General features: G+C 31.9%; 5 protein-coding genes across 11 annotated transcripts; 1 reads left to right on the forward strand and 4 right to left on the reverse strand.

Annotated features, from left to right (window-relative positions):
* Positions 1-2,553: 2,553 nt before the first annotated feature.
* On the reverse strand, positions 2,554-16,420 carry LOC121125401 (E3 ubiquitin-protein ligase RNF34). 7 transcript variants are annotated; one of them, XM_071891525.1, is made up of 7 exons: positions 16,343-16,420; positions 16,069-16,282; positions 15,391-15,448; positions 14,984-15,090; positions 14,246-14,920; positions 13,959-14,178; positions 2,554-3,151 (listed from the first exon to the last, which is right to left on the reverse strand). In XM_071891525.1, the coding sequence occupies exons 3-7, from the start codon at positions 15,434-15,436 to the stop codon at positions 2,976-2,978; spliced, it is 1,224 nt and encodes a 407-aa protein (XP_071747626.1). In that variant the 5' UTR covers positions 15,437-15,448; positions 16,069-16,282; positions 16,343-16,420; the 3' UTR covers positions 2,554-2,975. The 7 variants fall into 7 exon arrangements, with proteins under 7 accessions (XP_071747626.1, XP_071747625.1, XP_040576534.1 ...); XM_071891524.1 differs by having other exon boundaries at positions 14,984-15,111; positions 16,343-16,385; XM_040720600.2 differs by lacking the exon at positions 16,343-16,420 and having other exon boundaries at positions 14,984-15,078; positions 16,069-16,301.
* A 669-nt stretch (positions 16,421-17,089) lies between these two features.
* LOC121125405 (uncharacterized) lies at positions 17,090-18,102 on the forward strand. Its single transcript, XM_071891356.1, has 2 exons — positions 17,090-17,504; positions 17,789-18,102. Exons 1-2 carry the CDS (start codon positions 17,221-17,223, stop codon positions 17,979-17,981), a joined length of 477 nt encoding a protein of 158 aa, XP_071747457.1. The 5' UTR covers positions 17,090-17,220; the 3' UTR covers positions 17,982-18,102.
* Positions 18,103-18,510: 408 nt separating this feature from the next.
* Positions 18,511-25,624, reverse strand: LOC121125402 (alkaline phosphatase, tissue-nonspecific isozyme). The gene is made up of 9 exons (XM_040720601.2): positions 25,482-25,624; positions 25,167-25,371; positions 24,948-25,111; positions 20,425-20,645; positions 19,997-20,359; positions 19,749-19,923; positions 19,468-19,700; positions 19,051-19,399; positions 18,511-18,976 (listed from the first exon to the last, which is right to left on the reverse strand). Exons 3-9 carry the CDS (start codon positions 25,060-25,062, stop codon positions 18,789-18,791), a joined length of 1,644 nt encoding a protein of 547 aa, XP_040576535.1. The 5' UTR covers positions 25,063-25,111; positions 25,167-25,371; positions 25,482-25,624; the 3' UTR covers positions 18,511-18,788.
* A 14,897-nt stretch (positions 25,625-40,521) lies between these two features.
* LOC121125403 (alkaline phosphatase) lies at positions 40,522-44,438 on the reverse strand. The gene is made up of 9 exons (XM_040720602.2): positions 44,376-44,438; positions 42,806-42,890; positions 42,543-42,667; positions 42,268-42,488; positions 41,841-42,203; positions 41,593-41,767; positions 41,312-41,544; positions 40,908-41,256; positions 40,522-40,827 (listed from the first exon to the last, which is right to left on the reverse strand). The coding sequence occupies exons 3-9, from the start codon at positions 42,652-42,654 to the stop codon at positions 40,643-40,645; spliced, it is 1,638 nt and encodes a 545-aa protein (XP_040576536.1). The 5' UTR covers positions 42,655-42,667; positions 42,806-42,890; positions 44,376-44,438; the 3' UTR covers positions 40,522-40,642.
* An 8,906-nt stretch (positions 44,439-53,344) lies between these two features.
* LOC121125450 (uncharacterized) lies at positions 53,345-54,622 on the reverse strand. Its single transcript, XM_040720651.2, has 3 exons — positions 54,466-54,622; positions 53,692-54,372; positions 53,345-53,627 (listed from the first exon to the last, which is right to left on the reverse strand). Exons 2-3 carry the CDS (start codon positions 54,369-54,371, stop codon positions 53,477-53,479), a joined length of 831 nt encoding a protein of 276 aa, XP_040576585.1. The 5' UTR covers position 54,372; positions 54,466-54,622; the 3' UTR covers positions 53,345-53,476.
* Between the last annotated feature and the right edge of the window lie 17,467 nt (positions 54,623-72,089).

A 72,089-nucleotide genomic window follows, 5' to 3' on the forward strand; every position in this document is an offset into this window, starting at 1 on the left:
TTCTTAGAAATAATAAAATGGCCAATATATATATACGGGTCATTTCACGTCAAGTGTACACATCCTCACGACATGACCATCAAAGGTTTTGATAATTTTTGGTGAACTGGATTTTCTATATAAAATAAGAGAGTGTGTGAAATGTTAGGATTCTGTGATTTACACGGGCCGTTCTAGGCCCACTCAAAGTTGGGACTATTGCGTTGGACTGATGTAGTGGCTATAATTCCGCTCATAGTGGCCCTATTTAAACAAAAATTATGTCAAAAGATGCACCAACTTTAACTTATATTATTTAATACCCTTATTTTAATCAAAAATAAAAGTTTGGCGCTCTGGTGCAGCCTTCAAAATGGCGCCCCTGCCAAGCAGCAAAACCAATTTTGTTTCAATTTTGGTAAAACATGTCTAGGAATTACTAGGAATACGTTCAATAAGAGTATTATTGTTCTATATTTAAAGTCATATATCTTATATAATATACACATTTTCTGTTGATTAACAGAATAAATGAGGATATACCTATATACGACAAGAGATGAACAAGAAATTGTATTTTTGTCCTTTTGGAAACGGAGCATAAATGTTGCAAAACTTATTACTTCGTTTCTTTATCAAAAATAATTTAATTATTGTAGAATACGGATACAACAGTTGTGAAGAGGATGGTAGTTTATTGAATACTCACTTATTGTATGGTCAACAATTATGAAATAGCCATGACACATCAAGTCAGTGGAGGGTATCGATAGCAGACAATAAAATAGGTACATAGGGTATTTTTGTGTTAGCGAGGTAACACCGTCTGAACTCTTGGAAAATCCATTCACAATTTAATAAATGAATAAAAAAAGATGTTTATTATATGATAATACACATATTTTTATTTTTTTTAAATGACGTATAAGAAAAAAGTTTTACTACATACGTAATCCTTTGAGCGCTAAGTCCCCAAAATATATTCATCTACATTCATTTCTTTTAACCGGAGCCAACTATTGCTATGGTTAAACCTTTGCTATCTCATTTTTCGCTTTGGACGATACCCTCTAGGGTGCAAAGCACCCGAACTTTCGAAAATTTAATAATTATTTGTTCCTGATTAATTTTGCATTCTTAGTATTCCGTGGTTCTACAATTATAATAAAGTTTTCAGTATCAATACAAAAAAACAACTTTTGCAATTCATATTTGCAAAGAGCAATGATGATGATAGATGTCCCCTATTGCGAATATGCCCATCTAGGTACTGTTGAACAAAAATGAAAAATATATCTATGTTTACCTGTTTTCATACATAAAAGTTTTGCAATCCTTAGTGGACAATTGTACATATGGATACCTTCAATTAAATTCATACATAAATCTATATTTATAGTAGGATGAACAGCAGTCAAGCTCTTGAAGATGTAAAAGTAATAGGATAGAAACAATACATGGGTTTTGATTGGTAGTTTGGCATAGTGAGGCTGTATTATATTAAAATACAAGCTGGTAATGATTATCAAGGGGATGCAAGTTTAACTTTTTAATGTGTTTTCTTATGGGATACATTTCTATGATGTAAGTGCCCGTCTAGGAAAATTAAATTTGTATGTCAAGTAGTGTTTGATTGGTCTAAAAAAAACAACTAATGAGACTGGAGTCCTATCAATCAAGTCCTGATTAATTTTATCAGTCAATTATTGGTCTTTTAATGCAACTGCAATAGCTGAAATGTCGTAGTTATTATACACATCTGAAGAGGAAAATTTCCAAATCATCTTGGAGATTGTGCAATTAGCATTTTAATCCAGAATTCGAGATTCCAGACTCAATTCAGTACTCTCTGCATTAATGATCGGATTGTATCATGAAGCTTTATATTAAAATCATTATTTTGTTTTAGAAATATGCTATTCTATGAAGTCACATACAGTACGTAGATTAAAATAGTTGGTTATCTTAACAGACCTTTTATTCACTTAGAGTGGTGTGCTTTGGAGAAACTTCTACAAATTGAATTTGGAGTCTAAAGGCGATAATGCATCTGTAAAGGCGCAAGATTTGCGCATTTACAGATTTTGGACTTTTCCCAACCTGTTTCTTGGTTCACTGTAAAATGATAATGATAGTATGATTGTGTGGTAATATCATCGTGTACATTTTGATGGTGAAGCAAAATCATCGAAGGAAAATTTTTGCAAGACAATATTATCGTCTTCAATTTGACATCAATTTATATTATATTCAGACAATTAAACACTTGAATGATGTATGTGAACTCCTGGGCTCCAAGCCTAGTTATTTTCCTTCGTCGCGGCTTCCCTGAGCATCAAGGACCCCTTCTAATAAACCATAATCCACCCCAGCAGGCAAACTGTTTCGCTTCAAGGGAGGATAAATTCCAGCGCCACGGCTTACCTGAGAATCAGAACCCCCTTAATACCCATCTTCAGGTTGGGTAGGTGAACTGCTTGGCTCCAAGAGAGGATAAATTGCCACTGCTTTTTTTATCGTATAAAAGGCTGCCTGATACAATAAAGAAAACGACCTGTAAAATGACACAAAAAGTAAAGATAAACTATGTATTTCGGAATGAACTCTGGGGATTGAAATCAAAATACTTATAGTTATTACAATAGTATATTTAAAAATAAAGTAGTTATAGTAGCTAACCAGGTGAATAATTGAGACATTACTTAAATAATGTATTACTGATATAATATTTAAGAGTAAAAATTATATTTTTCCAACAATTTTGCTCACTTGTTAGATGAAAGGGTATAAATATATTTATCAAATAATAATATGGTCTATAACCTAAATATTAGATCTATTAGTATACACGAAAAAATACGTGAAAGATAGAGACTGAATAAGTATTAACATCATTACTCTTGTCTTTAAAAATGCGTAAGTACGAAGAGGCAAACCAAAATAATATAATTGTATAATTCTGACAACGTCGAGCTAGGTATTAGATAATATTTCAGCTATGCTTTGAATATTTTGACAACTCTAACAACGTATCGTCTACAAATGGGACACTCGGACATCACTTTGCCGCAGGATATGCATGTACACATATGTCCACATTCCAGCATTACACAATCCACCTTGGAGTCCATACAGATCTTACAGAGCTCTTCATCATCCATTGTATCTTTATCTAGGAACAGAAAGAAAAAACCACAATTAGCTAACAAGATTTAAATATACATGGTATACATTTTTAACTCCTCCGTTTTTTTAGGTGGGAAACTGAGGAGTGAATTTTCTATTCCTAAGCTGTTGACATTATTATTATTATTGTTACTAATGCTCATTTAATTGGTCAGATGGAGTTGTACTGATTAAGTATAAGTAAACATTATAGTATTACATTTACTCCAACTAACCTAGGAATCCTGTTTGAAGTCCATAAACTTTATGTATATGGACTTCCCTAGAAACGACCGAGTATTGAACCTACGCACATTGAGCTCAAGAGAATAATTTCTCCCGAAGCGCGTTGTCCATTGAGCTACGTCGTTCCATAATTAAGTTCATGAGCTCCCTTCTGTACTACAAATAATTGACAAAACTAAATAGAACATTTGGGTGTGCTCATAAATGATGGAGAGTAACCCTGAAGAGATGAGCAATAATTGTAAGGGGATCCTTGTTGGGGATCGACATACTAGTAATTCTTGACTATGAAAGTGGAGGGAACCAGCCTTAAGCCACGGCAGTCACATTAAGCCCACGTTTGATTGATTAAAGAATTTGAAAATTATCTTCCAAAGTATGATCATTTTAAAAAGAAAACTTAAGTTTCTAAAAAAACGTCATTAAAAGAAATACCATTTATTTGTTAAATACGGCCATAGAAAGGCTTTGCCTGTCCTAAACAATGTCATTCTAAAATTTAAATAAAACGTGCCTTTCAAAAAGTGTTACTATTAATATTAGGTTGGTTTTTAGTGGAACAACGAGCAAAGTAGAACGATGCCTCATTACCCTAAGAAACCTTCCCAATTGTCGGTATTGTTTGTATTTGAGTCTATTGGTCAATTTTTGGGTAGAGTATTGGGACAAGAGGCAAAGCAAAACTATGAAATCATACTTCACAAAATCTATGAACAACGATACAGACAATAAGGAAGGGTCCATAGGTGAATATAAGACTTTGGCTGCAGTTCTACCAAAAATTGAACTAGTATTACAAATTGTTTTAAGAAAAGGATGCTGTAAAATACCTTTTTGTTCTTCTTTAGGTTATTAGGACGCGTGAAGAAAGCAGAAAGGGCAAATATTCAAAATAGGAAAGAATAAAAGACGCAATCCGTTTCGCATAGGACCCTGCAAAAGCTTCTGATGAAAATCGTCTGTATTTTAAGCATGTTAAAAAAATCAACATGATAACCTTAACAATTTGAAGAATGTTATGGAGGAGAGAAGGAATAATGCTGTCATGACGTTTAATTAGAACAGCTATAATCAGCTGTGACGAGAGCAGAGGGGGAGAAGGAAATTAACAAGGACATAGCCAAGAATTATTCCGAACTCGATTCTTAGTCGTACAAGGACTAACAATTATAACTCCACAACAAATCTTCAGGATTACGCTCCGTCTTTTATGAGAACACACGAATGTTTAATCATTTTTGAATATAATTGAATCTATTTATGAAAGGATATTTACTGCTCGGAAGTTGAATAATACAACGGATTTTCATCCCTAGCAATAGCTTAAGGTCGGCTCTTTGTACGCCCAGTCCCAGTGATCTGTTGAATTTTTAAGGTGGCCTATTTTTTGGAATTAGTAATCTGAAGAATGAATTTTCTTTTCATTAGCAGTTGTCAAAATTATTTAATGTCTGGGTTGTGAACAGCCTTTCCTAAATAGATTCAATTGTATTCAAAACTGATTAAGCATTCGTGTGTACTCATAAAAGACAGAGAGTAACCCTGAAGGTTTATTGCAGAGTTGTAGTTGTAAGTCCTTGTTAGAGTCCGAGTAAAATTGGAGATCGACATCAGAGTATTTCTAGCAAATGTCCTATTTTATACCCTTTTCTCCTTCCTCTCTTATGACAGCTGATTATAGCTGATCTAATGAAATGTTATGAGCATTTTCTTTCTCTCCTCTAAAATAGTCTTCCAATTATGAGGGGGTACCCATGTTGATTTTTGTGGGGGGGTTTTATATGCCCATTGTACATAGGATTTTCATCATTTTGCATAAAACATGTCCTGTTGCTAAGTAAAAATACCAAGAAACCAAAAATGAACGTGGTAATTAGTGTTGCGTCGTTCCATCTTTATTCGGTCCATTCCAGTCTTAGAAACGGTCCTCATAATTTTTCATTAAAATATCGATGGTGTATTAAGCCATATCAGATATAAGTGCGTTTATTCTGAACATTGCACATATCTTGCAAACAATAAACACAAATCCCACTCCGTATGTTAGCAAATACATATAGACTGGAATTACTTCGATGTCGATCCTCAATTCTATTCTGAGGCCAACAAGTACTTACACGATAACTCCGTAAGACCAACCCCTTATTGTTACTCTTCGTCCTTCATGAGTACACGCACTAGTAATTACTTTATACTTAGATGTTCTGTCTTCAAGATTTAAATAATAATGATAAGACCCTTGGAAAATATAAAAAATCCTGTTCAGATTCACAACTAGAAAAAGCGTCTTCAGCTTTCTATTTATAAAAAAACGTTTAAAAAAACAAAACAGATGCTATTGATAACAAAAATGAAATAATGAATCTAAAAGACAATAAGTTCTTGTTATCAAAATCTTAAATTGCGATTGAGTACCCCTCAAATTAAGGATTTTTTTTTTTGCTTTTTATTAGAAAATTTAATATTTGAAGTTAAATATTTGAAATTAAATTAAAAATTTTTTTTTGAAGAAAAACAACTATTGCAAAAAATTAAATTTTTGAAGAAAAATTATTGCAAAAAATTAAATTTTTGAAGAAATATTATTTTTCCTATAAATTTAATTTTATGGGAATACTCTCTGAGACTAGTTATGAATTTTTGAAATTATTTTTCGAAAAAAATTAATTCTTGAGGATTTATTCTTCAAAAAAATCCCCAAAACCAAGTCTCCTCTCCCCTAAATATATATATATATATATTTAATCCTCCAAACGCACCCACTAATACAGGTATTTATACTATCTCTGGTTGGTTTTCCACTCTCGATTTATCCACTATCTTTAACTCGAATTTGCTCTGTGAGCAATTTTCAACATTTTTAAATCGGATAACACAATGGGATAAAATTCAGGTTTTGGAGGATTAATAAAAAATGTGGTATAGCTACCATAAAAATGAGTAAAATGAGAGATATTACTATCCAGCTAAGGGGATCACACATTTTTAACAAGGTCTGCGGAGTCGTTAAATCAAATCCCCGACTCCCATTCCAGTACTTTGAATGTCACCAACTCCAACACACACTTTTTTAATAATATATTTTATAGACTCGATTAGTCACCATTGAATCTTTCGAGTCTAGAAACTATTTATATCGATCTAATTTAATTTAAATTCTGAACATAATTTATGTACTCGTCACCAAGGAACAGCAATACAAACAACCCCTCACTGCAACGTTAAGCTTTACTCTCATTGACTATTCACAAGTCTAATTAATAAAATAGTACGGCTAGTGGATAACCTCTACCCAACATAATAATTTAGACATTAGACATGTTCAGGAATTATGAATGAGTTAGCTTTCAAGTTTCATAAATTAATAGTAATTAATACCTATAGTTTATAACCATTTAGAAAAAAACAACAACTTTCCAACCACTCTAAGCTGCAAGCCTTAGATTATAAATAAGTTAATTAACATGAATTATAATAATTTTTTTAGCGTGAGTAGGAATCGGTACAAATTTCCCGACTCCGACTGCACAGCCCTGTTTATAACGTCCAGTTATAGGTTGGGTTACCGATTTAAATTTTTTATATGATGGATTATTTTATTGGATATTTATAAGTCCATTACATTGAGGACTGATCCCTGTTTAACTGATCAACAAAACCTTTTCAATATAAAGTAACTCAATGTTCTTCAAGATAACCAATACATTTTATTTACAAATACATACTACTTACATCAATATCACACACTTTTCTAAGTGGGATCCTCCCCTGGTGCATAAAATCTATGTCAACCAAAGAATAAAGGAGTCACAGCTTATTTTTTACGTTATAAGGAATTGTAATCTTACTCCTCCCAACAACCAGATTCCATTTCGAAAAAGTATCAAAATGAATAAGGAAGCACAGTATAAAAAATTGATTGACGTGTATTATGTAGATTGTCCCCATTTAAAGAAACAAGAATGTTATAAAAAAGCTCAAGAGGAGTGAAACCGAGTGAAAGAAGGAGTACCAGAACATCATTCAATCATTGGAGGCTAAGGCTCCAAGAAGAAAATCCATTTATTTAAATTGGTGGGTTATTCATTGTAAAAATACTACAACCAATTTAAGTATAGATGGAACATGAACAGGGAGGCTAACAATTTAGGATGTCCAATCCTAAGGGGGGTATCAAGATATGGACAAACACAGACAGGGGGTCAAAAACTGTACTTTTTTGAGAACGTCATAAATGTGTCATGTTGGATCAGTCCTAAGTCCTTATCAGTCTTTTTTTTTTCAGTCCGATCTTTTTTTTACCATTCAATGGTTCTAATGACTGATACATCCATCGGTCTTTCAGTCCTAGCTCTATTTTTATTTTCTTCACTCATAGCTAGGATTGAAGAATATAAAAACAAAGAAAATAATTAATGATGGCTAGATCGTTTGATAATACGTTCTAGTCACACATATTCTACAGGTATCTTGTCTCCTTGAAAGAGGCTATGAATTAAGATGTAACTTCAGCGACTCAAATGACGTAGTTCAGGGATTCTCAACCTTTTTTTTTTAGAGAGAGATGCACATCTTGTAAAATATTTATTTTATCCAATTATCCCCTTACCAGAACAATTTTTTTAGCTTCAGTGATGTACTACATGTAAAATATTCTTTCAAAATCTCAAGTACCCCCTGGAGTGCCTCCAAGTACCGCAAGGGGTACGCATATCCCATTTGAGAACCACTGGCTTAGTTAGTGCTAAATACATAATTTTAGCTGTTGTAGTTTCTACAAAAGACCGATACGGACCGGTCTTAGGACTGGGAAATTTTATTAGGTCCGGACTGATAGGACGGACTGGAGACTTTTTAGTTTTTATAGACCAATCCAAGAACAATGCCCCTTAATATCTTTTTTATTATTTCCCCCCCCCCCTTATTTTCTTTATAGAGGAAAGATTGCGAGATGATTGTATATTTTAATAGGATACAATAAAAAGTGATAGTAAACCAAAAATAAGCAAATACATACATTGGTCGGCATGAGAAACATTGATACGAGCACTAAATAAATAATATATTTTTTTTTGAAATATGGATATTTTGAAAACTTTCCAAGAAATGAGATCAATAGTGATTTTTAACAAAAACAGATGACAAAAAAATACTGGGAATTCAACATTAATAAAATATTAATTAATATTTCATTAAATTATATTAGATTTATCTTTCGTAAACTAAGAAATATTCCCCATGCACCATCCAATTTTTATATTTTTCTTTGTTCATTAGAACAATCTCTCTCGTCAAAGATTTTCAGGTTATTACTTTGCCGAACATGATGCCTCTTTTTGTAAGAAATTTTTTCATGAAAACATTATTTTTTTTCCAAACGATGATGTTTCCTGGGCTGTATCCCGCGAAAGCAAATCCGATGACGCAGTTCCTTCGGACTTTTCTATCATAAATATTTGTTTTAAATTAAAAGTTGCTCAACTAACTTAAAGCTAATCCTCAACCTCTCACTTTCATAGAAATAACTGAGTTAAATGCTTTCCTTTAGAGATGAGCCGATTAATAGAAATCGGGAATTGGATGCCTTTTCTGGAATCCGCATCGGGAAAATAATGTTTGATTTGTGATTCCGTTTCTTATGTATTACAGAGTCTAACAGCAAAAATGGTACAAAAACAGTATATGCTCAGTTTAATAGAGTTTTCTATAGACTTTGGAAAAGAGCAAATTCTTTATCAGGGCAACATTTCACATTTTTTAAATTTCTCCCCCTACTTTTTCTTTTTCTCTCTCTTTGTTTCTATCTCTTCTAACTGGGGCATACTGATATATATGGACTTTTATTATGAGATCAATTCAAAAATGAGTTGTATCATTGAATTATTGTCGTGGCTTTATCACAAACTGACAACAATATAGAGCGTTTTTGGAGAGGCTCTTTTTAAAAAATTAAAGTTTATACTTTCAACTATCCAATGAAATACTTTTAAACTTTATAAATTTATTTGTCTTGAAGCTATGAGGCTCTGAATAAAAAGCACCTATTTGCACATTAATACAAAGAGTACACGAGTTACAATTATAATGCAGAATTTTAAAAATGGTTTTAGAACTTTTTAACATTCGGCTTTAAAATATACATAATTTATCCCTATCTTCAACACCGAGGGCTTAAAACAGCTGTGAACCTTAAAAATAACAAAAAATTTATGACCATTTTCTGAAGCCCACAAAGCTTTGAGAGAAAAAAATAAGGCCTCATTTGGAATTAGGGATCAAACTGTACTAAGTTGAGGTTATGCTCTTCTTGTGCACAAAAAAAGTGTGATTTTATTGGATAGTGTTTTTTATTTATTACTGGTGTTTAACTATTTATTACTTTTCTAAGTTATTAAACAAAATTATGTAATACATCCTTCAAAATATAAAAAACGATCATGTGATTTTGATACTTGAGTAAATTCATTTTATAAATATTGCAATACAATAATTTATAATAATAAAAGCTCGAAAACTGAGAAGAAAGTAATTGAACCCAAACTAAACATGAAAAAATTATGTTCTAAATACATGCAGTCGATGTAAATATTGTTATTTTAGGGGAACGAGTTTTGTAGAGGGAGCTGGAAAGCTCACCTTTTCAAAATTTGACAAAACCTCGAAACCCGTCAAAACTTTGTATTTTCTGTTTTTTTAAAAGCCCATTATAACTTCCAAATCTTCAAATACTGACTTCCTTGCTCTATTAAATTTAGAATGTATGTTTCCCACAGTCAACACTATGTAGAAACTTGTTGAATTTTGTGAGATGTGTACTCTTAATCCCAGTTCGTTTCAAAAGTAATCTTTGTTTGATTTTTTTAGATCTGCGGGAGTAATCGATATTGCTTGGAATTACGCGATTAATTAAGCACAAACTCAAAAATCCTCCTCAGATCAATAGAGATATACGACAAGCTTGTCTGCATTAATATAGATGAATGATAATTAACAAATAAATGTATCTAAATGCATGAGGGGGGGGGGCGCTTTTAAACATAAATGTGAATGGTCAAATTTGATTTTCAATCTACTTATTCATTTGGTTTATCTCTTGAGATTTAAGCTTAAACATAATCCCCATTCATCTAGCACTTGCAGCTTTCCCTCTTTAAGGATGAATATGTAAAAAATAAATATTAGCCGTCTAAAAACCTTTATATTTCTACATATTATCATACGTAGGCTGCTATATATATTTCTGGCCTAGGCTACAATAATTGTTGCCAGGTGTAATTTGACATTTCCTTGGTTAGGTTTGACATTTTTGTAGCATAATCGTACTCATAATGTTTTGACATACGACCATCATTTGTGTTGTTTACAGTGACTTGAAAAAATTAATTAGGCAAATAAATGGAATTAAGTGTGATCATTTTTCACAACTTTCGACGTCGATTATCACAACAAGAGTGCATTGATGAACTTAAATCTTTGTAGGGCGATGAAGCACCATACTATAGCACGGTGAAAAACTGATTTAATGAATTCAATCCTGGCAGACGCTCGCTCAAAGACAAATTCCTTGAAGGTCGTCCAAAAACGGCCGTTGTGCCAGAGAACATTGATGCCGTGCGTGAAGTGATAATTCAAGATCGTCATGTGACATACCGTGCGATAGAGGTATCCTTGGGCATTTCTTCCACTAGCATACATTCGATATTGCATGACACCTGGCCGTAAAAAGGTTTGTTCTAGTTGAATCCCGCACAATTTGGCAATCGCTCAAAAGAAGGCTATTGTCGATTGGTGCAAAGAAATGTTGAAAAAAATATGCTTGCAGTACTTCAAAAGACGTTAATAAGATCTTGACAGGTGACAAATTATGGATCTATGCGTATGAATCCGAAACAAAACAACAATCGGCCGTGTGTGTCTTCGAAGACGAGCCAAATCCAACCAAAGTTGTTTGTGGAAGAAGCACTTTTAAGCAAATGGTCGCCTATTTCTTCGACAAAACTGGCCATGTGGCGACTGTTCCACTTGAGCATCGTAGAACGGTCAATTCTGAGTGGTATATCACAATTTGTTGCCTGAAGTCTTTGGAGAATTTCGAAAAACGAACAAGAGAAGACAAATCATTGTTCACCATGACAATACGAGCTCTCACACATTGGCTCAAACCAGCGCCTTTTTGACAAGCCAAAGCGTCGAATTGATGGGTCACCCGCCGTACAACCCTGACTTGGCACCCTATGACTTCTTTTTTTTCCCGCACATCAAGAATTGTGGTCAACGATTTTCGTCGCCAGAAGATGCTGTTGAAGCGTTTAAAAACCTTTTTTAGAGGTGCCTCAATCGGAGGTTTGAGCGCATGCTGGAGAATACTTTGACAAGCAATGAAAAACCCATTTTTGATGATGAATATTCTTTTTTTCATTATTAGGCCAGAAACATATATAGTAGCCTACGTATGCATTCATATTAATAAGCATCAGGTTCACTAAAAATATATTGGATATAAGTTATAACCACAATATACTAAAATATTGATGAGTAGACTATATAAACTGTTGAATAACGCTTATGACTATGATTCAAATAAGTTAAACTAATTCTTAAGTTAATCTTGGAAAAGAAATTACGAAAACAAATTTGAAATTACAAGTTCTTTAAAATAGGATTTTTATTTTGTGTGACGAGTTTTTTAGCGAGCAAAAGTGTTAGGGTGAGTAACGAGTATTCAAGCAATTAACAAGGAGATTTATTTTATCAATTGTAATTCTTAGAAATTTATAGCAAAATTATATTTTAAAATATTAGAGAATTGGAATCAAATCGGGATGTATTACTAGAATCGCATCGTAATCGAATTCGGGAATTTTTTGTGGAATTGTCCTATCAGTACTTTCTTTATAGTTCAGAATGTAGTTAAAGATGGTCCGGATTTACTTGAACGACCTTGTGTAACATTTCTGATGGTATGGTACAGAGCTCTATTACGAAGTTTAAGGACTTGGTATTTGAAAGATAAGTCTAATCGTCCCTTACTTTTTTGTAGGTCTTTATCGATTTATCTCTCCTTGAGATTCGACAGGATGTCAAAATGAGACCATCAAATAAAATGACTTAAACCTTACAGTCTATCAAAAATCTATGCCTCTATTGCCTTCTCTTATTATGTTATTACATCGTTATACAATCTTATTTCCATTTTGAAGACAATCAAAATAATTGTTATTATAGAATGAACAAGATAATTTTATCTGATTATTTTCTTTTTTGGGTCCCTAATCGATAAAAAAAATCAAATCAAGCCATTTTTAGGAATTATTAATATACATCACTTTGATTTTATTCAAATAACAGTTTTTTATAATTTGCATCCAGTACTATTCAATGCAGATGTGAAGTCTTTTTTATTTTTAAAGCCATTTGATGAAGTTTTATTTAAATTTAATGGGAATTTGTCCATTTTATGTAGTAAATATACCAACTTCGAACCTCCAGGATGGCGTCTCTCTCAATTATGATATAGAAAAAATGATCTATAAAACGCAGAAAAATATTTTCTCTTGTGTAATAATCTATGTGCCTTTAAACTTAAAAAGGTTTTCTTAAAACTGTATTTATACTTTAAAAGGTTATTCATAAAGTATGTAAATTTAAATAGAAAGTCTTAAACTTCTATAAGAAATGGTCAAAAAGTAACCCAACACCTTCTGAAAAAAAATTATCGTCACAACGTTGTTTGCTCGCTTCATTTCATCATTTTTAAAATTAAACATAATATTAACAAACTATTATTGCATTAAGATTCTATCAAAAAATATGAATTTGATTTTAATTGATGATGGCAATTAAATCATCATTTTTTTTACTTGAAAATGTTCCAAATTTATAACATTTAGAAGATGTATAAATAATATTTAAATAATAACAAATAAGATTTTAAATTCTTTGACGTCATTATATCGCACACACTAATGCAGGATGCCCTTCATATTAACATTATATAATATGTCGTGTGCAAGTGTGGATTTTGTTCAAGAAGTAACTTGCAAGTGTAAATTGTACGAATTTAAAACAAAAATGAGATGAAGAATTGAGAGTTCTTGTGATGAGAGAATAATGCAATCATTCATGGATGGTTGATATAATTCTTGACCTTTTTTTATGAAAATGACTAATTGAAAAGTACATATTCTGTGGCACATTATAAAGTTCAAAAACCTACAGTTATATTACTTATAACTAACTAATAAATGCGTCATTTTAATAGATTAAAATGAAAGGACAGCATTAATTAGTAGTTGCTAATTAAAACGACTGATGCTGTAATTCCATAAGGAGGTATGTGCCATTTGCTAATACAAATTAAAACTCGGACACAATATATAAATAGATTACTCTGTACCTAGACGTAATAGACAAGGATCATTTTCTTTAAATAATGATTTAAGAGTTACTTATGTTAGGGTAATACTAGAGGGATGATTTATACGCTAGTTTACTTTTACATTATCCCATTGGAGGCACAAAAACACATAAAAATCGAATATATTTTATAGCATTTGGGACATACTCACCTTCATTGTTTCGCTTATCTTGTAACCAGAGCCTTCGAACAATCTTAAGAAGTTCTTCTTTTTCAATAACTCCTTTAAACATCACTCTATTTAATGCAAGAATTTCTTTCATTTGCTTAACAGATAACTCTAACAAGTCATCCTCCGTTTCAATCTCTGATAACTGTACCAGCTCCTGATGACTAAACCGTTTAGGACTGGAAGTTACCACGTTATTTTTCTATTAATTAAAAAGAAGTAAAAAATATTACAAATTTACACAACAGAAAAGAAATGACACTCCTCACTTTAGTACTACTAAGGTTGCTATTTGTCGATGTTTCTTGAGGAGGAGGTGGAGGGCTTACTACACTATCCATATTTTCGGCCTCAAGTGCAACATCTTCGTCTGATGTTGATGGTCCCTCTTTGTTATTTGGCGTTTCTTCGTCTGCTGTGCTGGTACTCTCTGTACCTTTATTTTTCCCAAGTAATGACTCTGAACTTGACGACGATATCCTATTATCCTCATCGTCATTTGAACTAGCTTCCTCCAATGGATTGACAACAACAAAGTCATCTAGAATAACGTCTTCATCTGATTGTAAATTGTGTTTATTGATCCATTCTTCTCGATGAGTACTTTGCACATAGTTTTTCGGAAAGTTTTTCTTGCTTTCAATAGGCCCTCTGCGTGCATCTCCTGTAGTACTTGAGGATTCTTCAGGAGAGACGGAACCTCCTCCTTCGCTTTTATGTATTTGAATAATGAGCTCAACTAAATCCTTTTTTTCTACACAGGACTTTGTGGACATATTTTTAGACATAATGAAACGTTGAAGGTCCTTAACACGGAGCTCCATGAGATCAGCTCTGGTGGGAGGATTTTGAAACAATACTTTACAACGAACACATATTTTTTTAGAATAGGACCCACTCATACAGCCGCTGCAAAAGTGGATCTTACAGCCTCTACATATTTTCTAGAGATGGAATTAGAAATTAATATATGACGAAGAGAGTATAGGTAGGAAAATCATCATCACCTTGGTTTTGAAAAGTGTAAATTTCACGGCACAATTATCACAGGCCATTTCGTCGTGAGGTGAAGATTCTGGGTCTGAAGAAGGGTTGTTGGAGTCTGAGGGACGAGCTATTTCAGCATCAATTGATTCTATAGTTGAAACACTTTATGTAATTATGGACTGATTTTTTGTTACTATTTCACTAAGGTTCTACTACTTTATAGAATGATATATATATATATATTGGGATATACTATGTATATTTAATAATAAGTCTGATAGAAGCAAAATTGATAACTGTAATTAAAAGAAATACAAAATAAAATAGTCAAATAACAAGGCAGCATGCACGAATTCACCAAATGAAAATTGAAATAAAAATAAAAGTCGTGTGTTTCATCATAGAGAATCAAAAGTAAATTAATAACCTTGTGAACTATTTATCGTAGTTCCTAAAATCCCTCCATTTCCCATTGTAGTAGAGCTCTGAAAAGGGATAAATGAAGAAGATAGGCATTAGGATTAGGAATGAGATTATTAAATTAATATTAGTGTGTGCCATGATTAATACAAACTATACTAAGATAAGAATTAGATAAGTAAAAACAAAACACAAACATATAGCCTGGCTATAGAACAAAGAAATGACCTCAGGTGATGCAGATGAAGGCCTTGGAGCATAGGGCCTTCCTCCTGGAGAGAATGTTTTGTCCAGTAGATCAACATATATGGAAATCTCTGCTGTTGCTCTATTCACTCTCTCTGATAAAGAGGAGCCCAAGGCTCCAAAAAGACCCAGTCCCGTGGGTTTACTCATTCTTTTTTGTCTTCAGCACAAATCACAATCATTAACGCCCATTAATTAGGATCGTTAATGGTTTATGTCATTTTCAATAATTTTTGTTTTTTAACGGAGAAAAGTGAGAGCCAGAGAAAAATTTTTATAATTAATATTATATACAAAATTGTGAACGATCAGAAAAAAGAGGTTGTAGTACTCTGACGTCATAATCTCATGCACCTTCCCTATTTGAACTTGTATTCATCCAAATTCAAATATGACGTAGAGAAGGTTGAATAAAAAATAAAATTAAAGAAATCAATACCTCAGCAGCTAGCAGCAGAGCTGTCGACTATTCCTTTCTTCTTGTAATATTAATAAAGGTTCTATAAAGTATTCTATTCTACGTCGTAGCAGATATTTTATATTTATGGCCGGAGATCTTTCAATTATAGCTCTAGCTCCATCTTATATTAAAATCCATGTAATTTTATTTTAACAAATAATATGTTCCTGAATTCTTCCTCCTCTGCAGGTCCCTGTGGTCAGTAGAAGAGTGATATTATATCATATATAAATGATAATAGTACTAGCAGTACAATACGATAACATGAACAGTGCAACCCCCCGTACTCCGCACTTAGAAATAAGATCCTTCATTGTTGTCCTACTATTCTTCTTCTCTTTTCATCTTACGTTAATTCTTAATATTCTTTCTTTCTGATTTATTAACATTACATTAGAGTAGTATAAGTATAATATCAATGTACATGTTATTTACGTCTAGGTAAACTTAAGAAAGAGAATTGTGAACAAAGAAAGAAAAAAGTCATCCATGTTCGTGATTATTAAACTCTATTATAAATTATAATAAGGGAATTAATTCAAAATTACTTGAAATACAATATAAATTTGTCAAAAGATTTTATTTATTCAAAATGTGATCTTCGTTTGTAACAAGGGTACGTGTCTCATGAAAAAGTACTTGAGAAAAATAAAGTACTTAATTTTTACAAAACAAGAGTATAATCCCAACCCTATGATTAATTCATTGTGTAATATTTGTCGACAAAGTTTAACTCTTGTTCAATGATTTCAACTCCATCGCCCGCCAATATCCCTTAGATTATACTTCCTGTCATCCCTTTCAAAATTAGACTTATTCATATAATTTAGGTCAATTAAATATGCATAATGATATATTTTTTATTTTACAATCGGGCCGAATTACACTCAGAGTACCAGGCTTTGACTAATACTATAATATTATCGCATCGACGTCCGCCACGGTCACGGAATATTACCGTTTGAATATATGACATCACTAATAAAGTATGACGTCATATATTAATTGGAGGTTTAGCAGCGTATGTGAGCAATATTTGTTGTTGAGAAATTCGTCCAGTCCCAGAGTTTATTATTTATTAAGGTCCTAGAAAATCATTCCGACATACATTGTCATTATCTTGCTTTAAGTATGTCAGACTCCTCCTCTTTACCCTACGGAGGCTTGTGGACTCTGGAGAGTCGTGATGGTAATTTTGATAATTTTCTTCAGTGTCGTGGAGCGAGTTACGTCATGCGATGTATTATGGGCTCTTTTTCTGCGGATGTTGAATACTCTCATGAGAAGATACAGGGTACTGAGGAATTAGTTAAGAAAACCATTTCTAAATTCGGCTCTAGGGAGTATCGCATGCCCTATCCTTCTGGAACATTTATTCCAAATAAAACTCTCTCAGGAATAAATACTATAATCATGTGATATCGATTAAATTTTTAGCAGTTGTTGCTTGGTTAAACGCACTGTCTTGGGTCTCCGTACTATTACAACTGAACTTTTAGCAGACATTAACTGAAATCTCACTCACGACTTGAAGTCTTTGATCTTTTTTGTTTAATATATTTAAAAAAATGAAATGAAATTCACTAACTACCATGATTCACATAAGTTTTCTATCTATACATAGATTCTTCTCAATCTGATTATAAAATTAATCGATATCCTTAATATTAGTAATCAAACAAACAAAATAATAAAAATAAACAGGCAAGCCAGAAACAGGAAAACTGATGACTAGTGAGAGAGGATATCGGTTGGATATGTTTATGAAATCTGATCAATCGGAACTAAAGCCCATCGCAAGTGTCCATAAAGAGATGGATGGGGACAAGTTGAAAGTGACTCTCTCATGTGGGGATGTTGTATCGAAAGAAGTGTACAAAAGAAAAGAGTAACAGCTCTCAGACATTAATCCGTTGGAGAACATTGAAGAAACTCATTTTATATTTTAAAGTGTATCCTATTAGTTATGTTGACTTTAAGAGTAGAAGATTGCCTGCTACACCACCTAAAATATATTATGTGTTAAGGTTGCAAATTTCTCTATATATTTGGTCTTACAAGAGTGAATACTTTTTATGAAGTCAATGAATAGATTTCGTTGTGTGGGTGACGGAGTAACGCTGAATATATTGTAGTCGATACACATTTGTTGATATCAATTGCTTCGAAATGAATTAAAAACAGGGCTGCACAACCGGGAGGGCCATATCCCTCTACTTTTTGAGAGTGTACAATTATCATACATCAGAAATCAATTATTGTCCAATCCACTTGTAAAACGGTGCGCGGAGCCTGCAGCATGATTACCTTTTCAATGATAAAAGGCAATGGTAACTTATTCCCATCAGTCTATCGAATTTGTAGTATAAAATAGTCAAAATTAGAACCATATAAATATTTAAGAATGGGTGAAACAATGTGTTCGATCAAATATGTATTATGATATATTTATGGGATTAAAAAAATAGTATCAACCCTAAATCAGGAAGGAAGGAAAAATCAATGTCCTTTTAAATCATTCCTACATCAAAGTGGATCTCATGATACGGATTAAGTAAAATTATCAATTTGATATAACATGAACATTTTTCTGACCAAGTTTAATTTTACAAATATTAATCCAATTTTGTAAATTGATAGAATAAAGAGAGGAATGGCTATTTTAACTATTTATGTAGGGATTTCTTTAAAAAAAAAATCTATTGACATGTAATATAGAAATTGGATACATAAATATTTATGAAAATGAAGAACATGGATGGAAAGACTATCGAGGAACTTGAACAGAATGGTGCTTCGACATCAGAGATTTGACACATTCCATAGTGAATGACGTGAGATATGTAACTTTGCTCATGAACCCCTGTGAATAAATGACTTTGTGGACCTGAAAACAAAATGAAAAAATGTGAATTCTGTACTGATCCATTGTGTATATGTTATGTAAAATCAGAGACATACCGATTGCGTAGATCGGCACGTCTTCTCCACCATGAGATTCATAATTATCGGGTCCTAACCACATTGCTTGGCTTTGATAATCGTCACTTTCATAGTCTAGTTTCCGAATATCCACCATGTTGTTGTTTATAAAGTGCTTCTTGAAACCAGGGCCGTTTGCATAAGAAATTGTGGAATACGGGATTTTTTCCCCATTTTCCTTTGTCACATAATTTCCTCCTCTGTCCTCAAAGATGTAACCTAGTATGCTATTCCCACGATGTGGGTAACCATTCATTGTGACTGCATGGCTATGGTCTGCCGTGACAATCACCAACGTGTCTTGCAAATTAACTTTATCCATAATGAGCTATAAAAGTAAAACAAAAAACATCAATATAGAACACAAATATTAGTATTATATTAGAGAATTCTAACGTTGACAGCTCTGTCCATTTCTACTAATTCTTCAAATGCCTTCTTAGCATGATTAGTGTGATGTGCCATATCAATACGACCACTTTCAAGAAGAAGAACAAATCCATTGGATTTCCCTTCATCATATGCCGTTTGAAGTCGATTCAGAGCTGCGAGAGACAAATCTGTGAATGAAGGATCTTTTTCCACATCTCGGCTCACTTCAAAGGGTAGATGCGAATCTCCAAAGAGGCCTTCAATAAATATTGTTAATTTATATTAGATGATGAAGGTTCCATTACCGAGAACGTATTCCGTATTTGCTATATTCCATTGATCTAAATCCGATTTGGAATCCAAGTATTTGGATGAAACATTTTTTTTAAAGTTTTTCCAAACAGAAATTAAATCCTCATCCAGCCTTTTGCCTCCAGCATCCTTCTTCATAAATTTGGATCTTCCTCCTCCAAATAGAACCTATTGAGCATATAAATACATTTGAATTCTGATTAAATTCATTTATAATAAACAATTTAGATCATCAAATTACATTGATTTGATTTCCAGGACTTGAGTATATCATTTGCTTGGCCACATCAGTACAACCCTCGGAAATAAATTCCTTTGACATGTCCGAATCAGCCTCCCAATCTCTATTTGAGGTGGCCGCATACGCTGCTCCAGGAGTAGCATGTGTTAGTCGCGCTGTTGTTACAATCCCAGTTTCTTTCTTATTCTTGATGGCCATTGTAAAGATGTTGTCTAATTTTGCAGCTTCTAGCTTTTTTGGATCGCATGTATTATATTCGACTGAGTTATCGATTCCTAAGAAAGCCATTTTAGTTTTACAGCCACTTAGTATAGCTGTTGCAGTTCCAGCGCTATCTGGAACCTGATAGTCTGTATTGTATGTCTAAATTAAAGTAGAGATATATTATATATTGTTTTATTTAGGATCAATCGATGTTTGTCCTATACCTTGGATAATCCAGTATGTGGGAAATACTCCCACGAGAGTGTTTCTTCTTCTCCTAGTTTGCCTGCCTTTTGTCCTTTATAGATCCTTCCAGGAGTAATACTATTAAGGCCCATTCCATCGCCGATGATAAGAATTACATTTTTAACTTTACCATTGTTTTGACTTTGTGCTAATTTGAATTTTATGTCCTCAATGCCCTGGGATCTCCAGTAATTTTGATCTATTGAAATATAAGTGAATCAAGTTTTGAATTGTTTAGCAGTGATATTTTATTAAATTTTTTTGTAAAAGTGCCTTGTTTTCCTTTGTACCTTCTCCATTTTTAAAAACGTTCAGCCACGCTTGTGACCGACAGCTAAGTTTTTAAAAAATGTTGTTTTAAATTTGGTATTTGATACAATGTATGTTATGCAATTTATTAGAGCTCTTGATTAATTAAAAAAGGCAAATAATACAATCTAGACTCATAGTATTTATATAAATGTTTTTAAATTTCATATATTATTTTAGAGGTTTTAAATCTCTCGGGGGATATTAAAAACATATGAGTAATCCATTACATTTAATAAAGACTGGAGAGACCTCTAAAAATCCTTTTTCTCGAACATATAAAAAACTACATTAACAAAAATCTACGTTACAAACTGTAAAACATACTGTTGATTATTGTCAAAAAAAAAATCAATAACTTTTATTCAAGATATGGTTAAAAAGTTAGATTTTTGTAAGTGGTAAAAGTAATTTGTAGAAGGAACAATATTTTTATAAAAATACCTTCAATTTTTTATTGTTTTTCCTGAAAAAAATATCATTTAGATTATTAGTTATTTACTACTAGTTGATTTTATTTTATCGAAATTCAAAAATCACACATAGAGAAGAAATTTGAGATATTGTATAGCTCAGTACATCGACGCTTGAGTTGCATCAAGTGATGCTCTTTTCTATGTAAAGGGCTTTTTCATTGGCGTCATAATGAAAGGAAACGTCATTTTGGGGTTCAAAACTGATATTTTTACTACGGAAAATGAACAAATTTCCAATAATTTATTTATTTATTAAATTTCATCAAATGGCTTTAAGAATAAGGAAGAAAAAAAATGTTTTCTGATCAGAGGCGTCCGCAGGGGGGATGGAGGGGCTGACTCCCCTTAAAAAATAAAAAAAATAAGGGGAATTTGTTTTTTACTGGAAAAATTAATATTTGATTTTTTACTTCAATGAATTAAATATTTGAAATTTAATATAAATTTTTTGTGAAAAATTTAATATTTGAAATTTTTCCACAAAAAATATTAATTTTTGGATTATTTTTCAAAAAAGAAAATCCAAAAATGTAGCCCTCCAAAAAAAAATAATCCCTTGGACTGTTGATTAACAGTGATATTTGAATTAAATCTAAGTAATATGTACTAAAAATGGCTAGATTTGTAATTCTTTTTTTGATCGATAGTGTTATAGTTAAAAAAAATAATCGTTTCTTTTGTGAAAGTTCCTTATTATTTGAAAACAATATGGAAATTTGATTTTATAACGATGTAATAACATTAAAATTTTAAATTTAATTAAAAAAGGTTTTTTATGTAATAAAACTTGTTTGTTTAGCAGACTATAGAGATAAAATACATAGAGGGATGCTGGGATCTAATAAAGATCTACATTATAGATGTTGTTTGATTGAAGTCCTATACTTGTTCTGAGAACATAATCTGCATGTATATCAAGATACTTCCCTTTGTTCCTTGGCTTGTCTCCAAATCATGCCAAATATCAAAGATTCATTTATTGAAAGTTTCCCCACAGAAAAACGAGGTTGTATGATTTCAATATCCCTGCTTCATCCCTCTTCATAATAACACAGAGTAAAGCATGCTTTAATTCATAGTGATGACATTGAGCAAGGGAAGGGGAATTCTGGACGTCGTCGTAACAGTATACAAGAGAAAAAAGATAATCGACCAAAACAATTGAGAACAGGTAGTACATATTCCTACTATAAGTTCCAAAAGTTTTGTCAAATAAAAACCAGAGTTTGATTCTCATTGGTCATTTCATCACATCAACCCGGATGAGACTTTAAATACGCGTATATTATCTTAATAAGATATTCCGTTGCAAGACTCCTTTGACTGAATCTTTAGAGTTCTTTTGAACTCTGTTTTGACACTTTTGTCCCTCTTACATCCCTGATGCCTCGATTACACATTTTGGGTGCATGTCGAGGGGAAGACCTACAGTGTTCGTCATCTAAACACCGCCGCCCTCAAAGCCACTGTCAGCCAGCACTGGGACGCCATGACAGAAGACTATGTCTGCAGTGGACCCAGGTCTTCCGCCGCTAACTGAAAGCCATTAATGCGGCTTAGGGATGCTACATTAAAGATTAAGAGAGCACAGACACACATCTATTTAATGTATTAATTTTGTTGAAATTTTATTGTCAGTCAATAAATTATAATTTGTTGAAGGTTCAAAGTGTTCAGATTTTAATGGACCACTCGGTAATATTTGCTCAACTCATTATTTATCATAACTTATTTAAAAACTTGAGATCACAGTTAAATTATGTTATAACACGGAGGACGTCACGTGATAAGATTAAAAAAACAAAATAATTGCATTATTTTTTTACAATGCTTGTTGATGGAAAAAAATAATGTTCAAGCTATGCAATGGCTTAAAAAGGGCTATGGGGACTCTGCTCCATAAAGTGAATAAATAAAAATAATAATAATTTAAAGTAGCTACCTTTGAAGGGGGAAAAACGTGTTTTCTTTGTTAAGCCTAGGACTTTTCAGCCTATGTGCTATTATTTGAGAATTACTCTATCATAAGTAAATATGTTATCTCCCTCAATTCACACTTTTGATTAAATTAACAAAGAAATTATGAGAAGGGAAGACAAAAAGGTCACGTTGTTACCTTTGTTTTATCACACAACCTTTCATCCAAAAAGAAACCCAAAAAATGCCAGAAATTATATGATATTTTGACAGTTTGGCAAATAAGTCAATCATACCAACTGCCATTTATATCTGAATTACTTCCAGAGTATCACTGTCATATTAATTCTTCATAATTTTTTAAATTAATTACATATATGTATATACTACGTAATATTAAAATACTCCATAGTATTTTATTCCATACTGTATATGTATTCAATATTGCTTAGTAATATTTTATTAAATGCATAGCTATACATTATTATTTGTCTGTAATAGCCAAAATTTATCCATAGAAATAATAAAATGGTCAATATATAAATATCATGTTTATCATTCGAGAAAACTATGTAAGAATTTAATATTTGAGTTTTTTTTTCTTCCAAAAAATGTAATTTTTTCGTGAATACCTCTGAATTTTTGAATTTTTTTGTGAGGAGTATTGTATTTTTGAAATTTTTTTGGAAAAAATTTGAAATTTTATTTTTCCAACTTTTATCAAAAAATTCCAATAACAATCCCTCCTCAAAACATAGTGGACGCCGCCCCTGATATATCCATCTTCAAAATTGGGATGAAATATCCGGATAAAACTTTTGAAGGGAATACATTTACTGGGAATGAAAAGACAGGGAATACATTGACTAGGATTTATATTGCCCTAGCAACTAATCTTTGACTCAAGAACAAACATAAAAAGGACTCAAAAATCTCTTGCTGTCAATTCCTCCCAATTATGTATTATTTAGTAGTCAATAACAATTTTTGGGAAGATCTACTTCTAATTCAACCCTTAGAACTCTGATTAAGAGAAAACAAACACCAAAGTCGACATTGTAAATTGCAATTCTATTAAAAAGATGAATTGAGATAAGTTACAAAGTTATTTATGGAATTATATTCAATTAGCACGTAACTAGGGGACAAAAAAGTAATCTCATAGCAGACTATATTTGGAAAAATACTGATCATAAGTGGTATTTCTTTCACCACTTGGTTTCTAGCTTTAGGTTAAGCATATTTAATATTCCATAGGATATTAAAAAAATGCTTTAGGGCGCCTCAGTAGACCGATTCTAAAATATACTTTTTTGATATGTTTCCTCATTTTGCCCATGCTTTAAAGTGTAATAAGCTATACCCTGCCTCATCGCCCCTAAAGTTTTTAACAATAACCATTTTTGATGATTTTTGGTAGTTTTGGACAACTGGATATTTCTCTTTACTTTTATTGATACTTGGATAATAAAATATATAAAAAGTATTATTTAAAAATAATCATATTTTAGTTGTATGTCTTTTTTGTCATTCAATCGTGTGTCTCCTCTTTGCTTTTTGACAAACCAAATACTACCCCAAATCATCAAAAGTGGTATTTTGGAAAAACTTTAAGGCCGATGAGGCGGGTATAGGACCTACATCGAGCTTCTTACATCTTAGAGCATTCAAAAAATGCGGAAATATATCAAAATTCAAAAAAGTTTCTTTTTGAATAGGTCTTTTCTGCAGGGAAAAAGTTGGGAGATTATTTATATGAAATGAATATAATTATTGAATAAACATAAATATTGGTTTACTTTCATGTTTTTGAGTATGCTTGGATTGGGATTGAGGTGTTGGGCCGGAGTATATTTCCACCATTAAACAAGACATGAGGAGAGGTAGAAGACGAACACGGAGCAGCTTTGTCATGATCCCTCTATCACTGAGATTCCAAATATATATTTTGTATTCCACAACTCTAGCAATGTACAACACAGTTCAAAGACTAGTTATACATAAATGATCCAACTCACTTTTCACATAAACACACTTGCGTAATTAATTCAATAGTGTTGAGCTGGTCGTTATGCTGGACCGAGAACGGGGGTCAAGTCCAGTCTTATTTTTTTAGTCCTTAGAAATAAAAGAGAGGAAAACTCGATTCTCTCTGGATGAATATTATTATTGTGTGGGATTTAAGGACCGAAGAAATGTGGGCCGGCATACCACTATGATTATCTAAGATATTTTTCCAATTAATTAGTTTGATGATTATTACTGCATGTACATTCAAAGTGTATTGCTTGACTATTTGTACAAGCCAAATGTACACTGTTGAACGAACTTACCTGGGTTTAAAACAACTTTGCTTCCTTGTAAAATATGTTCATACACGTCTTATGTATGTGAAGACTTAAAAACTATGGCTGCGAGTGTTTTTTGTTTTTCAGGCGTAAGACGCATGTTTTCTTTATTTCTCTTATGTATTTATAAATTTTGTGGGGATATCATCAGATATTTATATATCTAGGTCTACATAAACATACCCAAGATTCCACCCCCCCTGCTTTTTGGGGAGTTGCAGCGTGAATGCAGAGGGGTAAGAAGGAGTCACACATCCTATTAATGTCGCTGTAGTTCATGCCTATAGGTATTAAAGCGTTATTTCGCTAACACAAAAATAGAAAAATGTTTTTGTAGTAATGGTGGCTGTTTTTTGAAGGGGAAGGAAACATCTAAGGAAGGCTTATTCAATACCCAAAGCCCAAACAAAATTTTCTTCTATTTTCTTTCATCAAACGTCAATTTTAAATTTTTAAGAGTAAATGCCACAAAACGATGCATTTTGATCATACACTCCTCAAACTTTCACATTAAATCACAGTATTTTCAATTTACGGAACATTTTATTAGATAATCTTTGCGAGTTATCGAGGGTTATTTTTAACGAGATTATTCTCGATCTTTTGTTGTTTTGTTTTTGCAAGTACGAAAAAAATATTAGTAGGATTGTGTTCCTCTTTACAATGGCAAAAAAATATTATTTACTACTTTTTTTGAAAAATATGCTCGAAACATTTTTTAGGAAATTTATTCCAAATTTCGATTTACCTATTTTTTGACAAAAATAAAAGTTGGACTTCTCATATAGACACATTTTTTCATACATATATGTTTGTATATTATTTGAAGTTTATAACACTTTTTTTTTTTTAAATCCATAGCAATAAATAAATATATACAAGGGCTCTATAATTCTACTCAGACGGACTAAATGGGTCTTTATATAAATAAGAAATAAAATAGAGCAACGTCCATGTGATTTCATGCTCCCTCCTTAGGTCAAGCAACGCCTTGTACCCTTTGCTAGTTATTCCTTCTTTTGTACTACATCATACAGCGGAAATTAAGGTCAACAACTGATCATAAATGATTAAAAAATAACATCTGCTTTTTTTCTCCTACTAATTGCTATGAATGTTGATTAATGAATTAGAATGAGTTCTTGTCAAGTTGTGAACAATTTCCAACGAATATTGAATAAATTTCTATTGTTGAGAAGAATCCACGAACATTTATGCCCTGTACTGCACAATGTATACATAGTAGTAAAATAATTTATATGCGTGTGTGTTTGATGTACGCCCCGCTTAGAAAAATAATGATAAAAACGCATTTATTTCAGAGACAGATACATACTTTAAGCATACAATAAAAGTTGCATAGAATTTTAAGTGACGTACCTAAGGGTATGTTTCATTCTGATCGGTCCAGATTCCTGGGCTCTGGAGGGGAAGTTTGATTTTTCGCTAATAAGTTGATTTTTTTTCTTCAAAAAACAAGATTGATTCCCCGTCTCTTATAGTTTTTTAAGGTATGTGTTGTCCATTCTAAAATGTAGCAAAAAAATTAAAAGTCCAATGAACGAATTATTGTACAAACGAAAAAAGGGAGAACGTATATTAAATACGAATTAAAAAAGGGAATGAGGAAGAAAATTAGCGTAGATGTTGGATCTTCAATATTGCATTTTCAAGAGTGTCAAAAGAGAGTCTAGGTTTGATTATATTTACATAAAATGGACAGAATACAAAAAAAAAAAAAATGTTGTATACAAAGAGGTTTTACGATATAAATTTACCTAGTATATAATTATAGTTTATTGTAAATCGTTTTAGTCTAAGATTTTAAAATATACAAGCTAAATATAAATGTAATCTTTTTAATTAGCTATCCTTAAGATAGCGTGTTTCTGCGAGTAATTAATAATATTAAAATTGTTCTGATTAAAATTTTAAATTAATTATTAAAGTAAAAACATTTAAAAGTTTAAGCCATTAATTCAAACGCAAGGGTTCGTTGGAAGAAATGGGTCAAAATCTTAGCACTTTGACTATTTAACTTCAACAAGATCCTGGACACACCCAACTGATTGGAGTGCACGAATGGAAATTCATTGATCACGTACAAGTGTCCTTTTCTCGACTTGTACGTAAGCTAGAGTGCTCAGATTTCCTTTGTTCTGTAAATAATTGTTTATGTTTTAATATTCGAAATATGAATTAATTTCAATCACTCAACCTTCATTAATTATTGGAGCACCTGGTAGAACCTTAGTATTTGATAACTACTATAAATATGAATAAAGAAATTGGATAATTTTTTTTATACCTGGGAATTCATAATCCAAAATTGCATTTGGAGAAACGACTATTACATTTTACGGGTTTTATTACTTAAAAAATATTTAATTATTATTAAAAAAAAAGAGTTGTATAAAATATGATCTGCCGGTATGGTAAAATAAAATAAACCACTAATAACGTGGTAATTTTATCAATTTGAATATTTTTTGGGAGAAGAGCAGTGTAGCTGTTATTACGTTTTATTATATCAGCCAAAACCAACGGCAAAAGGAACGAAATATCCATTTTTTTTTTTTTTTTTTTGGGAGTGGGAAGGTCTAATCTTTTTAACACAACTGAACTCAGGATTTCGTATAATAATAACTGATAAATGTGAATTGAACATGCGTAATACTTCAAAATAAAGTTGTCTATTCGGCTTTTTTTACTTCTTTTAAATGACTTAAGTATCTCAAGTTGTACATTTGGGTCAACAGATTAATATTCATTAATATATCAGAGTTCAAGTATTTTAAAAGTATGACCCTATTCCTTATAACTAAGGGTGATAATTTTGGTAAGAATAGAAAAGCGTGTGAGGAGAAAAGAATAAATACGCATGGCATCATTGATTAAATAATATACATCTTCTTCTATTAATCAAGAACGTTATCCTTCCCGCCTTTATTATTCAATATTAATATAATATTAGATAAAGATAAAGAACAGAATAAATTTCCTAAAATAACTTCGCCTTCTGTCTGGATTTCTGAAAATGGAGGCCCAGGAATTTGGAAAATACTTACCGGATGAGAAACAGATGGGTTGTTGGATTTGTCGATATAAATGTGCCTTTAATATCCTGTCTAGAATTACACGCCACTCATTATCCTCATCTCATATCAAGAGCATGGATATTCATATAAAAATCAAGTTAATGATGAATACATCAAGTCAGACTTTAACTCTACTCTGATTTAACAAAGATGCTTATTGCATGTAATATAACCTTATCCATTGCTAATCATCTACGTTCAAAAAATTTGCGGAGAAATACATGGGTAGACCTATCCCTTCCCGAGGAACCATCATTAAATTAATGGAGGATGTTGGTACTGATGTCATTTATAGAAATACATATAAAAATGTTTTGAGTCATCCACACCAAATGACGATCAAGTTATCAGTAAAAAGTTACTATATAAATATTTACTAATTTCGAAATAGAACTCTGAATTTTGTTATCTAACAGTAAGTATTCAATTTTTTTAAATCTAACCCTAAAATATGATTCTATTTTAGCAAAATTATCAAGAGTTATGATACACAACTCATTCAATGGCAAAAACAACTGCTTAAATGGTCACAACAACGGGAGTAGTAGCTTTGGATGGTTCGCAACTAGTTTTTCTGAGACTAGTTTCTTCTACTTAAAGACTTGGGTATGATAATTAGGTTTTCCAATATTACATAGTCGATAAATATTACATTTTTTATCACTTAAGGCTTAGCTATGGTTGATAGGCTCCAAGAAATTGTGTTCAGAAAACTCATAAAAGGCAAAAACAACTACTTAAATGGTAACAACAACAGGGGTAGTTACATTGGTATAGGTGTAGCATTATAACTAGCAATTGTGTAAATCCTTCATGATAATAGTATGTTGTTATATAAGCATAAATAACGGGGAAAATATCTTTTTGATGCTCTTAATAAGGAGTAATATCGCCGGACATTACTACATAATTAGCTTTTGCTCTAAATCTTTAAGATGGATTTATTTCTAACATTTTTTTATTAGTATATTTATTGTCTACTTTTATAATTTTGGCATTTACTTTATTATTAATAATTAGTTAGATCTCATCGGGAGAGATATATCTATCCTGTGCACAATTGTATATAGCAACTTCCACATGAAGAAGAGGGGTGATTATCGTTTTGATTAAACTCCACGCCTCGCTTGTGTTTTGCAACCTAAAGTTATGACATATTTAACTGGATTCCGGTGTCAGAACAAGAAAATATTATTTGGATCAATCTATAATTTCAATATTCTGTATTTATAATTTATTGTTATTAGATATATGATTCCAATTGTTTAATTTTGTATATTTAACATAAATGTATGATGGTATATTTTTTATTATGTAGATTATATTAATTAAAGCCTTCTTTTTTAAAACTTAGAACTTCAAATATACTTTCGGAATACTCTCCTTTGTCTGTTTCATTAGCTATTATTCTGAGAATATGGTTCATAATGAATTACAATTTCATGGAGTGTGACGTTTTCAAATCTACTGTAACGGATAAAAAACGTCTAAGTCAATTATACGTAGTATATCTTCATGAAACATTTTGCTAATAAATACATTCGTTATACCCTCAAAAATCATAATAAAGCAGGCAGATGATAATCACATCAGTATTTTAAACAATGATACCATATGTATTTTCCCCCCCTTCTGCTTGCACGCGTTTTTCTCCACAATATTATCAACTATACTTATAACTAGTGTTGTGTCGGTCCTTATGTATTTGGTCCAGTCTAGTCTTTAGACCGGCCCTTAGAACTGTCTGTCCTTGGATCCGGTCCTTAACAGTGGGTTATTGGATTTTTTTAGAAAAATGTCGTTGGTGTATTAAGCCAAATATGATATAATGAGAGATGTATTAAGAACATTGGACATTTCTTGTAAAAGCTATGTATTCTTATAGCTTATTAATAATGAGAAAATAAATAAATTATATTACTTATAATATAATTTATAGTTGTATGTCCGCTAATAAAAACGCATAGGATAGGGTATTTATTTCAAAAACGGAGACTTTAAGCATAAAATAAAAGTTGCTCAGAATTCTAAGTTACGTAACTAAGGCTATGTTTCATTCTGATCGGTCCAGATTCCTGGGCTCTGGAGAGCAATTTTTTTTTCACTAATAAGTTGATTTTTTTATAAAACAACATCAATTCCCTGTGTCTCAAAGTTTTTTAAGGTATGGTTTGTTGATTCGAAAATCCCCATAAGAAATTTAAAATACAAAAAAAACGAATGACTTCACCAACGGAAAATATTGAATACGAATTAAAAAGAGAATTAGGAATAGGATTAGCGAATTTATTAATAAAATAATTCGAAATAAAATATATAAGACAGGTACATCCTAAAGCATTAAACCAAGTAGCGCATTGAGCACCCTTCTATGCGTTAGACGGAGGAAAATAGTATGGTCAATATGTGTCATAATATTTTCTCAAGATGTCGCTGTTCTATGACCTCACTCATTTATTTATTGTACGCTGGGATATAAATATTTTAATGAGGGATAAAACACACCTCACATTCTAAGATTGCTCTGGGGAAAGAATAAATTATTTTGTGTTTTGATTTTTCCTTTTTTTGGAATAACCACCAAGGAGAAGAAGTCTATTCAATTATACATACGTATACCGAGGATTTTATAGTTGTTATTATAGTAGATGTATAATTTAAGATACAATGGTCAATTGTTGCCAGAAGCGGGAACTTGGACTTTAGACTTGCGAATCCAGTTGAACTTGAGTCAATATTTTGAAGAATATCTTACAATCAAAGACTCGAGACTTGACTTGGACTCCATAACTAAGTCTTGTTACTCCACTTGGACTCCAAAGCTAACATATTATGGACTCAAGAAAAACCTTATCACTACGGACCATATGTTACAGACTAGAAATGAGCATCTGAGGACTCGATGGAAATATTCAAGGACTTTGGCATGACTTGAGATTTGACGTGGTGGACTTGCAGTATAATGAATTCTGATTAATGCTGTGTCGTAAGCTGCAAGAATGGGACCGACTCTCCGAAATCTTTGGAAGCTATGATAAGACACCTACTAGAATTCAAGTGTGGACTCATCACATTTTTGAATTAGGACTTTGAAGACGACCTTTGGGATAAAAAATCCTGCCGTTCAACATGTCACATGTTGAACGGCCATGCCTTATTAAAATGAAGCAAACTAAAAAAATATATTCCCATCAATCTTTATACCCGAAACACACTTCTTAATCTAACGTAACGTGAAATAGGATTTGGGCATCTTCTCAACCAAGACGCAGTAAATAATTGGAATTGTTAAGTGAACAAATAGATGCGTTTTACTTCTCCAATCAACTCAACAATTTGTCAGATATCCAATTAAGGTTGTTTTTAGAGCAAGAGGTTACTTTTTATCCTGATCTCAATAAAAAAAGCTTCCAGTGTCAAAGTCTGTATATATTGTGAGGTGAAATAAAGTTAAGATTGTTGATGTAATTCATAGCGTCATAGCTTATTTGAAAGTTATTCTTGGGTAGGAAGACTATAATGTGGAACCACTGCTCAGAACGTATAATAAAAAAGAACAGAGAACCAAAGAACTGCGATCCAACTTCAAAGGAAGGCCTCCTATAGTAGGAAAAAAGAGAGGAGGCATGTTAAGATTTTATAGATAATTTGGTATTAAAAAACTTGCTGCACCTCCGATCTAAACCTTTACTCTTATCCATTAATATTTTAAAAAAATGTGCCTATTGGAGGAGAAATTTGATTTAGCAGAGAAGGTGGCGGTTAATTCAACTCTGTATAATTTCCCTTTACTCTCTAATTAATAGGGTTTTAATGGTGAAATGGTACAAAAACAAAAAATAATCAGACAATTTTAAATAATCCAAAGAAATTTAATGTAGAAATATATTTAGATAAATATTGATTATGTAATATATCATTTTATAGATATAAATATTTCTCCTTAAGAAGAGAAGTAAAATTCTTTAACTTCTTCTGATGGAAGGGATACCTCCATCGAGGTTGCATGCAACAACAGACCCTGATATAATATGAATAGCATGATTTAACTCAACATAATAAAATTAATTATTTGGTGATTTTTTTTATTAACGCCCAACGCTAGAATGACCAATTATTTTGGAGTAATTTGTTTCAAATTTGCTTTATAATAATATGTAAATATAAAATATTTAAAACTAGAATAAATTAAAAACGTAATCTTACTTTTTAAATTTATTAATACTACTTAGTGTTCGTATAGTAAATAAATGAGTGACATCTTGCATCTTGAAAATATTATGACAAATACTGACCATACTATTTCCTCGGGCTAATGGTTCTCGATGTGCTACTTGTTTTAATGGTATAGTAGGTCCCAGTAATATATAACATAATTATTATTAATTATTCGAATAATTACTTTACGTCAGTACGTGAAGGAAAATGGATCATCTAATTATCAATATAATGATGGCGAATAGGTAGGTAATCGATTTCTTAGATTATTTAAAAGAAGGAAAGAAACAAAAACTAAGCGGATTATGCATATTTTCTTCAAGAACTAACTCCTCCTCTACAAGAAGATACTCTGTTGTAAAGAACAACAAACTGATATTTTATTTAACCTATATTGCTGGCTATATTTTAAACCAAATTAAGACATATCAATCTGTTTGTTGGGACTCTTTTAGTTTTGTTATTTTGAACACTAGTGATATTGGCCCATATATAAAACTCTTTGATCTAAAAGATCATACTGACCATTCTTTATGTCACTGTATCAAGTAAGTCTTCAAAAATATATTCGTCACAGACGATAAGCGATTTTGCAACCTTATTAACACTCAAAAATCTAATGATTTAAGAAATATAGATAAAATCCTCCCAGATCTATTTGATAAAGAAATAACAAATATATCCCTACCCAATTATCATAATATTAAGACGCAAAATATTCGAAAATATTCTCAAGTTCGAGTTCAGATGCAGGCAAAACTTTATGGAAAGAGACGAACAGAGAAAGGAGGAACAATGTTCGGGCTAGCAAAAGTGCAAGTATACATGAAATTGTGCAACACATGTATTTATTATTGGCCGCATTTAATTATTATTAATTATTTAATTTCCTAATAATATTGTTTAAGTTTATAGAGTAAAATTCACCTAAGTATTTAATATTTAATACGCAAATTTGTTTCTTTTTGAACTTTATATTTAAATTTAAAAATTAAATAATTAACTGAATTCTTTAATAAAGATAATAAAACAAAATATTAATAACTATTTTATAAAAATTTACTATTTTTAGTTAGGAATCATGAGAAAATAACAATTATACATGAAATATGTAAATTATGACGTCAAAACGTCTCTAGTTGTTGATGTTACCTTTTTATGCCCCTACTAGAAGGACTGGGCCACAGTCCTTAATCCTAAATAAGGAACGACGAAACATTACTTAAAACTAGTTATGATTCATGTGTTTACGATTGCAAAATTACATATGAAAAAATCATTTTTTAAAGAAGAAAAAATATAATGGAGTTGAAGGTAACTACCTCACCTTACCTAACGACATTCTAAGCCACAAAATGCAGACATAAAAATAAATGATGTATTGATGCTGTGTCAATAATTTTAATGTTCATTTTCTAATTTTGGATTCTTCAATTATTAAAAAAAATTGTTGGATCAAGAAAATTGAACCTTTAACCGCAATAGCTTTGGCATTTATAAAAATTATAATTTTGATTTAGGGTCATACATTGAAGTTAAAAATGTACACAGAGTGCGAGTTCTATTTATAAAAACCAACATGATTTACGAAAAAATGGATTTTCTCCTAACCTAATCATCTGGTTTGAATAAAATCAATGTCAAATAAAAGCTGAATAAAAAAAATTGGATTGAGCTACAGGGGGTTTGGACACTGGGTTCCTTAAAGTTAAAATCCTAATACCTCTTGCAGTTTGACCTCATATTGGGATCAGCACGATTTGATGATGATTCGCAATCACCTCCAGACAATTCCAGTACCTTCCTGACTCTCCAGATAGTGAACCTTTCCAGACTTAAGCAATCAATGCATTGTCTCGTCTGGTAGGAATTCCAAGTAGGACACTTGTCCTTTTTCCTCGACTATGAAATAAATACTTTGTTGATGGATATACTTTGATTAACTTACCCCAAACACTTCTGCCTAGCCGCCAAAATATGCTGTACATATAAAGATGAAAATTAAAGGAAATAACGATTGATAAAAAACATTCCAGTATTCAAGATATCTGTAATCATACAAAAATCAAGTAAAATGAAAGATCAGAAGTTGAAACCAATATTACAACTTAACCAAGATTTGTTGCATAAATTTAAAGTTTGATTTTAATTAATTTTTTTTTGTTTAACTTTTATTTTTCGTATATAATATTTAATAAATAAGCAATAAAAGGTTGCATGATAAAAAAAATGCAATATTTTATCTATATTTAAATTGTTTATGATAAAACTCTAAACTAAAACCATCTTCTATAAATATATAGTACTGTAAATTTATTTTGTAAAACCTTCTTGTATACAAAATTTATTTTTGTATTCTGTCCATTTGATGTAAATATAATCAAACCTACACTAAAAATCTTGACACTCTTGAAAATACAACATATAATTAATTAATTATTTTCTGTCATTGCCATTGCTAACTTGCCATGATTGGACTTTTAATTTTTTTGCTACATTTTAGAATGGACATCACATACCTTAAAAAAACTTAAAATTTGATTTTGTTTTCAAAAAATTCAATATTGGCATTTTATTTTTCATTTTTTCCAAAAATTTTAATTTTCTCTTAATATCTTTTAAATGAAAAATTATATTTTTGAAATATTTTTGCGAAAAATTTAATATTTGAAATTTTTTCCAATATTTTTTTTTTTTTTTTTGTGAACAACAGTGGATTTTGGATGTTTTTTTTTAATAGCTTTGGAATTTATTTGGAATCGTCCTAACACTATATTTTGATAATGTTTATACTCTATGTATCCCACATTTTATCTTTCGACAACATATTTTGTAATAAATGAAATATCCAATCTATTCGAATATCTCATTCTTTTTTAATAATAGTTATTTTTCTAACTAAGTACATTTTTATAAATGGTATTCAATATTTGACAGACTTGTATAAGTCCAGCCCCGATTCATAACTGTTTGAGTTGTAGTTTGAGCTAATTATGCTTGAAAGATGCATTGGATTTAATCGATATTGCACTCTGCCTTTTAAAGATGATTAGTTATAGATTCATATTTTGAAATCTCACATCTTAGAAAATCAATTAACTAATATTATGCCTCTGTTTAGGAATCAGGAATTTAATACGGATGCCCTATAGAAGTAAATAACGTATCTTATAAAATGAAGATCTTGTATTTTTTATTTATATGAATAATACCGAGTGCTCCATTAAGATCTGAACACTTTGAATTTTTAACTTCAACAAGATATAATTTATTAATTAACAATTGAATTTTAATACAATTCATACTATAAATCTTAATCATTAATGTTGGTGCCCTTAGCGGTAACGATAGCTTCCAGGCGGACAAAAGTTGTAGTCGATGGTACTAAATTGTCAATAAAAAGAGCTGAAAAGACTCATTTAAAGCAGTTTTGCAACGAAGGAGATGGTTTTCTTCCATTACTGCTGTCAAAAGTTACCTTTCATCCCTCACAAAGCTCTTTCCACGCCTTTTTTTGATATCTCTCTGGACAATCTGGTATGAAACCCTGAACTCTCTTCCACGGACTCTCATGAACTTGAGGGGATTGCCTTTGGGTGTATTCTTTGACTCCTCCAGGTCCTGTTTAACCTTTTTGGCAGAACTCTTCTTCCTCTCCAGCGTTTTGGAATTTATGAATGGGTAGACCGGATTCTGGAAATGTAAATTCGTTGATCATGTCAGAGTGTAAAACTAGAGAGCTCAGGTTTTCTTTTTTGTAAGCAATTCTGTATGGTCTAATAGATTGAAATATGAATTAATTTAAATTATTCAAACTTCATTGATTATTGAATTAATAAGTGTTCATATTTTTCTTTTTGAACAAATAATTTCATTGTTATTTAAATTATAACGGATATTTTAAAACATATACGCGGAGAGGCTGTATTTTTTTTAACTATGACTACAAAAACCATGTATGTACAAAGTTAGTTATTATGAATAGATCAATATAAATTACTTCCTATATTATTTGTAATCATAATCAAGATTGTATTGAAAAACTAAAAATAATAGGAACGAATAAACCATGAAAATACATTTTATAGTATTTCTTTGACATTTAATTTCTTAAATCTTAAATCCTTTTTTATCTCAGTGTTTTTCATTAATTTCAAAAGACACTCTGAGCTGCAAGACAAGTCTTGTGTAAATTATGGCATAGAAGAGTCCCATTTAAGCAAACATAGTTAATACACCATTATTTATTGGAAATGACGATCAAAGATTCAAGAACCAATGCGTTGGAGTACAAAAGATAAGAGTAGACAACAGCAGATAATTATAGTACATCTTTGAAAATAGAATTAGTTTGAGTCCCTCAGACTCAAAGAGACTCAAGAAAACCTTGGCTGAAGTTAGAAATGAAGCATGAATGAGATATTGAAGGTATCTTAGTAGTTGGTATACTATCATGAGACGGGATGAAATCTATTCCTTTCCAAGGTGGAGTTGATAGTATGGATAGCGTTAAAAATCTCGAGATGTGTGTTACTTGCTGATGAAGGAGATTCTCTTTCTAATTTATTTTTGTATTTTATATTGGTGAAACCCTTTAAGGGATGATTGTTTACTTGAATACTGTAACGACAGCTTGCAGATATTTTTTTAGCTTTAGTTTTTTGATTCCCTATTATGTTTATTTTCGTTTATACTTATTTTATTTTGCATTTTTAAATCAATCTGCACCAAAGATAGGTGATAATTCTTCTTTCAGAGAGAGAGAGATCTTAACACCCTCACGACCTATTAAATAATGAACAGGAAAGGAGAAAGAGCACACGCATCAACTGTTTTTCTTTTTTTATCGCTTTACTTAGTTTTTTCTTTCCATAGATCCCATCTTTATCATAACTTATAATTTTTACTTGCAATCAAATCTCTGTATATATCTATATTTATTTATTTTTAACTCTGCCTCCACTAAATAACTCTCCTCAATAGTTTGGAATTGCCTGTTAAGTTTTTACGAAAATATGTCTAATCTTCTCTTTCTTGTGTTAAAAACTCTGTTTTTCCACAAATTTCAAACTAATTGTGTGGCCCTTTATTGTCGAACAAATTGATTTCATTTGGAAAACAAGCTACATTAAGGTATAGAATCAATATTCCAAAGAAATATTTTGATCCTTAATTTGGTTTGAGTCAGTTCACCTTTCAAAAGTGCATAAAATATCGAGGTACCGAAGTGTATATATATATTCATATATAATTGTCGTTGTATATCCCCCTTTTTTGCCTTACGTGTATCTACCGGTGGGATCTTTGTTCCCGACTCAGGAAAGGGTGAACAAAGGCTCACATGAAGTAAAATAAGGCACTATGTCAGAGTGAATCTTATCTAGTTCATGCGGGTCTTTTTTTTATTTTATAGAAAACAATCCATGATGATGTTGCTTGTTCCTTTCTATTTGTGAAATGAAATATATTATCACAGTTAAATTATGAAACAATATGCCATGCACTGCAGTCAAGCCGACCCTGGAAGTGTTGGATCGGTCCTATGACAGATTTTCTAATCAGTCTTTTTCCTCCTCCCTTTTCTGTCCCCTTTTTTTATCAGTCCGATCTTTTTTACCATTCAACAGTCATATGAAATTAAGTGCTCCAAAACACTAGAAATGGAATACGGTGAAACTGTGAAATATAAAAAACTGTTTACAAGTGGTATAAACTCTTCAAAATGGTCGGGAAAATGCCAATGACGGGCTATGCTCTATACGCCCAAGTACGCCAACAACGGATGAATATGTTGAAGAAGTGTAGAAAATTGTTTCTGAAAACCCTGGAATCTCTATCAGAGAAATTGCTAACTATTTTAACATATCGATTGGCTCGTGCCATAAATTTTTTCGAACGTTTGGGGCAGGAGACGAGTGTCAGAGAAGTTTGTTCCGAAACTGCTCGATTTTGATATTTTTATCTGATATATTTTTGGCTAAAAACAATATCAAAATCATGCCTTAGTTACAATATTTACCAAATTTGGTCCCATGTGACTTTTTCTTGTTCCCAAAACGATAAAAAGCTATGTAAGGACAGAGATGTGCAACTATTTAGGATATAAAGACTGCATTGCTGGAAGAGCTCAAGGTTATACTGAAAAGTGCTTATGAGAAGGGTGGAATGAATCTCCTAATGAATCCAATAACTACTAAAAGTGGAATTAGGGCCCTAAGATCCCCTTGGGTCTAAGTGAGAAAACCTATATTCATTATCGAAAACAAACTAACTATTTGTCATTCAACCACAAAATAAAAATATAAGGGAATAGTCCTAAGAAATTTATACAAAAAAACACGAAAAAGTCACATAAACGGACAAACTTCGCTCTTTTTCCTTTTCACATGGGTGGGTTTGTTCAGGTTGAAATTGATATAAAAAAATATATATATGTAGATAGATTTTTTTTTTTGAATGTGATGAACATAAAGATTGAGAGCTTGTGGGTTCTACTCATTTTGGTCACTTTGTACTCATCTTTGCGAGCTTTTCCACAACCTTGCTGTCCCTAAGGTCCTCGCTTTGACTGCTCTCATGCTTGGCCTCGGGGGAGATATACATTCGAGAGCAATGTAAAAAGAGTCCAAATTAGCATCCCTATAAGTTATATTGACGTTGAATGAATCGAAACAAATAACTAGTCCTACGTAGGGATCCTTGCGTTGAAATTATGAAAAGGCACCCTTCCGCCTCCCCTTTAATTCAATCTATCCTGAAATTATCAAATCCTGTCTATGTATTTTAAGTAAAGCCTACGACATGTACATGCCTTGAATTTAAGTGTTCCAATTACTTAATTTGCAATAACATATTAAAACTAAGCATTAAGCAAATAATAAGGATTCAAAATATTTGAAACTAGATTGAAACGAAGATGCGGCATAAGTTGAAGACTCGTGGGTCTTCTCATTTCCCGGGAAATTGCCTTTTGAGATGTTTTTAGAGCTTCCTTGTCCCACTTTTTGTATTACGTAACCTGATCCGACCGATCACAAAATAAAAATGGAATACCAAAAATAAACTTGTTTTGCATACCGTGGGCTAAAAGTCGGATAGAAGCTTACTTAGAATCCATGTAACTCTTTTTATAAAAATATGAGACAAATTGAAATGTGACATGTCATAAGTCTTCAGAAACATGCGTCTTGGTGTATTGTGAGACAGTCATTTTGGGACAGATAAATAGAAAGATAGCAAGAGACGGCATAAAGATAACTTCTACACAGTTATTAAAAAGTTTGGAGAGTTTCTTAATGGATTTTCTCTAAAGTGGTTCAAGTGCTATTTTACTTGGAAATATATACGGCCAGACTTATCAAGAGAGGATCTGTTCTTGTTTTGTTTTTCTATAGAGGGAACTAGAGACCACAAAACATTTTTTATATGAATGCTGGCGGACTGGAGCATTTGACCCAAGTAATATACCTATGTGAAACCTAAAATATTTTTTAGTTTGAAGATTTTTTGTTTTATTTATAAAGGCCAGGAAACGGAGTTAATTAATTTTATCATTACCAATTTTCAGAGTATTTTATATAAGTTTAGATTAACTTAAAAACCCCTATTGTCAAGTAGTTTAATTTTAGGAAATAAGAAAATAATAAATGTGTTTTTGATTAATATGAACTGAGTGAAATATATGTAGTTGTACACGCCTATAAAAAATATTTAGGATTCAAATGTGATTCTTCAATATTTATTAAACTTTTAGCTTAATTTATTATATAGAATTAAGTCAATTAGAATGTTATGAATTGGAGACGGCTGACTTAATTTAACTATATGGTATTACGAATAATTAATTATCCTAGATATACAAATATTTATAAGCATGAAAAGTAGAGAAGGAAAGATTCCAGTGGAGCTTGAGCAGAAAGATGCCTCAATATCAGAGAGTTGACACATTCCGTAATTAATGACATGGGATATGTAGCTCTGCTCATGAACCCCTGTGAACAAATAACTTTGTGGACCTGAAAGTAAAATAAAAAAAAGTATTAATTCTAGGTAGTTTCCTTGAAACTATAGTAAAGAAATATATAGATATACTGACCGATTGCGTAGATCGGTACGTCTTCTCCACCGTGAGTTGCATACTCATCGGGGGCTAACCACATTGTTTGGGTTTGATAGTCGTCACTTTCATAGTCTAGTGATCGAATATCTACTATGTCGTTGTTCGCAAAATGCTTACTAAAACCAGGGCCATTGGCATATGAAATAGTGGAAAAGGGGACTTTCTCTCCATTCGGCCTTGTCATATGATTCCCAAATTTTTCGTCATAGACGTAGCCTAGTATGTTATTCCCACGACTTGGATATCCGTTCATTGAAATTCCATGGCTATGGTCTGCCGTGACAATCACCAATGTGTCGTTAAGATTAATTCTCTTCATCATGAGCTAAACCAAATAAAAAATTAATAAATAACCCACAAATAAATAAGATGTTTCATACATTGACGGCCCTATCCATTTCTACTAACTCTTCAAATGCCTTCTTAGGATAACTAGTATGATGGGCTGTATCAATACGACCACTTTCGAGAAGAAGAACAAATCCATTGGATTTCCCTTCATCATATGCCGTTTGAAGTCGATTCAGAGCTGCGAGAGACAAATCTGTGAATGAAGGATCTTTTTCCACATCTCGGCTCACTTCATAGGGAAGATGCGAATCTCCAAAGAGGCCTTAAATAAATATTGTTAATTTATATTAGATGATGAGGGTTCCATTACCGAGAACGTATTCCGTGTTATCTATATTCCATTGATCTAAATCCGATTTGGAATCCAAGTATTTGGATGAAACATTTTTTTTTAAGTTTTTCCAAACAGAAATTAAATCCTCATCCAGCCTTTTGCCTCCAGCACCCTCCTTCAAAAAATTGGATCTTCCTCCTCCAAATAGAACCTATTGAGCATATAAATACATTTGAATTCTGATTAAATTCATTTATAATAAACAATTTAGATCATCAAATTACATTGATTTGATTTCCAGGACTTGAGTAAATCATTTGCTTGGCCACGTCAGTACAACCTTTGGAAATGAATTCCTTTGACATGTCCGAATCAGCCTCCCAATCTCTATTTGAGGTGGCCGCATACGCTGCTCCAGGAGTAGCATGTGTTATTCGCGTTGTTGTTACAATCCCAGTTTCTTTCTTATTCTTGATGGCCATTGTAAAGATGTTGTCTAATTTTGCAGCTTCTAGCTTTTTTGGATCGCATGTACCAACTTCGATAGAGTTATCGATTCCCAAGACAGACATTCTTGTTTTACAGCCACTTAGTATAGCTGTTGCAGTTCCAGCACTATCAGGAACCTGATAGTTTGTATTGTATGTCTAAATTAAAGTAGATATATGTTATAAATTGTTTTATTAGGATGAATTGATGTTTGTTCAATACTTTGGATAATCCAGTATGTGGGAAATACTCCCACGAGAGTGTTTCTTCTTCTCCTAGTTTGCCTGCCTTCTGTCCTTTATAGATCCTTCCAGGAGTAATAGTATTAATGCCCATTCCATCGCCGATGATAAGAATTACATTTTTAACTTCATTATTGTTCTGACTTTGTGCTAATTTGAATTTTATGTCCTCAATGCCCAATGATCTCCAGTAATTTTGATCTATTGAAATTTAAATAATGAAATCAACTCTAGTTGCACTGTTTTAACATGTACCTTCAATTCTTGGAGTGGGTTTATTATGCATCAATGTTGGACTACATGATAATTCTTCCACAAAGTAATATACAAAGGTCATACAGGTTATGAAATGTTTAATATTGATCATTCTAAATAATATCCTAGGTGGTAAAAAAGATTTTTAAACATATATAATTCCCATTATAGCACATAACAATAAGCAGCACAGTTTCAACCTTTCTTTGAGCGTGGATCGAAATAGATCTAATTGTTTTTACCTCGAGAAATATGAAAATTACCTTCTTGATTTGTAGGGTATGATTTGAGGAGGTCAATGCAGTTTCTTTGGTAATTTAACTTTTGGGATTAAGGACCAAGATTTTCCTAAATGAAAAAGACGTCAAACATAGATTGTAGAACAATGTTTCCAGATGTAAAAAATATTTGAATTACTTATATATAATATTTCTAAAAAGAATAGAAAATGCCTCGTAAGCACGAAAAAAAGGATGAACCAGAAGGGCTCTCAACAGAGTGAAAAACTCTGCCTATCGTCATTTCTCCTAAATTAGATTTTATACCATATAAAGCATATTTACAGTGTTCGGAAGCAAACCGTGGACTGTTAATAAATACTAATTATTAATTAAAATTGAGAGGTTTTCTAATTTTTCCCTGCATATTCCGAATCTCCCGTCCTTTCTGCATAAGTAAACAATAGTAAGCATTCTCAAATCTTTCATCATGAGTGAGCAAGAAGCTAAAAGGCAGAGGATCTCAGACCTTCCAGATGCCGAAAGTGAGGCGGCAGAGATTATGGACATTGTGAAGTGCTGAATATATGAAAAAGGATCGAAAATACCTCTCAAGGAAAGAAGGAAGTGAGAGACACAACTTGAAAAGGGATTCTGATTCTCTGGGAGACCTAAAGAAGAAGATCCAGGAGGACCCTACAAAATCTATGAATCGCTTCTCTAACGAGTTTGAAGTGGGCGAGGGGACAATCAGGAGGTTGTGAAGGAGGACTTGGGGTTGTTCTCTTACACAAGGACCCCACTCCACCTGCTGAGGGACACTCTGAAGGAAAGAAGACTGCAGAGGTACAAGAAAGTATTTTATTGTATAAAACAAATAAATGAGTTTTTACTCAAAAGGTCACGAAGTCAATATTGCGATCTTAAAAAATTCAAACATGTCAATTTTCAATTCTACTCAAATTTTTACATATTACTTTTGAAATATATCATACACATAAACAATAAGTTTCTAGACTTGCATTCGAATCCACTTCATTACTACATGGTAACAACCAAGGAAATATATTGCAAAAAATTGTGTATAATATTTAGTATATATATTCAGAAATTTGCTCTACCCATGCAACAATTTTCATCTATAGTATTTAAGCGGAATCAAATGTATCTCTATAAACTTTTTTTGCTGTCAAAATATTGACTTTGTGACCTGAAACTCATTTTGTTGCCTGATACAATAAAATACAAAAAAAGTATAAAACAATTATCTATTGAATTACTTTTAAAGTAGATCGATATCTTCAAAAGCATTTAAGATACAATGATTTAAAAATAAGGTAGGTGCGTTAAGGCTGAAACTTTAGAAGCCTCTAATCCTAAATCGTAGGACAAGAAAGGGAGAAATATTGTATTTTTGAGTTTTATATTCATATTAATATATGTACCAAATTGTAAAAAATCGAAGATGAAACTGTTTTTGAGTGAATGATTTCTACCTATATTAATTATTTCAAAATCATTCCCATTCATATGCTGGGTCAATTGATCCCTACAACCGGCCCTGAGTGTAATTAATTTGTTAAAAGTATGGTATTATATCTTCAAAAGTACTTACAGTTTGAATTATGAAGTTTGTACAAAAGTAGACTGATTGAAGAGATGAATAATTATTATATATAAATATAGTCAATATGATATTTTTTATCATTAAAATTATTTTATCATTGTTTGTTTTTAGCATTGAATACTAAAACTAGAGGGAGGGGAAGGCGTGCAAGAGGAGATACGATATGGGGTATTAAATGTTTTATTAATGGGTATTCAGTTGAATTAAGAGTGGCACCTTGTAAATTAAGGAATGTATTCAATATCAATTTAATTTGGGAGAATACAATTAGACATGTAACATTTTTATAAATGCTTCAGAACAATATGGAATCAATCCCCATTTCAATTTAATTTTTGAATCCTTTTTCACTCATTAATTTTTATTTTAATGGAAGCTCTTTTTATATTTTTGTGAAAATTATCCTTTACTTTATAAACTAAATTTTTAGGGCCATTTAGTTGAAAATGCGAAAGTCTATTTGTGGTACTACAATAATATCAAAACAATGCTCTTTAACACATTCAACGTCAAGAATTATGGGTTGGTCCAGATAAATTGTGAATATCTTTTTTGGCTTATATTTTACGTTACTTTTGTTTTGGCTTCCAAATCATAAAACGTAGACCACCTGATCCATTTTTATGCCAATTTAATTTAACACATGAATACTTTTCTATTTCCTATGATCATTTTACTTCTTGTGTAACTAAATTCACTGCTTCTATGAGTTCACAAGGAGGATTCTGCAAAAAATCGATACGAGGGAAAATGATTGGTGAAATCATAGCGGGTACCCCAAAATCAAGATTTTTAATATAGGAAACAAAACGAAGAAAACCCAAATAAAGGGGAACAGTCAATGGAAGTAAATTAACGAATGCACATCTGAATATACATTTGTCTGATAAAAATATATATAAGGAAAAATTATCAACGGGTCTAAGTGGCTGTAGCCATACCCCGCCCCCAGAAAAAAGGAAGTTTTGGTTTTTGAAAAAAAATTTACTCACGAAATTTCATTTCATTTTACACGAAAATAAGGGTAATTTTTTTTTTAATTTATTTCCAAAAATGTTTATATTTAATTTTTTTTTTTAACTATGGAGTTTTGAAATTTTTTGTGAAAAACTGTGGATTTTAATTTTTTCCCAAAAATTTCCTTTTTTGTGAATATCTATAGATATTTGAAATTGTACAAAAAAGTTGAATATAGAATTTTTTTACTTGTGGAAGGGAAATTTACAAAAAAAAATTTACAAAATTTCAATTTTAGAAATATTTTCTGAATAGTTATCGATTTTTAATTTTTTTTGTTAAAAATTCAAAGCTTCCCCCATAAAAATAAAATAATAAATCTATCACGGCATTACCTCCCTGATTCCTTCTTCTCCCTTGATACGTCATGGTTATTTCATTTTATTCTTTTTGATAAATAAACAAAGTAATGAGTTATTCTATACATATGCTCCGTTTCCAAAGAACAGGAATACAATTAATTGTTGATCCCTCGTCGTTTAACTAATAAATATATTGGCCATATTTTTATTTCTATGAAGAAATTTAGGCTATTTCTTCATAGAAATAATATGATAACTATATCATAACTGCTCTTTTAATCAAATATTATTAAGCAATATTATAATACAGTATCGAATAAAATACTATGTAGATTTAATAATATGTAATTTATTTTAAAAATGGTGAGGAAATAATATGACAGTGATAGTCTGGGAGTTTATAAGAGATAAATGACAGTTGGTATGATTGACTAATTTGGCTAACTACCGTTTGGTTTTGGGCCTTTTTTCTGTTTTTTTTTAAAGCAAGGTTGCGTGGCACAATAAAGATAACGACATGATGTATAATCCAGCAGACGTCCTTGGTTATGGACACAGAAGTTTTAAAAATTAGTTATCTTCACGGAAGATTTAAAAATTAGTTATCTTCAAGGAAGATTTAAAAATTAGTTATCTTCACGGAAGATTTAAAAATTAGTTATCTTCACAACCTATTCTATTATTTAGGATTTAAATGTTGTATTCATTTTAATCCCGTTTTTATGTTGATTCAAAATAAATTTATATTATATTCAACCTTTTTTAATTAGAAAAAATAAGTATTTTTTTTTTCCACGAATGATTATCATATATGTATGAACAAAAATTCTAGACCACAAAATTACTTGTCTATAAGAAAACATTTCTATAATAATTATACACATACAACGACCTTTATAAGGTTATTTGATGGTTATTCGATGGTCTTGATCATTTTATTTTATTTGGATTCAATCTGTGGAATGTAACCGCGTTTGTATCATTGATTTTAATTGTTTAAAGCTAACTTGGATATGCATACGTATAAATATTCACGTATTTGTAGTTCGTAGATATGAGACAAAAAAAAAGTTCTTCCCAAGAAAATTACTTCTAAGAACTTTATCTACTCTAATCGTGAAATATTATATGATTAAATATTTTTTCCTTGTTCATTAGGGCGGTTTGTGTGTCAAGTACTTTTGATTACGGACAGGGCAGGAATGTTGTTTTGTGAACAGAAAATAATTTATGCAAAATTTACAATGTCATCTCAATTAAAGTTGTTTGATCTAATAATTATTAAAATGAATCATTTTTCGCTATATTTCATAAACTATTTTTCATTGACAATTATAAAATCTATAGAGTGATGAAAAAATTAGAATTCTCTTAGAGGCCGCCTAGTTTAAGTTCTAAAAGTATGATAATTTTGTACTTGGCACCAAGAATTGAAAAAAAGATACAATTTGATGTTTGTTTTGTTTCCGTACAATCAAAAATGTCTGAGCAACAAGTAAAACGGCAGAGGGTGTGCAATTTCCTCCACACACAAGTCGATCTCCCATAAGAAGATTTTAACAAATGAACTGTTCTGAACAGGAGAAATGATCACTTCTTGGCTGAATCAAGAGTTCAGGTCAAGGGAACCTTCAGAGCAAACATTCAGCTCAGGTCATGGTCAACGGTGTCGTGACGTCCGACGGTAGCAAGATACCTCTTTACTTCTTCAAGGGCAACGAGAAAGTCAACACGGACATCTACTACAAGGTCCTCATGTACTATGTATTGCCATGGTTGAAGAACACGTTCTCCATGGACAACTATTTGTTTACCCAAGATAGCACCCCGGTACACACATCCTAGAAGGTGTAGTATTTTTGCAGGGATTACATGGTCGCCTTCCAACTGTCAGAAAAATTGAATGTTGAATCATCAAGATTCCCATAAAAATGGGATCAATGATCATAGTGACAGCTACTCCATATATAGAGAATTTACATAGGAGGAACGTCGTTGCACCGTGACGATGATTTTTGATCTCAACGACATGGAGATTTCAAATTGGGAGGTCTCAAATGTGTCTGACCAAGCAGCAAATACTTAAGGGTCTTTTGGAGACTGATAATCCCAGATTCGTCATGAGCCATAAAAACTTGAAAAACGAATTCATCTAAAAAGTTCAAACCATGATCAATAATGACCCATCAAGGAGATTCTTCTCCATTACTAGGAGTGGGGGACCAGCAAAGTGACAGTGAGAGCCTGCGTATAGGAGAACCTAAGATACAAGGGATATAAGATGCGAACAGTTTCTCAGAAATATGGCCTCCCAGGGGTACATTGGCAATTGATTAAATGGCTCTGATAATTAATTTATAACTGATGAAGAGGTTACCACAGAAACGAATTTATAAAATGATTCATTGACTCTTGAAGCCAACATTCACGTTGTTACATATATATAAGATACTTTGACATTTTCACATTGATGATAATCTCAAAGATAATAAGAGTGAGAAAGTATATAAAGTAAGATTTATACCACTTAGATTGCATGTGATCAACACTATTTTATCTAAGAATCTTGTTTGATTTTTTAGAAATTGCATGCACAAATCGTGAAAAAGATTAAATATCCAAATAAATTATCGTTTCTTGATAACAAAGTTTTAATTGCCATGAGTTAGATTAAAAACTATGAATGTCATCAATGAGCTACCCAATCGTCTAGAACAACGAAAATAAAAAATGTATATGTTATAATGGACAATAGAATATAGAAACAATATTGCAAAGTGTGAACAGAAGTTACGCCCTGAGAAGTTTCGCCCTAGGAAATTTTCACCCTCATACATATATTATAGCATAAATGTACCTCCCACATTAATTTAAGGTCTTCTCCTTTACTTCAACTTGAAGTCCTTTATAATTAATTATGAAATTATGGCATTTGAGTAGTTAATATGCAATTATTGTTGTTTCTTATTACAATGAATTCGAACCATTGGATATTTTAATATATTAAAATGTATTAAATTAAGTTAAATGCACACATTTTACAACACTCAATGCAAAAATACATTACAAATGACTTCAATAGGGGGAGCCTAATTTTAAATCTTAAAATATATGTGAAAATTCATTTATGCTATAATATTTGTATGAGGGCGATACTTCTGCAGGGCAGAACATCCCAGGGCGAAACTTCCCGGGGTGTAACATCCTAGAACTATTGCAAAGAAATATGCCAATCCTGTAGTCTTAGTTGGGAAATTTGATGTACTCCCGCATACATGAGAATACTTGAGAAGCGTTTTTAAATTTTTTGAGTCAATTCACCTTTCAAACGTGCATAAAATATCGAGGTACCCCAGTTTATATGTATATAATTGTCGTTGTATGCCCTCTTTTGTGCCTTACTAGTATCTACCGCAGCGATTTTTGTTCCTTATTCAAGTGGTATAAACTCTTTAAGATGGCTAGGAGGATGCTAATGACAGGCTACGCTCTGGACGCCCAAGTACATCAACAACAGATAAATATGTTGAAGCAGTGTAGAAAATTGTTTCTGAAAACCGTGGAATCTCTATCAGAGAAATTGATAACTATTTATTTATCCCAAAAAAAATTTCGTATGTTTTGTTCATCATTTATTTTTAGTAGTAAAGTTTTAAATTTCATATATTCATAAGTCCCAACCTATACTTGTTGATGTATTAAGTTAGATGTTTTATTAAGTTAAAGCACTCGAATCCAGTATTTATATTTCTTTCAAATCATTTTTTTTCTTCACGAAATCATTGTTATGTATATATATCATTAGTGAATGGATTCTATGTATTTCTCTTCTGTATTTGCTATTTTAGTACATCAATTCCAATTAGTCAACTATATAAAGTTATTAAAACGTTAACAAACTTAAAAGTGTTTCCCTCTCTACGGGTGGGCCCCGAATTTATTGAAGTATTTACCAATTATAATTAGAAATGAAGCAATACGTAGAAAATTGCAATCTTACCTATGCTAGTTTACCCTATTTCATAAAATGATGAATGGGCCTATCGAGCCGTGGAAGATTTATTATGTCAATATCAAATTCAAATCATTAGTCTTAAAATATAATTCGCATTTGTGAGTCTTTGAACACATAATTCCAGTCGATTTTATAATTTTATCTTCGAGTTAGTTTGTTACTCATTTTTGGGCCTCAGGAAAAAGTCTGTAGAAAAAAAGAAAAAAAAAAGAGGATTGGAGAGTTTGTTTGATTTAAAAATTTCATTTGTGTGGTATTATGATTAGCTATGCTACCAGGGCCAATCTGAATCAATCTATGCACCATTAATATAATATGTATATTCCTTAGGATACTCTCACACGCTGAATATATTATTTGCCTTAGATATTTATTACATTCTGAGAAAAAATAAAAGCCTCTAATAAATAATTGAAAATGTAACATCAATGGCCAATGCAAAATATAAAGTTGAACTAAATACAAAACGAAAACTGTACACTAACTATATAAAAAGAAAAGAAAAAACCACCTCTCTGAAGAGGTTAACATTATAGACAAACTAAGACCACTGCGGGTATACAAGAGATGAGCTAACATGTGGATTTAATAGTGTTTTGAAAAAATCAGCAAAGCCATTAAAAACCAATCATAGGCCTCTCCAAAAAATTCCGTCAGAAAGTAAAAAAAATGTAACCCGACTTGACCTGACAAAGAAAAATTAAAGGCAGACCAGGTCAGATTGTTATGGGACTAACTTGGCCCGACTATCATTGTGGAAAAATTGAGTCATACCCTAAAATCGATTTTTTTTTTCAAAAAATTTAATATTTGAAATTTAAATTTAGAATTTTTTTTTTCCAATTTTTTTTATTCTGTGATTTTTTTTTTTATAAAAAATTCTAAAAAAAGATCCCCTCTTAAAAAAAAAAAGTAATAATGTGGCCTAAATATGACATTCTAGAGCAGGAAATGAATTTGTGCAATGGTTATTTTCTTACAAAATGAAATTTTTGTGCACTAGCCATGAGTTCCATACTTAGTCAACTTTTTAGAATCAGGATAAACAGTCACAAATTTTATTTGTACAATTATTATATAATTTGTTATGTTACACAAGGCAAATATCTCTACTTATCTACTTAAGAAGAAATTTGATAAAACAAATTTTGTTAATACATACTATAGTATTTTTTTTTTTTTTTTTTTTTTTCATCAGACAATACCTTTTATTATATATTTTTACTCTTTGTCGATTAGAGTACAAAAATTATTTAGAAAAAGTAAATTAAAAGTTGCTTTAAATGAAAAATAGCCAAAATATAAATTTTCAAATAAATATACAAAAATAGTGGACATCTGATGGAACTATTGAACGTGAAGAAAAAAAAAGAACGGCGAACGGAAAGTTTTAAAAAAAATGAGGAATTGAATGAAAAAAGGGTGGTGAACAAGCTTGATTATTCCTTACTCAGCCCGGCGTTAGACATTCCTTTGTGGAGGGGCATGCATTAACATTACCAATTCTAATTTCTCTATTAGTTATAACCATGGATTTTCTTTTCCTTAACAGCTGTCATTATCATTTAATTCCTGAGTAGTGAACATCTTTTCATAAATAAATTCAATTATATTCAATAACTGATTCAAAATTCGTTTAGTCCAACAAAAGGCGGAGAATAACCCTGAGGATTTGTTCCTGAGTTTTACTCTGAGTCCTTGTTGGACTCAGAGTAAAACTGGGATCGAGGTCGGAGTAATACTAGCAAATTTATATCCTTTTTTCCTTCCTCTCTAGTCACAGCTGACATTCTTCAAATTGTTAGGCTTACCATGTTGATTTTCTGTTTTCTTTTTTTAATGCTCATTTATTGCAAGGTTAAATGCGAGGCTCAAAAAGTGCAAAAACAGATATAAATAATTGAATTAATTAGAAGTCTGACTCTATACATATTCATAATTTGCTTGACTGTGAGACAACTGCAGTAATATACTGCATTACTTGCTCAAAATCCAGCTGTGGAGGCCAATATATAGGCCAAACAGAAGAAGATTAAAAGACATCACCACATCAATAAAGAGGAGGATTAAATATGGAATGATTGAAGAAACTACAACAACTACTTCTCCCAAGAGGGAGAGTCTATTCGGAAATTCAACATATTGTAGTTTCCTTAAAAAAAAAATTAAAATTAAAATATTTAATTCTCAGATTCTTATATTATTAATTATTACTATCAGTTAAAATTGAAAAGGCTCCCGTGAGGGAGATAAATATATTTTTGTATACTGAACAAATTGTTCTCTTTTCTCCGTTCAACTAGGAGAATTGTTGGTTGCCTTACTCCAAAATTAATGTTTAAGTATTTTATGTACCTATATGTTCTAGTAGCTATTTTGTTTATCTTATGTCTAGAAACATGTCCAAAAAATTATTTTCTACAGAAGAAGTTGTTCAAATGCTTATGAGTTTGCCTGACGACTTTTCTGATGATATGGAGCTAGAAGGTGACTTAGACGAGGAGGAATCAATTGCCGATATAAATCTATTACCTGGAATTCTTCCCTCAGTCGAGTAGACTATATCACAAAAGGTTCAAAATTCCCTCAATCCAAATGATGATCCCTCAAATAAGGAAAAAAATTAGTAGTCAATGTAGAAATATTAAATTGTAAAAGTGAAGAAAAAAAAAGAAATGCTAACTCCTTTCGACCTTCTGCAAGGTCCTGTTAAGGAATATTTCTCTGATTCGATTGATGAGGTCGATTTTTTTTTTTTTTGTTGATCAAGACATTCGAGAATTTAAAAAAAAATCTAAATCAATTTGAAATCGGTTATGTATCAGACGTTAAGTATGTAAGTTTCAAATTTCCCCCAGGTATTATACATCTAAGATCTGCTCTACAGATAGTTTCTTCAAGCGTTAGTTTCTTGGGAATATAAGCTTTTGCACTTAAAAGTGCAAAAGCTTACTGCACGGGCTTCTACAGAAGCATTTCTCTCTGTGTTAAAAAGTCAAAATAAAGTTACTGCCTTCAGAAAATTGGAACCAAACCCAAATTGACTCCGAATTGATTCTTAGCAGATGTACCTAAATCGAAAGTAAGTGACATTCGGTTAAAGGACCAAATTTCAATTTTGGGAGGCAACCATCACCTGAGGTTGATATGACACGGCATGTCCTCAACAACAACAAAATTTACAGGGTATTTTGCTCTCAGCGGTGGATATTTCGAATTCTTGCAGCCAATATTAATGATCTTAATGTTGTTGAGGGTTTGGGTTTTTTTTTTTCAGTTTTTAGTTTTTCAAAGGAAAGGTTGTGAGATTTAATAAAGAAAAGGTATACTAGTTATTTTTTTAAATTCATTTTTTGGAAAAGTTATAGTTATTGAATTAACATTGTAACATGTGTAATTCCTTAGCATTGTTGAAATGATTCATAGAAATTACATCATGTGTGGCTGTATGAGGGAAATGTTCCCTTGTAAATATGTTTAACCCAACAATTAGGGGGAGATATTCCTCAATGTGAAAGTATATTATTACGTTAGGAATACTGAGATATGATGCAATAATTAACTGATGAATCATTTGACAACTCCATGGATGGAATGTGAATAAAAGCCCAACGCTAACAGAATACAGAAACAGTGTATATTTAAATGTATTCAAAAAAATAGTAAATACATTATTTTTTTTAACGATAAATAAATAGCTAAATTCAAAAGAAAAACAATATCTAGAACGTGTTGTTTTTTTGTTTTAATAGTAATTAACTAAGTTGGCAAATAGTTGGTTTTCTATGATGACATGCTACGTCGTGCCATCTGATTCCATCAGCATAAAAGTTGTTGAGAATAGCGATACAAACTTCATTGCCATCACGGTTATCAGGTTGAGGAACATCTTCTGTTTTACTGGCACTAAAGAAAATATGTGGATAATTAAAAAAAATGTATAATTAGAGGTAGAAATATATCTTCTTACCCTCCTGTGTATGACCAGAATCTCTTTCCACGTTGATATCCCTCTCTTGCCCCAGATGGCCAAGTGACAACACCAGCATTATGATCAATTCGTCCTCCAGTCCACAAATATCTTTGAGCATTTTGAGCAAGGATGTTATTAATGTAGTTGGCCTTATCAGTAGTGTCTAAGGATATGGCACGGCCAGCATTAGCACGGCAGTAGTCATCAGCTTCTTGGGCTGTGAAATTAGAGCAGCCATTCAAAAAGGTCATAATGTATTTAGATCCGTCAGGACGCTCAAGATTGGGTACAGCATGTGCACATCCGTGAGTAAAGGAACTAATTTGAGGAGGTGATTGAGGTCTACCGGGTTGAGATCTCAGAGGACTGTGACTGATTTGATTACTGAATGGAGATGTTGCAAATGGTTTTTGCTGATGTTGTTGTTGATGGGATTGTGGGTGGTTGTGAGCATGTTCATGGGGTTGTTGTTGTTTCTGCAAAGTGGGATGCCCTTGGGGTGGGAAGGCGGGTTGTGCTGGTAACCGTGGTCTGAATGGTGGAGGTGGCTGCCTAGTTTGTCTTGAGGGTCGTCGTAGAGAATTTCTAATTCTACTTGCTAAATTGGAGAAGAATCCTCCTTGTGGAACCGCGGTAGCGACCACCAATAGTGTTGCCAATATAACCCAGGTCTTCATTCTATAACCATAAATATATTATAAGTAAAAATAATATACCAAGGAGGATGGAAAAAAAGGTATAAGTATTTGTAATTTGACCAAGAGCCTTTACCTCTTATTAGGTATATCTTCACGAAGCAAATCCTTGGATGCAACTAAGGACCAGTGTCGGACCAAAACATAAGTACGCAATCTTTTCCTTTTCTTTTTTACTTTATATTTGCGTCAGCGCGGGCTCGCTTCTATTCATTTAGACTGATCTGAGGAAGAAGATACAATCATATCCTCTAATAGGACAACAAGTCACTAAAAAAAACACACCATATATTATTTATAGGCGATGATGCTTTGGTACACCAATGGTTAATAGTATTTTGAGTCACCTATGTACATGTTATAAAATGTAGAAATGTCAATATAATAATAATAATAATTACTATGGGAACAGATTTCCTTTATGTATTTGAACGTGACCTTGAATAAGAGGAGGCAGGATGAGCGGGCCTACAACCACGACCATTTTTTTTTCTTCTTCTTAATTTACTCATTTATTTTTTTTGCAAGGTTAAATAACACACATATATATATATAAAACTACTTTCACTAGACTTAAAAGCACAAAAGAAAAATGCCTTGTAAAATAGGACATTTCGTTATTTGTGTGTAGCGTTACCTGGGATGGTTTGGTTTGTTCGACCAAGAGATTAGTATTATAGTTATTTGTTTATTTATTTCCATTCCTACTCAAATATATAAAATAATCATCATCATTTATGTCTTAGAGACGAGGGCATTGATCTTATTTATGGCAATAGCAAAGGGAAAGTGAACGGATGCTTGCTTTTTTCGCTAATTGATTCGAGGGTTTCAAGTGTCTACATACATGTATATAATTATGTATTTGTCAAATAATTATTTAATGATAATTATGGTCATTAGTTAATTTCATATTTATTTTCAAGGTTGGAGCTTTTATAGTTGACGACATATCCCATGACTAATAATAATTATAGAATGCATGAGACTTTTTGACTTTTATATACTATGTAAATAAAAAAGAATCTCATTCAATGAATACAAAAGAATAGTTTTTTATTTCTGTTATGTGTACAAAAGCACAGATGAACAAAATTCCTAAAGAATAAAACTCCTTGAGAACAAAATTCCCCAAGATAGAAAAACGAAACACTCCCAGGGTCGTCTGCAGGGATGGACTGGAGGGCTATAGCTCCCCCTGCTCAAGTTAAGGAATTTTTGCTTTTTACTAGAAAGTTTAATATTTGATTTTTTTTTTTCAAAAAAAAATATTAATTGAAATTTAATTTAATTTTTCCAATTTTTTTCAAATTAATTAAATTTTTTGAGAATATCCATGGATTTTTGAAATTTGTATCGAAAAATTTAATATTGGAATTTTTCTCCAAAAAAATTCCAATATTTGAAATTTAGTTTTTGAATGTTTTTTTAACATTTTTTCCTAATAATTAAATGTAGAAATTTTTCTTTTAAATTTTTTATTATTTAAACAGCAGTGGATTTTTGAAACAAAAATTCCAAGTAATATAATTCTTTGAGAATAGCTATGGATTATTGAGGTTTTTAAAAAAAAAAAAAAAAAATATTGAATAGCTGTGGATTTTTGAAATTTTTTCCCAAGAAATTTAATACATGAAATTTTTTTTTTTTTTTTTTTTTCCAAGAAGCTTCATTTTTGGATTTTTTTTCTTCAAAAATATTCCACAATCCAAGCCTCCTCTCCCTAAAATATAATCCTGACACAGGGCCTTGACTAAGTGGTAACATGGTTTGGCCTCACTAACAAAAACTATTGTCAACAATCAATTATTTTGCTATTCCCCCTCGTTTCAGTGTTTAGAACGTTTATTGGTTGAATTTAAACTGGCTCATGTCTAGCTATGAATACTTCTCAAAAATTTTTGATGGAAGAATTTGCCAATAATTGGCTAACTACCAACTGATTTTGAGCCTTTTTTCTATTTTTTTTCATATAAATAGTTGTGTTGACTTAAATCTTTTTGTGAAATTTGTCAAAAAGACAAGGTTTTTTATCAAATAAGGAATGAACTGCTGTTAAAATGTGTATTTATTTTTTTACTACAAATTGAAATAAAAAATATTCACAATTGTTAATCGTCAAATTTTTAACTTTCAAAAAATAGGTCATTAAAATTGTCATCGTTTTATAAAAAGTAGATGGTAGGTGTTTATAGGTCCTAATTTAGGATTAAAGACTGTAGTACTGTCGAGTTCAGTCCTGCATATCATTCCTAAAACTTCGGTCCTTTATGACATCACTCAACTATATTTCTTATTTTTTAAATCAGTTCAAGTACTGAAAGTTCGAAAGACGTAAGAACCGGTATTATGACTGGACTGGAATTACAAAACTCAAGTTGTAGAACCTAACTACTTTTCTTGTATTGGAGTAAGAAATGCTCAAATGTAAAAATTGTGAAGGAAAATGTATCGGTAATACTTTTGATGATTACACCACAGAGTACATACTTATACAGGTCTAGCAACTGGCAAGCGCTATTGGCAAATAATCGACAGTAGCGCCCCCAAACGCTTAGTATGTATCAACAAGACAAAAATTAAATATTTCAACAAACATTAATTAGGTAAGTTGGTTATAATAAATTTTAAGCCCCTTAAAAGACACTTAAATATCGCTTCCACTTTTTAATGGCTTGATAAAGCATTTATCTACTTCAATAAAGAAGACTTTGTTCCTTTACTTTTGAGTGTTTCGGTGAAAACGACTTATTGTGCTGCGATAAATTGCTCGGAAAATTGGAAAGCCAACCGTTTTCATTTATTTAGATTTCTCCTTAACGATGATATCTGCAAAAGATGGATTCATAATTCTCGTCAAGCCAATTTAAGAGGAAAGTCAAGTGAGTCATGCAACGTTAGTCTTAGACTTTGTGATAAGCATTTATAGATATGACTGCTCATGAATACTGCTTCAAAAAAAAAAAAAAAAAAAAGACTGATACCATATGTCAACCTCTACTTCTTACGTCACTTATCATCATCCAATAGTATTCTTAAGCTTATAAAAATCACTATTCTTAAGTAAGATATGGCCTTCAACATTTTGCCAAGACTACTTTCGGGAAAAGTTAGCTCTACATATTGTCCATACTTTGCGGCACCATAAAGTCAAATGGATCAATAAGCCGAGCTAAAGAACACTATCAAAAGGAGCCAAAAGAAACTAAAAATTATAAAGCATTCGTAACTGTTGTTACATATTAACATCATTTCTTAGAAATTTGCAATAAACATCATTTAAGGTTATACTTTATATCATCATTGTGATTCTTCATAAGGTTAGATATAACACACAAGGGGCACGAGGGAGCCACTATCAACATTAGTCACAATATCGTCTTACTAGACCATTAATATATTGAACATTCAGGGAATATTCAATTATTCATACACACAAGTGAATTAATTGATGGAAGAATATGCCAATAATTGGCTAACTACCAACTGATTTTGAGCCTTTTCTCTGTTTCTTTTCATATAAATAATTGCGTTCACTTAAATCTTTTTGTGAAATTTGTATAAACTCTTCATTTAAAATACTTTATATAAATGATTAAATTGCAGTTTCACGGATGTGTTTATACAATTTACGACTTGTACACGATATACATATATATATATATTTATTAGGGCTAAAACGGTACGGTTTAGTACGAACTGTTGTACACCCTTCACAGACCGCGGTTCGGTACTTTATAATAGTAAAATTTATTTTTAAGGCAAGATTAATGTAGTTTATCCTGCTTTTTCGATATTTAATCCTAAATTATTTATTTTCTCTAAAAATAAATTATTATTTAATATACATATCTTAACTAAAAATCAAAGGTTGATATAAAATATAGACGGATTACTATACTACATATACTCTCATTCCTTAATTTATAATTTTTTTCCAAAAAAAGGAGTTTTTCTACAAATATACCTGTAATTGCGAGGTATCGTCAAGTTAACTTGAAAACATAGAGAAATTTATCTATATTATTTCTTGGATTCATTTTATAGGTTATTTATTTCTTTTGGATCAGATTCGTAGGTATCGCCAAATATTCCTGCGAGGAAAGTTTCTTTAAATAGGCAACGATTTATCATCTATTTCACCCAAACTATAGAGGATTGTCCAATTGGCTTCTATAGGTTTTGATTGATGGATCTAATTATTTCCTGTATAAAAGGCTGCTTATGAATAAGAATCTTTACATAAATAAAAAATAATAATAACCAAAATTTTAGAATATCTAATATGTGATTATAAGAAGGTCGTTGAAAAAGTATGTGCAAAGTCCAAGCATTATTGAGGTTATGATTGGTTAGTAGCATCTCTTGGAAGAACACACAAAAATTTTAGTGCAGATCGATCTCTTTCTTTCTGTTTGCCATTCGTTTGAATCGAGAATGTTGAGCGATTTTCAATAAATTGACGAAAAATGATTATGTTTGTTTATTAAACATTATGTACTTTATGAAAGACCCCCAGGAGACTAAAAAGAAGCTTGATAAACATTACGGAGACTCTGCGCCTTCGATTAGAACAGTTTATAAGAGGTTTCAAAATTTTCAGAGTGGTCATATGGGCACAAGTGACGCTGAACATTCTGGACGCTCTATTGAGGATTCCACTCTGGAAATCATTTATAAAATCCATAATATGGTGTTGGATGACATAAGAGGGAAGTTGCATGGGATTGCCCTTTTTCCATTAACAGCGCAACCACGACTTCTAATTTGTGAGCTGGTTTATTGTCGTGAAGTAAAATTACTTTTTTGGCAGCCAATCATGGGCGTTTTTATTGCAGCTCAGTTTTGAAACGGTCCAATAACCTGTACTTTTTGCCCCTTTCCAGATAGTCGATGAGGATTATTCCTTGCAAATCCAAAATAAAGTCGCCGTAATATTTCCGCCCCATTCCTGGATTGAAATGAATACAAACCAAAGAAACAGACCAATATGTCTGAAAGTTCGTGTGTGCTCTTCCAAGAGATGCTACCAGCTAACCTTGATACACGGCATTAGTGCCATCACTTTGCACGGACTTTTCAAATGAGCCTTGTATATATACGAAGCGAACCAAACTGCGGCACAGTACCAGTCCTAATATTTATAGTATGTAACATTGTGTCTGTTTGAAAACTTACTTAGTACTTTTTATAAATACTACACTCAAAAGAATGTTTGGAATTTGATAAAAATATGGAAAGAGAGATTTGCTGCTGGGGAAGAGGGAGGAAGGTCAAGTCATTGACCGTCTATTAATGAATACATATTTGTTATGCAACTATATAAAGTACATGCTACATAGCTATACGTGTAATTATAAAAATATACATAGTATATTCATCCGGTGTGTTATAGTACAGGGGACACTCATTTAACAAGTCAAACGTTGGTTATCGTGAAACAAACAAAGATTTGGCCCTGGTGTGTTCATGGGATTATATATATATATAATTGGTTTTCATACTTTTTCACAAAACAGTATTTTTTTCATGATAAAAATTTGAAAAATTAAATTCTGAGGAAAAAAATTTCAAGTATTAAATCTCAAAAACAAAATTTAAAAAAAACAATATCAAAATGAAATTTCAAATATTAAATTTTTGATTAAAATTTCAAAAATCCACAGTTATTCAGAAAAAATAACATCATTTTTTGGAAAAAAATATCAAACATCAAGTTTTAAATATTAAATTTTTTGAAAAATTTCAAAAATGAATTTCAAATATTAAATTTTTTGGAAATGAATTTCAAATATTAAATTTTTTGGATAGGAATTTCAAAATATTAAATATTTTGGAAATGAATCTCAAAAATTGAAATAATTATTAACCGAATTTTTTTTTTTCCTCTGTTGGGTATTTTGCCCGAATGACAAAAAAAATTCTAGTAAAAACAAAAATTTCCAATTTTTTTTTTGGGGGTGGGGGCAACCGCCCCTCCAGCCCACCAGATGTCCCTGAAATCTCGCATTAGAGTCGTATTCAAGTTTCAACTATTAAACTTCAACTCCAGACTAGGATTCGACCTACAGATAGTTTGTTCACATTACTTGTTATAGTTGGAGATCTATAAAATATGATCTGAAGCTATGTAAAAATAAATTAAACCGAAAATATACGCGGAATTCAGACAATTTGAAGAATCTTTTGGAGGAGAGCAGTTGTACTGTCATGAAGATGAAGATATAGACAGGAATTACACCAATTTTAATCCTCAATTCAACTCAATAATACTTGAAACCTCTAAATGAAGGCTATAAATGGGGTAGAAGAACGGAGAAATTTCAAAGATGAAATAACATAAGTTCCATTTGTCAACCATTCGTTATATTTATAATTAAAAAAAAAAACAGGCATTAGTTTGATTCAGATAGTCGAATATACCTATACTTATACATAAAAAGAGGACTGTGATAGGCTTGATATCGAAATTAAATAATTTCATTAAAACTGCGATATATGAATTCCACAGTCCTTATTATTTTGAAATATGTACACAGGGCGAGTACTCAAAAATGAGGAAATTTTAAAAAGCAGTTTTCACTGCGACATATTTTACTTTAGTGCCATTATAATGTCAAAATTTTTGAAGTAAAATTTGGTAATTCAACAATTTCCTACACTTTTGAATCAATAAAATTCTGAATGATGGCTTCAATAAGGGGACAAACAGCCACGCACAGCTTACCTTAATGAAGTCCAAGGACAAGCTGTTCCACTCCTCCGTGATCACAGTCTTTAGGGTATTGACAATGGAGTGAGAAGTCTTGTTCTTCTTGCCCTCCAAGATGCTCCAAAAAAGTCCAGGGGGTTCACGTCTGGTGAGGAAGAAGGCAAGAATTCTGCCTACAGAAATGCTGCACCTTCTTGGACGTGTGTACGTCTTTGGTAAAGATATAGTTGTTCCTGAGGAACGTGCTCTTCAACCATGCCAAGACATGGTACCTGAGGACCTTGTAGTGGACGTCCCTATTGTCTTTTTTGTTAGCTTTGAAGAAGAAGGGAGGCATATTACTGCCGTCGGACGCCAAGACGCCGAGGACTTGAGCTGTATGTTTGGTTCTGAAAGTTCTCTTGACTTGAGCTCTTGATTCAGCCAAATAGAGATAATTTCCCCTTTCTAGAACAGTGTCAACCGTGAAGATCTTCTTGTCGGAGATCTACTTGTGCGTGGAGGAGATGGTACACCCATTGCCGTTTTACATGTTGTTCGGACATTTTTGATTGCAAAAAACAAAAAAAAACCATCAAAGTATATCTTTTGTCTGCTCTTTCGAATGACCCCAAGTAAGAAATAGTCAAACTTTAACAACTGAGGCTAGTCGGCCTCAAGGAGGATCCTAATTTTATGAGTCCTCATCCTGTAGAGTGTTTAACGTCATATCAAATTTTGGGTCCTAAACAAACAACTTGTGTGTTTCACTATTTAAATCTAATGAATAATTTGTTTTCTAACAAAATACGACAAATGTCCTTTAGAATTAATGTTATATCATTTTAGTAATTTCCCAGTTCTTTTCCCCATTTGCAGCGTGCGCACATGAGTCTTGGCTTACAGGGGTTTAGTATAATATGATCCAATAAGGACTTATACTTATAACTAGAGTTGACATGTTTGTTTGAAAAAAAACTACTTTTAAAAATTAGAAAAGGATAAACGACATTTCTTCTTTTTAGTTAACCTTTTTATATGTCGTTGTGGCGTTAACTTCTTGCTCTGAAGTAAAGATTCTCGCCTATCTAAGGTGTAAATTGATTTAGAAATGAATAATAAAATAAATATATTTATTAATTTAAAGATAATTAAAATATTTTTCTTACTATCATAATTTTATAAGGTTCTCCTGTTTATAGCAGTAGTTCATTTTCTCCCGACTCAAAATTCATATAACAAGCAGATGATATTTACAAGGGTCTGAATGCAGTTGTACCCTATGTTTTGCTCCTACCCTCTCCTCGCACTCTTAGACAAATACTATCTTTACTTATAACTAGTGATTAAATTTTAAGGCTCACTAATTTATTTATTGAGTTGGCAAGCTAAGGAATGAATTTTCTTTTCTACTAAATTCAATTATATTGAAAACCTGATTAAACATTTCTGTGTGTTCATAAAAGACAAAGCGTAACCCTGAGGTTTTGTCGCGTAGTTATAATTGTAAAGACCGTTTTCGGAATAATTCTCTGATATGTCCTTGTTTATTTATTTATTTCCCTCGTCACAGCTGCTTGAAAACTAATCTACTCTTCTCCAAAACATTTTTCACATGATGTGGGTTAGTGTGTTGGTTTCCTTTTTTATAATATGCCAAAATGCTTCAGATTAACATCGCAGCTTATGACTCCTCATCTGCTCCTCAGCGTTACTCTTCGTTTTTCAAGATCACACGCACTAGTTAATACTTAAAACTTTGATACTATCTCTTCAAGAAATGAAGATTAATAATAATGGTTTCGAAAAATAAAATAAAAAATCTTCTGATTACAATTCATAAAAAAATATCGCTCGTATTTAGGTCATATTTTATACAACTCTAGTTATACTACAGGGATCACTCACTTTACAAGTTTTAAACTCGCAATCAAGTCTTATTTAACTGCAACTTCAGAATTAGTGAGTTGATTGGTTTTACAGGGGTGCTTGATTTAAAAAAAATAACGGAGCCTCGCTTTTGTTAAAATACACGGTAGATGTTTAATGCTTTTCTCTAAAAAAAAATATTCTATATTTTATCTTGAAAAAGGTCATTTGAAAAAAATATATATATACTTTTTAAATAAGTATATATATCGCCTCGACTATGAAATGAAAAAGAGTTCTGCACTTTTGTAAAAGAAGATTCAATTTAAAAAAAATATATAAACTGCAATATAAAAGGTCAATAATTATTGTATGTAATAAAAAGGTCATCTAGTTTGTCCTACAGGACAGGCTAGGAAAAATGCAATATTAAGTCACTACTCATTAGCTGATAAATTATGCATATACTGTAATACAGTTTGAAAAATCACATCGCAGATGGAAAACTTTGATTTTAGTTTCTATTTTAAGTTGATTTTCAAAGTTTACCCCAACCATTCGTTAGCCTCCTGTCATTATTTTTTTAATACTTGAAGAGTGAACATTTAAATATATAGTAATCACGAGAGCACAAAAGAAGGAGAGTTATACATATGTGTAAGCCCTTGTTGGGCTCGGACTATGATTGAGGATAGCCAAGGAGTAGTTCCTGCCTACATGTCCTCGCTAGCTACGGAGTAGAATTTATATTGATTTCCTTCCTCGCCCTCTCATAGCTCCCTACAATCTTGTAATATAATTGAACATCATGAGAAATGATGAAAATCCAGTGTAGAAGGGGCAAAAAAAGAAACTGAATTTTAATATGGTAACCCTGACAATTTGAAGAATGTTTTGGAGGAGAGAAAGAATAATGCTCATGACGTTTAATTAGAATAGCTATAATCAGCTGTGACTAGGGAGGAAGGATAAAAGGATATAAACAGGGACATTTGATAGAATTACTCTGATCTCCATCCCCAATTATACTCTGAGTCCAAAAAAGGACTAATAATTATACATCAGTAACTCTGCAACAAATCCTCAAGGTTACTACTCTCTGTCTGTTATGAGCACACACGAATGTTCCATCCGGTTTTGTAAACATCTTATTGTATGTAGTAGACGAGGAAGTTCACTACTCAGGAGCTAAATAAGAATGATAACAGCTCCAGATAAGAAAATTTACTCTCAGATAACCAACTTAAAAAAGGGGGGACCTAACAAAAGAGACCCAATTTTGATCACTTTACAGTATACATCTATATCATTGCTAGATACCCATAACGTTATTCAAATTGTGAGAGTATCTTTTTTTTAAACGTCCACAAAACTACACGCATTTTTCCTCACTATAGATGTACTCCAATGTCGACCCTCAATTTGACTCCGAGTCTAACAAGTACTTACTCTTATAACTCCGGAACAAATCGTCAGTCATTTTTCAGGCACAAATGATAGCTTTATACTTGGATGTTTTCTCTTCAAGAATAGAAGAATAATGATAACAGTTTTGGAAAACAAAGAAAAGTGGTCGAGTTGCAAAATCTTCCATTGTCCCGGATGTTTAGTTGGGTTTTTCTTTCTTTTTATCATACTTTTAACAACTATATTCAGTCTTATTTAAATGACGGGAAATAGGACCCCTAAATTAAACTCTTGAAACTTTTAAAGGATGCTATGCACATTTATATGTATAGGTTAGGTTTTCTTTCTTTCTAAGGTCATTTCCATACACTAAAAAAGAGTATTACTTCACTCTATAATTACACATAAGTTCACGAAAAATAAAAATAAATGAAGAAGAACTATTTAATTTCTTGAATACTTTTTTAGAGTGTTATGTTGTAGTAAAAACGAAGGCTGAATGAGTGGTGTCATTCACTAATCTTTAATCAGCTTTAAAAAAACTACAAAGACTGCAGTTCTATCAGGCTCTAATACCTAATCAAATTTATCATTATTTTATGGATACTACAGCACCTGTAATGACACAGCTACTAACAATGTCCTTTAAGCTGTTCAATATCAAATCTTTCAAGGGATAAAATAGCTCAAGTTTAAAGTAGCTAGAACTAATTATTATATGTTCTAGCTATTATTTATTATTTTCTTTGTAATTTGACTATTCAATCCTATTCATGAGTGAAGAATGGCTATGCTATAAAAATAGCTAGAACTGAAGGACCAAGGACAGTTGAATGGTTGAAAGATCGGACAAATAGAAATGGGGGAATGGGGCTGGGAAGACTGATTAGCAGGGGCATCCGAAGGATTATATTTTTGTGGGGGCTTGGTTTTTTTTGGTCCTTGGACTGATCCAACACACCTCTGACATTGCCGATACAAAAAAAAATTACTCTAGTGTTTGTAGTAAATATAGAACAAATTTACATTTTCTATTATCCGAGTTGGTTCGGATCTAGAAAATATATAATATATATATAACATAGAAGAAAATATTCTAGTACTCGAACTGGACCGTTGATGATAAGGAAATTGTACCAATAAAAAAAAGACTGAAGGGGGATTATCATTTTTTTTTTTTTTTAAACTAAAAATGAAAATCTTTTGAATTTTTTTTCTTCAAAAATCTACGGCTATTCACAAAAAATTAATTTTTAGTAAAAAAATGTTTCAAATATTGAATTTTTTTTTTTAAATTCACAGCTATATACAAAAATACAAGGAATCGCAGCTATTCAAAATAAAATAACTTTTATGGAACCACATTTATTCAAAATAAAATTTAATTTTTAACATTCAATTACAAATATTAAATTTTTTCATCCTTACAAAAAAATAAATATATATTTAAGAGCAAAACTCCTTGATTTGGGGAGCTACAGCCCCTCCAGCTACCCCCTGCAGATAAGGCAATCAGTCTTAGGACATATCCAACACTACCTATGACATTGCCGATATAAACAAATCGCATTAGGGTTTGTAGTAAAAGATATGACGAATTTACCTTTTCTCGGATCCAGGTCGGTTGGGATCTTTAGAAGTACCTGAACTTTCAGATCCAAAACCAAAATCAAACAGTTACTTGTCTTGAACTTTATGAGCGTTTACCCCAAATAACAGTTACATTTTTATTGATAACTGATACCAAAGTCACAACCCAATATTGTTAATATTAGTCGCAGACCTGGTCAGGGAACCATTTTTGTTTTTTGTATCCGTACCTAGGTACCAAGAATTCGTTGGGTTCCATAACTCTGTTTAATTTTTCCGAGAGTGGTTCTGTGGTATTCCGTATATCTGCACCTCTGTATCACTCTTTCAGGTAGTAGGTTCACCCTCCTTTTTATCAGTGATGTGTCGTCAATTTATTAGCTTTATTTTTCAGTTTTCGGTGTACGAACCAAACATTTCAGATTTTCGGGATATCGTTAACCATGGAGAAAATTCATATCATCAATTCCCTTTGCTTCCTTTTTCAAACATAATCGATCAACAAATTGACTAGGCCTAGATTTGAGGAGGATATCTTTTTACAGTTTTTCTCAATTTCTCCATCGAGTTTTTGGTTCGTCTTTATTTCTTGGTATTGGGGTGTGTGCCCCAAGACCAAGAATAACGTCTGAAAGACGAATAATCGCTGGACAGGAGGCCCGGAGGTGGTTTGTCAACAAAAAGGTAATCATTTGTGATCAAAGAGGCCATTATGGCTGCACCAAGGAAGTCCATGAAATCAAATGACCTGAATGGTTCAAAGAAGGACACAGAAAGAAGAACCATCAAAAAGGAGGGTTTAGAAGTCTTTGTTGATAAAAAGAAGCCCCTTCTCCCGGAGACCATTGAGTCCAAATATCATCATTGTTCTCAAAAATTGCTCAACAATATAAAATCAGCGCAATGTAGCCAACATACTCACCAGACGTGAACCTGTTGGACTTTGTCTTTTGGATGCAGTTGAAGAGCAAGGCCTGTTCCTAAATCCACCCCATCACTGAGGCCTTGAAAGTCTCTATCAATGAGATACGAGACTATTTTTGTGAAGGAACAGTCATCCGCAAAGGTGGGCTGGAGGGGCAGTAACCCCCCAAAAAAAAAAAAAAAAAAATTGCTTTGTATAAGAAAATTTAGGTAATTGAAATTTTTGCTTTTTAGTTGAAAATTAAATATTTGAATAAAAAAATTTTGAAAAATTGAATATTCGAAATTTAATTTAATTTTTCAACTTTATTTACAACAGTAGATTTTTGAATTTTTTTTCCAAAAAAAGGATAATTTTCTGTAAATAACTATGAATTTATAAGCATTTCTCCAATAAATTTAAGATTTGATATTTTTTACCTATAAATTAAATTTTGTGTGAAAAGCTGATTTTTGAAATTTTCTTCGAAAAAGATTAATTTTCCAAATTTAAAACAAAAAGAAGAAGAAAAATTTTCAAATTTTTTTCCAAAAATATCCTAAAAAACCTACCCCACCATAAAATATTTAATCCTGCGAACGCCCCTGGTATAGTTGTTGGGAATTGTTCACAGCAATAACAATACCAGGTTATTTTTGAGACCATTAATGTTCAAAATATGGATTAGGGAGTGGGAAATAGAGAAAACGACAGCTGACAACAAAATGCAGAGTATAACGTCGTGTATATATAATATTGTATATTGAACAAAAATATACAAAAAAAAATAATTCGGGGATCGTTCTCAACGACAATTTTCCTTGAAATGAGGTTTGGACTAAGCTATACTATGTATTCATGTACATCCATAACAATAATGTATAAATTTAATTTCTTTCTCACAAGGTCAACATGACGTATAAGTACATACTATTACAACAAGTAGATGAAGCCTCAAATGATTTTCCCTTAACCATGGGTAGGGGTTTACTTTTCAAGGTAATAAGAATAAAAATCAAAGTTCATTAACTTTATACTTAAATGCCATGTTTAAATCTTTGTATATTTAATATAATATGACTTATTATAACCGAGATCTGATCAAAAAGAAACCCTTCTCTTCTCATTTCAAAGTCCAAATTCAATTCTTAATTTTATTTTTTGATCATGTTGGTACATATGTTAACAGTGTTTACACTGATTCTTTTGTTTTTGACAAGGTTAGTAATTAGTATATTAAGTAAATGCTGGTTCATCTAATCGTTTGCACGCCGAGAAAAAAAAGTAAAACGATGCTGTGACTTTATTTCCCGACAAATTTGATAAACAATGTAACAAAATCAATATTATAAAAAATAAATTCGACATTCAATCAATAAAATCCTTGGTATTTCATGATGCTGTATATTTGGTGCACAGAGCACTGATGTAGACACTGGCGTTGACCTTCAGACCCGGATTGAAGATGAAGGGTGGCATAACGTGACCTTCTCTTCTAACACCGTCATGAATCATAAGTGACTGTGTTCTTCATGATCCTGGGACGTAATAAGGACATTTTGCCAACCTTATATTATTCCTTGAGTTATGTTTCTGGGGTTGACAAAAAAATCTCATCTGAGAATAACCAGACAAGATCTTTGACGGGAGGCTTCTGTTTTAGCTTGATCAAAGCCTTGGTTCGGGTGGCACTTTTCTCCTTATTTGACGAAGTTAGTAGCTGTCTTTTATGAGTTGTACATCTAAGTTAATGTAAGTTTTCATTGATAACACGATGAACAGTTATATGGGATGCTACGGTGATGTGTCAGCGATCATATTCATCAATTGATCGGGATTCTGCTCTTCTTTTTCCCCTCAACAAAGCAGGATTTTCGACGATTTTGGCCGCTTCTGTGTAACAAAGCTTTCAGAAAAACATCGGCACCGTGTCCCCACTATCCTGTTCGACACGTTTTATGAATTTTGGAATGAATTGATTTGGTCATCTGACGGTTTTAGCCAAAAATCGAGTTGCATATTTTACATTTAAATTTCCACAAAAATACACAAAAGTGTGCAACGTTTTCGTTCCTCATTAAAAGAAGATGAGGGTATGTTGTCGCATAATGAGCAACTGATATGGCGTTGTGACATTTGTACCGGACTTAATCTCCATTAGTGTGTGTTTATATTAAGACCGGTTGGTAGGGGGATGGGATGAGGCCAGAGAAAATTGCTAACGTTTAAAAGAACTACCCTTTATTTAGAGATTTATAAGTCCTAAAATTTTGATATCCTGTCCAGTCCTAAATATTAAGGGCACGTTCTAATAGGCGTCCCATAGAACAATATTTGCTAAATCATATCGTAGTATATATGATCTAGTGACTACCTCAACCATCAGCTTGAATGATAAGTTACAATCTAAATCAAGTAATTATGATATACTGGCCATACCATCGTCTTTCTCTTGGACATTTCTTCTTTTTATATTCTACCAGGGACATTAACATAAATGTTTGAAATGTCCGAATTTATGAAGAACAAATTGTGTAATGACACATATCAAAAATCGAATATAAAATATGTTGGAATTAATTCAAAAGTGTTGAGGGGAAAATGATATCTTATATTCATAAAACATAATCATTTTCAAACATTCATTATCATGAGGAGGAGAGAGGAATGGCCTCATGGCCCTGAGACGTAGAGTACAAAAGGGAATGGCTTTGTCCCTTCCCTCCTCTCTCGTGCACAAAAAAAAAAAAAAAAAAACTTATAGATTGTTGTGTGAGTGTGTGTCCATGTGAAGTTTTTGATATATATAAGTAAATCATATAAGTATATTATTCCACTCCGGTGCCTATTGCTAGATTTATATAAAATATGCTCTGCCGGCATTTTTAAATTAGAAGAAACCCCAAAATTCGAGTGGTAATCCAGACAATTTGAATTTTTTTTGTGAGGACAGTAGCTTAGCTGCCATGACGTTAAAATAAATAAGCTGTAAGCAGCAGTAAAGACAAAGGAAACGTACACAAATCCCACTCAATATCTAGTAATGACATACCAGGTGTGTTGCAGAAGTAAGGGGACTTTTCAAATTTTGCAGGATTGGCATATTCCGTATGGTCGATTTTTTTTTATCTTAGTACACTCGCCGCGAAAATATATTTACAGTTTCAGCTATAGAATATGTTTAATTTGTTTTTAAGAGGCCTAACGGTTAGAAGTATTTTGCTTGTTCGGGGATTTTTTGCTATTGAAAAAAATGAATTTAAGTACTCCAAAACACTTGAAATGTTGACGGTTGTATACTGTGAAACTGTTTGGAGTAAAAAAACAATGTTTACAGCTGATAAAAACTCTTCTAAGATGGACAAGGAGATGCCAATGACAAGCCTCGCTCTGGACTCCCTAACACGTCAACAGTAGATGAAACCGTCAAATCACCATCACCAAAGTTGCTAAGATTATTGACATATCGGTTGGGTGTCGCCATAATTTTTTTAAAGCTTTTGGGCATGAGACGAGTGTCAGGGAAGTTTCTTCCGAAACTGCTCACTTTTGACCAAAAGAATATTCGAGAACAAGGAGTTACACACATAATTCCCCAACAAAGGTAAGGGATACTCTCCGTTTTTCATGAGAACACACACTCGTTATTACTTTTAGTTAGATGTTCTCTCCTCAAAAATTAAAATATACTCCTCAGATTACTATCTTGAAAAGTATTTCGCATGCTTTAGGATCATATTTTATACAACTATACCTATGCTAGTGTATTTAGGATTTTTAAAATGGAGGGGGAGATCATTCTGGAAATATTTGTTTCGCATACACTATACCTATATAGTTTTATTTATATAGTAAATCTGGGTGGGTTGAGGGAACGAATTGGGATAACATAAATTCGGAAGGGGGCATTTTCCTCCATATCCACTGCAATGTCCCATGGTATAATCCTTTTGGTGTACATATGTTCCTCATTAGTTTAAAGTGGCTATGTTCACGTAGATATCAAAGGCTAAATTTAAAAAGATCATCGTTTTCAATGTACTTCTCTAATAAAAAGAAACCGTTATTCATTCAGATTTTTCTCAATTTTTTTTGTTTTGTTATGCTTTTGACATACCCCACGTCGTTAACTTTATTTTATCAAGCAACCTTTGCTACTAAAAGAAACAGGAAAAAAAAACATAATCAGTCGGTAGTTTGCCAATTCTTCCCAACTATGGATTGGTCTTTCCATAATGTTGGGAATTGTTCACAGCTTACAAAGAGCTAATTCTAATTCAACCAATCGATGTTCCGAACACTTATTCTCTGGGGGCCGGGGGGAAGCAGAAAAATCGATAACAAAGTAGAATGAATATTTCTGTGTTAGTGTGGTAACGCCCTGAGCCTCAACGCATGTTGACAATATCAGCCATTTTGCATTGTTAATTTGTATTAGACATATAAAAAGTGTAGATATTTTTAATTTGCTCTGCGGTTTTGCAGTTAAAAAATGAAAGAAAATAATCGATTAGTTATTATAATCAAACTGTTTAACTTTGAAGAAAACCCAATTTATTCTTTCTATAGTACGAAATTGCGGAGCACACCAAAAAAAAGTCCAACTATTTAAATGTCAAAAACAATTCAACAATATAAGCGTTGTAGACATGTGTAGTAATGTTGTGTAGGTCCTTACTTATTCAGTCCATTCTAGTCTTAGGATTGGTCCTATCGGTCCTTAGGACTTTCGAGCATTGAGACCGATCCTTAAGACCATCGGTCCTTGGAGTTTTTCATAATTTTTCCTAAATAAGGACCGACACGATAACATAATCAAAAAATATATTTGATAATTGAATTCGAAAAAAGAGATTAACGCCTTCTTTTTTAGGCGAACTTTGAGTGACTGCGATAGCTACGCATGCACATGTTGTTTTGGCGGCTAGACAATAGTTTGGGCCTTCAATTTAAAAAAATGACATCGATCAATGGAGTATTTATTCCACAATCCTTGCAGCAATCTGAGCCGGATGAAGCTAAATTGAGATCTTATTAAACCTGGACAAGTCTTTTGTCTGGAGATTCAAAAAGGAACAAAAAGAGTCTAGAAGTAAGAGTAAGACTCTGCTACATGCCAAACTGCGAAGAAAACGTTGACCTCGTTGATAGATTTTTTTTTCTACTTCGTTATAAATGGTTTTTTAAAAGCGGATGATTAGTTTAGGAGAAAATTCATTTATATTCAAATGTTTTGGTT

The sequence above is a fragment of the Lepeophtheirus salmonis genome, chromosome 10 (assembly GCF_016086655.4).
Source record: "Lepeophtheirus salmonis chromosome 10, UVic_Lsal_1.4, whole genome shotgun sequence".
NCBI lineage: Eukaryota > Metazoa > Arthropoda > Copepoda > Siphonostomatoida > Caligidae > Lepeophtheirus > Lepeophtheirus salmonis.

What these genes read in the sequence shown, in the direction of transcription:
- LOC121125401 (XM_040720595.2), bottom strand. Translation starts at nt 15,779, where the DNA reads ATGAGTAAACCCACGGGACTGGGTCTTTTTGGAGCCTTGGGCTCCTCT. An exon ending in CTTCATCTGCATCACCTGAG is followed by an intron (nt 15,449 to 15,611) that starts GTCATTTCTTTG and finishes ATCCCTTTTCAG; the next exon opens with AGCTCTACTACAATGGGAAA. An exon ending in TTACACTTTTCAAAACCAAG is followed by an intron (nt 14,921 to 14,983) that starts GTGATGATGATT and finishes TTCCATCTCTAG; the next exon opens with AAAATATGTAGAGGCTGTAA.
- LOC121125405 (XM_071891356.1), top strand. Translation starts at nt 17,221, where the DNA reads ATGTCAGACTCCTCCTCTTTACCCTACGGAGGCTTGTGGACTCTGGAG. An exon ending in GGAATAAATACTATAATCAT is followed by an intron (nt 17,505 to 17,788) that starts GTGATATCGATT and finishes ATAATAAAAATA; the next exon opens with AACAGGCAAGCCAGAAACAG.
- LOC121125402 (XM_040720601.2), bottom strand. Translation starts at nt 25,062, where the DNA reads ATGACAAAGCTGCTCCGTGTTCGTCTTCTACCTCTCCTCATGTCTTGT. An exon ending in GTCCTGGAAATCAAATCAAT is followed by an intron (nt 19,924 to 19,996) that starts GTAATTTGATGA and finishes TATGCTCAATAG; the next exon opens with GTTCTATTTGGAGGAGGAAG. An exon ending in AAATGGACAGAGCTGTCAAC is followed by an intron (nt 19,400 to 19,467) that starts GTTAGAATTCTC and finishes TTACTTTTATAG; the next exon opens with CTCATTATGGATAAAGTTAA.
- LOC121125403 (XM_040720602.2), bottom strand. Translation starts at nt 42,654, where the DNA reads ATGATCAATATTAAACATTTCATAACCTGTATGACCTTTGTATATTAC. An exon ending in GTCCTGGAAATCAAATCAAT is followed by an intron (nt 41,768 to 41,840) that starts GTAATTTGATGA and finishes TATGCTCAATAG; the next exon opens with GTTCTATTTGGAGGAGGAAG. An exon ending in AAATGGATAGGGCCGTCAAT is followed by an intron (nt 41,257 to 41,311) that starts GTATGAAACATC and finishes TATTTGGTTTAG; the next exon opens with CTCATGATGAAGAGAATTAA.
- LOC121125450 (XM_040720651.2), bottom strand. Translation starts at nt 54,371, where the DNA reads ATGAAGACCTGGGTTATATTGGCAACACTATTGGTGGTCGCTACCGCG. An exon ending in TTCTGGTCATACACAGGAGG is followed by an intron (nt 53,628 to 53,691) that starts GTAAGAAGATAT and finishes TATTTTCTTTAG; the next exon opens with TGCCAGTAAAACAGAAGATG.